This window comes from Hypanus sabinus, chromosome 11 (assembly GCF_030144855.1).
Source record: "Hypanus sabinus isolate sHypSab1 chromosome 11, sHypSab1.hap1, whole genome shotgun sequence".
In the NCBI taxonomy this organism is placed as follows: domain Eukaryota; kingdom Metazoa; phylum Chordata; class Chondrichthyes; order Myliobatiformes; family Dasyatidae; genus Hypanus; species Hypanus sabinus.
The window spans coordinates 35,453,927-35,515,875 of NC_082716.1; the positions used below are offsets into that span (position 1 = coordinate 35,453,927).

The 61,949-nt window shown below is 40.7% G+C and overlaps 1 protein-coding gene across 7 annotated transcripts; it reads right to left on the bottom strand.

The window, feature by feature from the left end:
* Positions 1 to 17,188: 17,188 nt before the first annotated feature.
* Positions 17,189 to 59,987, bottom strand: elovl8b (ELOVL fatty acid elongase 8b). 7 transcript variants are annotated; one of them, XM_059984114.1, is made up of 10 exons: positions 59,830 to 59,976; positions 43,456 to 43,606; positions 38,346 to 38,389; positions 37,446 to 37,532; positions 36,722 to 36,909; positions 35,773 to 35,853; positions 28,847 to 28,903; positions 27,038 to 27,152; positions 25,122 to 25,249; positions 17,189 to 23,314 (listed from the first exon to the last, which is right to left on the bottom strand). In XM_059984114.1, the coding sequence occupies exons 4-10, from the start codon at positions 37,501 to 37,503 to the stop codon at positions 23,147 to 23,149; spliced, it is 795 nt and encodes a 264-aa protein (XP_059840097.1). In that variant the 5' UTR covers positions 37,504 to 37,532; positions 38,346 to 38,389; positions 43,456 to 43,606; positions 59,830 to 59,976; the 3' UTR covers positions 17,189 to 23,146. The 7 variants fall into 7 exon arrangements, with proteins under 7 accessions (XP_059840097.1, XP_059840098.1, XP_059840099.1 ...); XM_059984115.1 differs by lacking the exon at positions 38,346 to 38,389 and adding an exon at positions 41,451 to 41,545; XM_059984116.1 differs by lacking the exon at positions 43,456 to 43,606 and having other exon boundaries at positions 59,830 to 59,981.
* Positions 59,988 to 61,949: the final 1,962 nt, after the last annotated feature.

The window sequence follows — 61,949 nt, forward strand, 5'->3', positions numbered from 1 at the left end:
AGCCATGATTGAATGACGGAGCAGACTCTTTGGGCCAAATGGTCTAATTCTGCTTCTACGTATTCTGGTCTTAAGGTCAAATCACCATCTGTGAAAAAGACTGTCATACTTTCCATGCTGGAAAACATTCTTCTTCCAATGTTTTACTTATATATTTCCGATTAACAATAAAAGTGGACACTGCACTTTTTGCCAGGATTAAATTGAACTTCTTGCCCTGCGGTTTCCTGTTTAGAATGTTCATACACATCAGCTGGTACGCCACATCTCCACATAGAAGTTCAATCTTGTTTCCCAAGCTCTTCCCGACTTTGAGCAAAAATTCAACCACAGTGTCATAAAGATCAAAGAAACTGTTTAAGCAGCAGTCTTTTGACAGTCAATGCACCTCAGTGTGAAGAAGCAAGAGCTCAAACTCTTTGCCGTTATCTTGGCATAACTGGCAGAATATTCTGCTATTTAATGGATGAGCTTTAATTTTGTTGATAACAGAGATTACCTGAGTCATCCTTGAAAATGGTCACTGACTGAGAATTTTGGCTGTGAGATGTTGACGATGAATTGCACAATGGATTGCAAACAGTCTTGGAGTTTCTTTTGTTTGTAAATGCCACTTAACCAGCATGGCGACCTGTCATATATGGTCCTCCATCTCCATCTCACAAGAAATCATCTTCCTAATTAAAATACTTCTATTCTCAATGTACATTTTGAGCTCATCATAGATTGATTCTCTGTTGATATTTGTTTTTAACTTTTAAGAAGAGAATCTCTTCATAAACTTTTCAATTTTTGATAAACTGTACACATGCTATTAGCAGTGCCCATTGTCTCGCACAGTTAACTCATCCGGTTGTATCCCAAATTCTGTTTTTGTAGCTCTGTGTATAGTTGATAGCTTCACTCATTTTGTCAATACGACGAGGTACAGGGTCATTTCTCAGAAGAATTGATTTTAAAATACTGGTATCTATTTTGAGAACAGTGGTGAGCACTTCTGAAACAGCACCTTTCACCAATTGTATGAGATTTTCCAGACTTTGCTATCATTTTGAAAATGTTATAACAAACAAGAGAAAATCTGCAGATGCTGGAAATCCAAGCAACACACACAAAATGCTGAAGGAACTCAGAAGGCCAGACAGCATTTGGGAAACGAGTACAGTCAATACTTTGGGCCAAGATCCCTTGGAAAATGACTTGAGTGTGCAATGCTTTTCAAGTGCTTCTCTCATCTTCTGGAACGAGAAATACCATAAGTAGCCTTTTTAGGGTGTCTTTTACAGAAGTGCTCCTGCAATCTTGATGGTTTCATGGCTTCATTAGACAGTACATTATTACAAATAAGACAGATGGGAATGGAATAAAACCATTCTCCAGGTATGTAACATAGCATTGACACACTTTCTGTAATTATTTTAACATGTTCAACATATCATTTGCTGCTCAGGCAGGAAGCATGCGTTAGAGGGTGAAATGGTGAAATGTTTTCAGGTACATATACATCTATCCTTATTAAAGCCGACCAGAAATAAAACAAGTTCTTGTCTCCTTTGTCACTGGGTTCCCATCTCACCCCCAATCACTTTGGAAGAACCAGTCAAAACACTATGAAAGATTAAAAAAGGGAGTATGATGGAAAGATCGATAACCAGAGGAGCCAAATGAAACTCTGCAATAGTTACACTGTCTATTTCTGCATCACTGCTTCTGCTGATCCACAGTAATCTACTCTCAGCTTCCTCCTTTTTCTCAAAGGTCTCGCAGTAAAGGTCTCCAACCCACTCCATCTCATTAATTGCTCCCAATCTTGGACTGTCAAAATTGTCACATTTCTTGTTCAGCATCCGATGTCGGATGAGGAGGGTTTTTTTTCCGCAGCTTTAATAAGCTTTATTAATAATAAGCTTTAATAAGAATGTTAGCAGTACCCACTGTGAAACAGGGTAAATTGGATTGCAATTTCTGACATTCATACATATGCAATAACCTATCAAGTGGTGAAAGGTCTTGATAGAGTGGATGTGGAGAGGGTATTCCTATGGTGGGAGAGTCTAGGAACAGAGGACACGGCCTCAGAATGGAAGGGGCATCCTTTTAGAATGGAGATGAGGAAGAATTTCTTCAGCCAGAGAATGGTGAACCTTTGGAATTCTTTGCTGCCAGCCGCTGTGAAGGCCAAATCTAGAGGCATATTTAAGGCAGAGGTTGATAGATTCTTGATTGGTCAGGGCTCAAAGGGATATAGGGAGAAGGTAGGAGAATGGAGCTAAGAGGAAAATTGGATCAGCCCTGATGAAATGGTGCAGCAGACTCAATTGAACAAATTATCTAATTCTGCTCCTATATCTTATGGTCTTATAGTCTAATTAATGGAAGAACTCTTCCAGTGTCCTCCTGAAGTGATCTTGGGCTACTGCCCATTTATGCCTATTTCTCATCTTCAAATAATTTATATTGGAGGACTTTTAATTGAACTAATTTTGTTTCACTTAGCTTTACCTGTAATTCCATCTTGATTTTTAAAGCATTGTTTTGCTTTTGTATTTCCTGTTTTCTAATCCTGATTATACGGCCTCTCACTGGTGATTCCTCAGTGCAAAGCAATACTTCACATTATTTGTGGATGCCACAGATTATGTGTGTAGCAGCAGGTCCCAAAGTAGAACAAGTTTCCAGATTCAACTCTGGATCATTGACCTTCATCTCCCTGAACACCAAATGCAAGCTAGTGACTCCACATTTCTTCCTAGCAATTGGCTGGGACAGATCCAAACTATATTCCTTAATGTTGAATTCAATACCCATTTGTCAGCATTTGGTTCATATTCCTCCACTTGTTCCTCATCCAGGTACCTTTCCAAATGCCTTTTAAAGATTGTAATTGTTTCTGCCTCTGCACTTACTCTGATGTTTCCTCAAAGAATGCTCTTGAATTTCTTTCTTTAACCTTAAACTTTCACTCTCTTCTCCAGTTTACCTGATGCCTTGGAAGAACTTTCTGAAATCTGAACAGTGAGACACCAGTTGGCTCAGTAAATCTGCACTGGCTCCTTGTCCTTGGAAAAGCAATTCCATTAGACGCACAGCCTGGCTCTTTGCCCCACACCATGTGAATATTTTCCTTCATGAACTTATTCAATTCTTTTTAAGAGATTCAGTCATGCCCATTTCTCCTTTGGGTCTTACCACCACTTGCTCAGCATTTGTTGAGCAAAACCACTTACCTTCATGGTTCATTTGGCCTTGATTTGAACTCTATGACCTCTGACTTCTGGCCTTTTGGGAACCAGAAATACTTTCTCTTGATTTATTCCCAGTCCATGCTGATTCCAAACAATTCTATCATATCTCTTTATATTTTTCCCTCTTTTAACTTCTCCAGTCTACCAATTAAACAGCAGTCCCCAAAGTTATTTTAACAAAAATTAGAAACAGGAACAGCAAATAATCCCATTGAATCTATTCCATTCAATAAGATGCTAGTTGATCTATTTGTAATTTCAGTTTTGAGTTCCTTCTTTATCTCAGTGACCTTTCACCCTTTCATATCCTCACCAAACTCTTAAATTCCTTCTTAAGCACAATGTTTGGAAGTGGATACAATATTCCAGCTAGGCCCAATTAACATTCGATGAAAGGTTTAGTGTAGTCTTCTACCATCTGTATTCTGTGCCCTAGATCCGGTCCCTGTCATGATAGCTTGACCCATTATCAACAAATTGTGCGCAAGTACCAACAGGTCAACATGCACTTGCATCCTTTTACAAATTATACATCCTTCCCCGACATCTCAGCCTTCAATATTTCCATCAAAATGCAACACCCCACACTTGCATGTTACCCTTCCATGAGCTTCTTCTGGCTCTTATTCAGACAACCACCACCTTCTTCTCACCTTCAGAAATGTTATATCACCTTCTGACTTCCAACAAGGGTCTTCTAGTCAAGGTGACTCCTTTAGTCAACATCGTCTGTCTTTTGATCGCCCTGCTATGGAGAGGGGAGACTGCCTTTTGATCTCTGGTGGGATTGCTCTGCTATGGAGAAGGAAAGGCCTGCCACGGGGCCGGGGAATGCTACATAGGTTTTCTGCGTTTTGGAGATGGACTTGGACTGCTGACTTTTTAAACAGACATAGATTGGAATGCAGTCTGCGTTTTTCGCCCAATCTTTTTCGTTTTTTTTTGCATGCAGGGGAGGGAGATACAGGGATTGGTGTACTTGTTCCATTTTTGTTCGTTTTTTGTGGGGAGGGATTTGGGGGTTGATAATTTTCTTTTCTTTCTTGGTTTTGTGGGTATCTGGAGAAGAAGAATTTTAAGTTGTTAATTTTACTTTGATAATAAATGAACTTGGATTTCAAAATGGTGCTCTGTATCCCCAAATCCAATTCAATAGGAAGAGGAAAATAATAGAGAAAACAATCAAACTGAAGCGCATTAAGAAGAGTATATGGTGCAGAGATCAACAGTATGAAATTTTCAAATCTCATCATTTAATTGGTTTCTCATTGCAGAATCAGAATCAGGTTTATTATCACTGACACAGGCCATGAAACTTGTTTTGCAAAGACAGTGCATAAGAATTACTGTAAGATTTTAAAATGTTACTGCATTGATCCAACAGTGTGACTGCATTAGAGTCATAGAAAATTACAGCACAGAAACAGACCACTTGGCCCATCTAGTCCATGCCAAAACATTTAAACTGATGACTCCCATCAACCTGTAACAGGACCACAGCCTTCCATACCCCTATCAACTATGTACCTATCCAAGCTTCTCTTAAATGTTGAAATTGAGCTCACAAGCACCACTTGCGCTGGCAGCTCATTCCACACTCTCACGACCCTCTGCATGAAAAAGATTCCTGTCATGTTCCCCTTAAACTTCTCACCTTTCACCCTTAACCCATGACAAGTTGTAGTCCCACCCAACCTCCCAGGGCACCACTGCTCAGTACAAGAGGTCATGGCTTTAAGGTAAGGGGAGGGAAGTTCAAGGAGGATATTAGAGGAAGGTTTTTTTATTCAGAGTATGGAATGCTCTGCGAGTCAGTGGTGGAGGCAGATACACTAGTGACGTTTAAGAGACTACTAGACAGGTATGTGGAGGAATTTAAGGTGGGGGGTTATATGGGAGGCAGGGTTTGAGGGTCGGCACAACATTGTGGGCTGAAGGGCCTGTAATGTGCTGTACTATTCTACTATTCTATGTTCTAAATACAATCAGGCTTTTTTCCAATCTATAGTTCTCTTATTTTTTGTATACCTCTATTAAATCTCCCCTTAACCTTCTACATCCCAAGGCATAAAGTCCTAACCTTTTCAGTGTTTTGTTCTACCTCAGATCCTCCAGACCCGGCAACATCCTTGCAAAAAACTTGCATTGTGTAAAATTTGTAATGCTCCAATATATGTATCCTTACCAACTGGTAACTTAATAAAGCATTTTACAAATTATTTAATCATTTGAATGCCCAGACATTTTACTATTTAATGTTAGACAGCTGTGAGCAAAAGTTGTGCAAAGGCACAGTAACTTTTTTCCAAAGTACACCCTTCTCTCACCTTCAGTTTTCAGAAGGACCAAACCAAGGTGGTAGTGTATCACCTCCTCTTTTATTGCTACTTAAAATGGAGTAATCCCATGAGAACTTGACCTTGCATTGTCTCCCCACATGCCCGTTGTGGAGGGCCAGGTGCCCCTGCATGGCCTCTGTCTGCTCTGTGGGAATAATGACATTGAGCCGTCTGGTGAGAGGGTGATCTGGCAATCGATTGAGTTTGGAAATCATGAAGGAATTACATTGATAGATGGAGTACATTCTTGTGTAAACCTGCGACATTAAATGTTGATTCACACCAGTGGCGCTGACTGAGCATTTATGTAATGAGAATCGTGGCTGTAACAAAACTTGCACCTGCTGATATGGGTCATCTGAATTAAGCTCAAACACTGTCTTGCAATACATAAGAGAATCTCTCTCCGACATTAATAATGAGGCGCTGCACACATTTTCTGCTCCATCATTTTCAACCTGTTATTTACTATCATCTGATCTTTACGATATTTTCCATTTCTCTGCATGCGGGCTGTCAACAGCCTGAAATAAGTTGCATCTTAGGGAGTGGGGAACTCAATATCCTCGAACTATTTTTTGACTCTTAAGCAGTGAGGAAATTCGGTAGTTTTATTCCCGTGGTGGCGAGGAAATATGAGACCAAGACTGATGATTATTTAAAACACAGGGACGTTTACGAGCTTCATTGATCCCGTGTCCGCAGGGCCAAACTCCCGAGCAAAATACACTTGGTAACAGATACCTTGTAGAAAGGTAAATAGTGACATCTAGCGTCAAATGAGACAATTGCAAACGTTTATTAACTCATCAGCAGTATCCACATCTGAATTTCCAGTGGCTCAGGGAATAGCAACTTCAATCACCAGAGGACTTTTCAAGAAACAGCTTTGGACACTGTTGTTATAGGTGCTAATTGGACTAGGAAATATATACTATTTTTGGAGCAACGTATTTTGCTTAATTGCAAAAGTTAATAGAGCGTGATTTTGAATGACTCATCCCTAGTTAAAGCCAGCCAGGGTTTCTTTCCTCCACACCCCCGCCCTAGTCTTTATCATAGAAGTTCCAGACTGAATGAAATTCAAGTTAATGTCTAAAATACCATATTAGATATTGCAGGTCAGTGCCTTTTGCCATAGTGAGAAAGTTATGGAGGCTTATATCATCATTGTCAACTGCAAATTTGTTTTCTTTAGGTTCTCCCAGTAATCAAATATTACATGCACAATGTTAGTAGATCTGAAAGGTTTTCTCATCTGTTGGCAGCACAGAGCAACAAGGCAATGAGAGGAAGTAGGACTTTTGCTCCCCTGGGAGACAAGCTGGACAATTGCATCTTTATGGCCATCTATGACTGTGGCTCAATCCCCCCAAAAAGTGGTATTTTTAAATAGAATCCCTTGTTATGCAAACAAGCTACTCAATGGTTCTTCAGTATTCCATGCTTGACTTGCTGTACTCCTCTAGCAGTTTATAAAATCATGTAACAGTGTTTTGAACACATCATAAATACTTGATAAATTTTGTCAAAATTTCCCAATGAACTGCACTTAACTCAGTCTGACTGGAAGGTGCATCTACAACTCCCTCTTCAGTTTGCCTCCAAAAATATTACAAAGAACCATCACATTTACATGGATACAGTACATCCAACACACTGGAAAGCATTTTGTGGTCACTGTTCAAATACTGTTAAACAGAAGTACTCTTTGTTGTCCTACATAGTTAGAGCCCCTTAAATTTTGGCTACTCTGGGATGTACAGGGAGCTAACTCTGGGGAGCAGGGTAGAGAGGTGCTAGGCGACAGTGTTATTGATTGTTAGACATTGAACATCCTTCAGGAAAAAGGTAAATTTGCCTTAAAAACTGTTCAAACATAGGTTATAAGCAGTTAAAGTTTTGCAATTAAAAGGAAACTTTTTTTAACTGAATAATACTGTCTACAGAGTACAGGCTATAGACCCACAGAAGGGAACCACTCAAAAGATATGGTTTGAAAACTTATCTGACTACACATAACACACATGCATCAGGCAAATGCAAGACAACGGGGTTATGTTGATTAGACTACTACACTAATTTCAGATGTCTGGGATCCCTAGCCACAGATGATTTTACTTTAAATTTACATGTAAATTACTTTGTCCCAGGAAAGGTGTTTGAACATGAGGTGTCTTGCTCATTACAAAGTGCTATCATTGTAAAAAATGTATTTCTGTGGAATCATTTGCCAGTCTCAAAATACTGAAGTACACAAATGTGGCTATTGAAATAGTTTTTAATCATCTTTTGTTTATAAAGAATATTAAAACATGATGTATTTTTGAGTTCAGGTAACTCTTACCTTTTCTTTAATCAATCTAAGACCTTTCTGACACGCATGTATACTGCATCAACTGCACGGCCCTCACTGACTCATCTGCTCCTTCAATGCAGATTAAGCCGGTTCTCAAGGCATTTTTTTTTTGCTTTCCATAATACTCCTACTCAACATAAACAAGAGAAAATCTGCAGGTCACGAGGAAATCTGCAGATGCTGGAAATTCAAGCAACAGACCCAAAATGTTGGTGGAACGCAGCAGGCCAGGCAGCATCTATAAGGAGAAGCACTGTCGACGTTTCGGGCCGAGACCCTTTGTCAGGACTAACTGAAAGGAAAGATAGTAAGAGATTTGGAAGTAAGAGGGGGAGGGGAAAATGTGAAATGATTGGAGAAGACCGGAAGGGGTGGGGTGAAGCTGAGAGCTGGAAAAGTGATTGGCAAAAGGGATACAGAGCTAGAGAAGGGAAAGGATCATGGGACGGGAGGCCTAGGGAGAAAGAAAGGAGGAGGGGAGCACCAGAGGGAGATAGAGAACAGGCAGAGTGATGGGCAGAAAGAGAAAAACTAAATATATCAGGGATGGGGTAAGAAGGGGAGGAGGGACATTAACAGAAGTTAGAGAAATCAATGTTCATGTCATCAGGTTGGAGGGTACCCAGCTGATATACAAGGTGTTGTTCCTCCAACCTGAGTTTGGATTCATTTTGACAATAGAGGAGGCCATGGATATAGACATATCAGAATGGGAATGGTACGTGGAATTAAAATGTGTGGCCACTGGGAGATCCTGCTTTCTCTGGCGGACAGAGTGTAGGTGTTCAGCAAAATGGTCTCCCAGTCTGCGTCGAGTCTCACCAATATATAAAAGGCCACACCGGGAGCACCGGACGCAGTATACCACACCAGCCGACTCACAGGTGAAGTGTCGCCTCACCTGAAAGGACTGTCTGGGGCCCTGAATGGTGGTGAGGGAGGAAGTGTAAGGGCAGGTGTAGCACTTGTTCCACTTGCAAGGATAAGTGCCAGGAGGGAGATTAGTGGGAAGGGATGGAGGTGATGAAAGGACAAGGGAGTTGCGTAGTGAGCGATCCCTGCAGAAAGCAGAAAGAGTGGGGAGGGAAAGATGTGCTTGGTAGTGGGATCCTGTTGGAGGTGGCGGAAGTTACGGAGAATTATACGTTGGATCCGGAGGCTGGTGGGGTGGTAGGTAAGGACAAGGGGAACCCTATCCCGAGTGGGATGGTGGGCAGATGGGGTGAGGGCAGATGTGTGGGAAATGGGAGAGATGCGTTTGAGAGCAGAGTTGATGGTGTAAGAAGGGAAGCCCCTTTGTTTAAAAAAGGAAGACATCTCCTTCGTCCTGGAATGAAAAGCGTCATCCTGAGAGCAGAAATCTGCAGATGGTGGAAATCACAGCAACGCACACAAAATACTGGAGGGACTCCGCAGGCCAGGCAGCATCTAGGAAAAGGCTACGGTCAACATTTTGTCCTGCCTAAGGGTTTTGGCCCAAAACCTCGACTGCACTCTTTTCCTAGAAGCTGCCTGGCCTGCTGAGTTCCTCCAGCATTTTGTGTGTGTTGCTCCTACTCCTCAATATTTGTTAGAAGTGACCATTTGACACAAGCCAGCCATCTTTAACACTAACTCAGTTTTCTCTCATTGTAAATGCTGCCTGTTCTCTTGAGTATTCCTAAGTTTCTTTTAGTTCACACTTCAAGCAAGCACAATGATCTGCATTTGACTGTTCAAATGCATTCTAACAACTGGCCTCAAAAGTAACTGCACTTGGACAACCTTTGTCACCAATCTCTTACATCATTTCCCTGTATCCCCTCCACTTGTCCATCCTACTTAACATATTCATTTTCTATTCTTTTTCAATGCTGATGAAAGGTCATTGGCTTGAGAGGCTGGTTGTTTTTCAAGATACTAGATGGTTTAATGTAATTTCCAATACAGAAGTGTAAGGTACAAGATAATTGTTATTCCAGGATCATCAGGGATTCTCTTCCACCCGTCAGAGATCTTTTAATCAAGGGCACTGCGTATGCAAGACCCTTAGTATTGTCAGTGATCCTTGCCATCCAAGCAACAATCTCCTTGACTCCCTACTGTCAAGCCGGTGGTATCGTTGCATTGAGAGAAGAACTTTTAGGCTGGAAGACAGCTTCTTCCCCCAGACTGTAACACAACTAAACTCCCTGCCACCACCACAGTCTTAACACAGAGGACTGTGGTAGAACAAAGGGATCTGGGAATACAGGTCCATAATTCATCAAAAGCTGTGTCACAGGTTTTTAAGGCTATAAATAAATTTTTTGGCAAATTGCCCTTCATAAATCAAAGAAAATAGAGTACAGGAGGTGTGAAGTTATGTTGAAGTCGTATAGATGCTGGCAAGGCCTAATTTGGAATATTGTGTGCAGTTTTGAAAGATGTAAATAAGGTTGAAAGAGTACAGAGAAAACTTACAACAACCCGAGTTATATGGAAAGACTGAATAGGTTAGGACTTTATTCCTTGGAACGTAGAAGACTGAAGGGATTTGAAAGAAGTATATAAAATTATGAGGGGTATAGATAAAGTTGGAAAAGCAGGCTTTTTCCATTGAGGTTGGGTGGGACTGCAAGTAGAGGTGAGAGGTCATGAGTTAGAATGAAAGGTGAAAAGTTTAAGGGGAACTTGAAGGGAAACCTCTTCACTCAGAGGGTCATCAGAGAGTGAATAAACTGCCAGTAGAGTAGTGTATGCAAGTTCAATTTCAATGTTTAGAAAAGTTTGGATAGGTACATGGATGGTGGGGATAAAAGGGCTATGGTCTCCTATATCACAGGTTGGGGGTCGGGGTAGTTCAATGGCTCGGTTCAGACTAGATGGGCTGAAGGGCCTGCTTCTGTACTGTACTTTTCTAAGACTTATGAAGTGCTAGTGGTGTCCTAATATATTCGTGCTGTAAATGTACTTCATCACTCATTAATTTATTTGTGGAAATATTGTATTATTTGTTGTGTGTGTGAGATATATATACTGCATTGTGCACCCTGGTCTGGAGGAACATTGTTTCGTTTGGCAGTGTATTGTGGAAGACACTAGCAGTGTGCCAGATGTTGCAGTGTGTGAAGGAAGAGAAGTGGGTGCAGTTACTATTACAAAGGAGAAGGTACTCAAAAAGCTGTAAGATCTAAAGGTACATAAGTCATCAGGACCAGATGAACTGCACCTTAGGGTTCTGAAAGGGGTAGCATCAGAGATTGTGGCAGCATTAGAAATGATCTTTCAAAAATTATTGGACTCTGGTATGGTGCAATAGGATTGGAAAATTGCAAATGTTACTCTTTAAGAAAGGAGGAAGGCAGCAGAAAGGCAATTATAAACCAGTTAGCCTGCCCTCAGTGGTTGGGAAGATATTAGAGTCAATTGTTATGGACAAGGTGATGGAGTACTTGCTGACACAGGACAAGATAGGTCAAAATCAACATGGTTTCCTTAAGTGAATATCTGCCTGATGAAGTCCCTTTTGGAATTACAAGTGGGATAGGTAAAGGGGATGCAGTGGATGTTGTACATTTGGACTCTCAGAAGGCCTTTGACAAGGTGCCACACACGAGGCCGCTTACCAAGTCAAGAGCACATGGTATTACAGGAAAGTTACTAACATGGTTACAGCATTGGCTTATTAGAAGAAGGCAGTGAGTGGGAATAAATTTATCCTTGTCTGGTTGGCTGCCAGTGACTAGTGGTTTCACACAGGGTCAGTTTTGGGACTTCTATTTATGCTGTATATAAATGCTTTAGATGATGAAATAGATGGCTTTGTTGCCTAGTTTACAGATTATACAAAGATTGGTGGGGGGGGGGCAGGTAGTGTTGAGGAAACAGGTAGGATGCAGAAGGACTTAGATTAGGAGAATGGGCAAAAAAGTGGCAAATGAAATACAATGTTGGAACATGTTTGGTCATGTGCCTTGGTAGCAGAAATAAATGTGCAGACTATTTTCTAAATAGGGAGCAAATCCAAGCATCTGAGATGCAAAGGCATTGGAATTCCTTGTGCAGAAGACCTTAAAGGTTAACTTGCAGGTTGAGTGGTTGGTGAGGAAGGCAAATGCAATGTTAGCATTCATTTCAAAAGGTCTAGAATACAAGAACAGGGATGTGATGCTGAGGCTTTATAAGGCACTGGTAAGGCCTCACCTTGAGTATTGTGAACAGTTTTGGGCTCCTCATCTTGGAAGAGATGTGCTGGCATTGGAGAGGGCCCAGAGGAGGCTCACAATAATGATTCCAGGAATGAAAGGGTTATCATATGAGGAACATTTGAGGCTTTGGGTCTGTACTCGCTGGAATTTAGAAGGATGGGGGGGATCTCATTGAAACCTTTTAAATGTTGAAAGGCCTAGAGTAGATGTGGAAAGATTGTTTCCCATAGTGGGAGAGACTAGGGCAAGAGGGCGCAGCCTCATGATAGAGGGGCATCCATTCAATACAGAGATGCAGAGAAATTTCTTTAGCCAAAGGGTGGTGAATTTGTGGAATTTGTTGCCACGTGCTGTTGTGAAGGCCAGGCTGTTGGGCATATTTAAGGCAGAGATTGATAGGTTCTTGATTGGACATGGCATCAAAGGTTATAGGGAGAAGGTTGAGAAATGGGGTTGAGCAGGAGAAAAAAAAGATCAGTCATGCTTGATGGGTGGAGCAGACTCAATGGGCCAAATGGCCTAATTCAGCTCCCATGTCTTATGGTATACATGTATACGGTTGAATGACAATGAAGATATAGAAACAGAATTAGGCTATTTGTCCCATTGAATCTGCTCCACCATTTTATTATGGCTGATCTATTTTGCTTTCATCCCTTTGTTTTTAAGTTAGCTTTGATTTCTCTTGTTACCCACAGTTGTGTCACCTTGCCTTTAGAGTACTACTCCTCCTTTAGGATATATTTATCCTGCACCTTCCGACTTACTCACAGAAACTCCAGCCACTGTTGTTCTGCCATTATCCCTGCTAGTGTTACCTTCTAATCAATTTTGGCCAATTCCTCTCTCATGTCGCTGTAATTTCCTTTACTCTGCTGTATTACTGACACATCTAACCTTAGCTTCATCCTCTCAAATTGCAGGCTAAGTTCTATCATATTATGGTCACTACTCCCAAGAGTTCTTTTCAATTCATTGCATAATACCCAATCCTGTATAGTGAATTCAACCATAAACTGCTCAAAAAGTTACCTTGTAGGCATCATATAAATTCCACCCCCCCCCCTTGGAATCCAGAAATAACCTGATTTTCCCAATGTCCCTCCACATTGAACTACATTATGACTATCACATCATTGCCCTTTTGATATGCATTGTCTATCTCCTGTTGGAACTTGTAGTCCTCTTTGCAACAGTTCCGAAGTCTGTATATAATTTCTATTAGGGACTTTTTACCCTTGCTGTTTCCTAGCTCTACGTTCAACAAGTCTACACCTTCTGATCCTCTGTCATGTCTGATTAGAATTTTTTTTTAAACCAAAAGAGCCACCCCAACCCCTCGGCCTTCATGCCTGATCTTTCAATACAATGCATGTCAACTTCCCAGCTATAATCTTCTTTCAGCCACAATTCCGTTTCTTCAGGTACATAAAGTGTAAAAGAGAGGCGAGAATGGTTATTGGACCCCTGGAAAACAATGCTGGATCGGTAGTAATGGAGTCAAGGAAATTGTGGGCAAACTGAGTAAGTATTTTGCATCAGTCTTCACTGTGGAAGACTCTAGCAATATGGTGGAAGTTCCAAGTGTCAGAGGTCATGAAGCATGTGAAGTTATCATAACGAGACAGAAGTTTCTTGGGAAACAAATGTATTAAGGTAGATAAGTTAGCTGATGTAAACCCTAGAATTCAGAGAGAGGCGACTGAAGAGATCATGGTGGCATTAGTAAAGATCTTTCAAGAATCATTGGATTCTGGAATGGCTCTGGAACACTGGAAAATTGTAAATGTCACTCCACTCTTCAAGAAGGGGGAGAGGCAGAAGAAAGGAAACTATAGGCCAGTTAGTCTGACCTCAATGGTTGGGAAGATGTTGGAGTCGATTATTAAAGATGAGGTCTCAGGGTACTTGGAGGCACATGATAAAATAGGTTATCGTCAGCATGATTTCCTCAATGGAAAATCTTGCCTAACAAATCTGTGGGATTCTTTTAAGAAATAACAAGCAGGATAGACCAAAGAACATCAGTTGATGTTGTGTACGTGAATTTTCAGAACACCTTTGACAAGGTGCCACACACAATGCTGCTTAACAAGCTACGAGCCCATGGTATTACAGAAACGATTCTCGCATGGATAAAGCAGTGGCTGATTGACATGAGGGAAAGAGGGGGAATAAAGGGAGACTCATCTGATTAGCTGCCAGTGACTAGTGGTGTTCCACAGGTGTCTGTGTTGGGGCCAGATCTTCTTAGCTTATATGTCCATAATTTGAATGATGGAATTGATGGCTTTGTTGTAAAGTTTGCAGATGATATGAAGATAGGTGGAGGGCAGATAGTTTTGAGGAAGTAGAGAGGCTCCAGAAGGACTTAAACAGATTAGGGGAATGGGCAGGAAATGGCAGATGGAATACAGTGTATGGTCATGCACGTTGGTAGAAAAAAATGAAAGGGTTGACCATTTTCTAAATAGAAAATACAAAAAAAGCAGACATAACGGGACTTGGGAGTCTTAGTGCAGGATTCCCTAAAGATTAATTTGCAGGTTGTGTGTGTGGTGAGGAAGGCAAATGCAATGTTAGCATTCATTTCAAGAGGACTAGAATATAAAAGCAAGGATGCAATGTTGAAACTTTATAAAGCTCTGGTGAGGCCTCACTTGGAGTATTGTGAGCAGTCTTGGGCCCCTTATTGTCGAAAGAAACTGAGGAAAATGGAGAGCATTCAAAGGAGGTTTACAAAAATGATTCCAGGATTGAATAGTTTGTTATACTTTGTCTTTCAAAAATCTTTGGACTGGCATGGTGCCAGAGGATTGGAAAATTGCAAATGCTACTCCACTCTTTAAGAAAGGAGGAAGGCAGCAGAAAGGATGAGGTGATGGAGTACTTGGTGACACAGGACAAGATAGTTCAGCGTCAGCGTGGTTTCCTTCAGGAAAAATCCTGACTGATGAACCTGTTGGAATGCTTTGAGATTGCTAGATTACAACAATTTGTACATTTGGACTTTCAGAAAGCCTTTGACAAGGTGCCACACAAGGCTGCTTACCAAGTTAACAGCACATAGTATTACAGGAAAGTTACTAGCATGGTTAGAGCAATAGTTGATTGTTTTAGGAGGCAGTGAGCTGGAATAAAAGAATCCTTGTCTGGATGGCTGCCAGTGACTAGTGCTGTTCAGCAGGGGTCAGTGTTGGAGCCACTTCTCTTTATGCTGTATATCAATGATCTAGATGATGGAATAGATGGCTTTGTTGCTGATGCACCATCAATAACTCACACTGAGACGTAAGGCGAGATATCGGCTTTTATTGACTGGAAGAAGGAACCAGGAGTGAGTGTCTATCATACAATGTCCTGGAGACTGAGGCCGAGCGTCAGGCCTCAGATCTCCTTTATACAGGGGCCTGTGGGAGGAGCCACAGGAGCAGTCAGCAGGGGGCGTGTCCCGACAGGCACATAGTTCACCACAGTTGCCAAGTTTGCAGACATGAAGATTGGTGGAGGGGCAGGTAGTGTTGAGGAAGCAGGTAGGATGCAGAAGGGCTTAGACAGAATAGGAGAATAGGCAAGAAAGTGGCAAATGAAATACAGTGTTGGAAAATGCAAAATCATGCACATTGGTAGTAGAAATAAATGTTCGGACTGTTTTCTAAACGGGAAGAAAATACAGGAATCTGAGGTGCAGAGGATCTTGGGAGTCCTTGGACAGAACACCCAAAAGGTTAACTTGCAGGTTGAGTTGGTGGTGAGGAAAGCAAATGCCACGTTAGCATTCATTTCAAAAGGTCCACAAGAGCAAGGATGTGATGCTGAGGCTTTATAAGGCACCTGTGAGGCCTCACCTTGAGTATTGTGAACAGTTTTGGGCTCCTCATCTTAGAAGAGATTCAGATTCAGATTATTGTCATTTAAAAACCACAAATTCAATGCAGTTAAAAAATGAGACAACATTCCTCCAGAATGATATCACAAAAAGTCAAAACAGACTACACCAGAAAATCCACATAACATTTGGCAATCCCCAATCCAGAGTCCGGAGAGGCTGCTGCGTATTAATATCGCACTACCATCTTAGCGCGTTCCCCAGAAAGGAGCTCCAAATCCACCAGACAAACAAGACCAAAAACTAAAACTCCAAGACCTGCACAAAACCACATAGTTACAACAGTGCAAACATGTGCTGGCATTGGTCCAGAGGAGGTTCACAAAGATGATTCCAGGAATGAAAGGGTTATCATATGAGGAACATTTGAGGCTTTGGGTCTGTACTCACTGGAATTTAGAAGAGCGAGGGGGGATTTCATTGAACTTTTCGAATGTTGAAAGGCCTAGACAGAGTGTATATGGAAAGGAGGTTTCCCATGATGGGAGTGTCTAGGACTAGAGGGCATTGCCTCAGGATAGAGGGGCATCCTTTCAAAACAGATATGTGGAGAAATTTCTTTAACCAAAGAGTGGTGAATGTGTGGAATTTGTTGCCACATGCAGCTGTGAAGGCCAGATCATTGGATGCATTTAAAACAGAGATTGATAGGTTCTTGGCATCAAAGGCTACGGAGAGAAGGCCAGGAACTGAGGCTGAGGAAGAGATTTTTTTAAAAAGGATCAGCCATGATTGAATTGTGGAGCAGACTCGATGGGCCAAATGGCCTAATTCTGCTCCTTTGTCTTATCAATAGAGTCTTATGGCTCTTGGATTGTATCCAGAAAAATGAGGGGTGATCTCATTGAAACCTATCAAATGGTGAAAGGCCTCAATACAGTGGATGTGGAAAGGATGTTCTCTATGGTGGCAGTGTCCAAGACCAGAGCATACAGTCTCAGAATAGAGGGACATCCTTTCAGAATGGAGATGAGGAGCAATTTCTTTAACCTGCCATGGACCTGACCTGAGACATCCTAACCCTGGGACCAGGGAGGCAACATTCCAACTGGGTGTCTATAACGCGCACACAGAACTTGAATTTGGGGATGGGGAGAACCAAAATGATAAATTCTCCACAGATACAACCTGACCTGCATGATTTTAAGCATATAGAACAATAATAAATAGAACATATTGTATAGAACTGATTTCCAGCATGATTTTATTTCACATTTCCAGTTTCTAGTTTTTTCCCTCGATTATAATTCATGCAGTAATTTGTGTTAGCAAGATAACCGCAGTGTTCCATTGTTACATCACACAAAGGATAAACACTGAGTGTGCTATCATCTTTAGTTGAATTTGTTTATGTAGTAGAGCTGGAACACAAGATAGATGTAAAGAATTAGAAAACAAAACCACATTTAGATACTGCATTTCATCTACACAATGTCTTCAATACTTTATACCTTAAGCACTTTCTGAAGTGTATGTATTCAGCTTTGATGTGGGCAGATGATTTGCAGCAACATCCCACAAACAGCAATGGAGAAATTAATATATATTTTAAAAAGTGTTATATTAAAACAAATGATTGACTAATAGGGTCAGCGGATCTTTTCAGTCCAGCCAAGAGAGCTTACAGGGCCTCAGATTAAAAAATAGTAATGCTAATAAGACAGCACTTCCTTAGCTTGACTGCCAGTTGACATTTTTGTGTACAAGGTTGTGGAGTGGAATTTGAACCCACATCTTTGTGAATTAGAACTTTATTAACTGAGTGCAGCAGATAAAAAGGCAACATACCAAATCACACACTCAAGCATTACAGAAATAAAAATGATTGGATTATTAGCTTTTACTGAAAATTTTGGAAACAAGTCACTGAACAAAATGGCTGCGAAATATTAATGAACAGTATGCCATACATAAAAGAGTTTTAATTTAACCCATTTTCTGCTTCCACTGAATGAATAACTTTAGTCTCTGTGGATTTTAAAAGTCATATAGACTAAGAATGCATTCAAGATATCCAAATACCAGAAGAACAAGAGGGTCAAGTAATAATTCTTAGTTAAATTCTTTTTTCATTCCTACCACCGAGCCTTGGGGGGGGGGGGAGGGGGTGCAGAGTAACAATAGGACAAGCCATGGACTTTTAGCAAAGATATGTCTATGTTGTTTGAAACCACATGAAGGCAAACTTGGAAAAAGAATAACTATTTTCTTCGATTAATCGTAAGTCGCTGACACCTTTAAGTGTTTGCTATTAGTCATGCAACATTAACATGATCAACATTTTGAAAACCATAAACTTTGTTCATCTAAGGCTGGTGAATCGGTGGATTTCATTGCCGCAGACGACTGAGTATATTTAAAGTGGAGGTTGAGAGGTCACGGGGAGATGGCAGGAGAATGGGGTTGAGGGGTGAAATAAATCAGCCATGCTGGAATGGCGGAGCAGACTCAGCGGGCCGGCTAGCCTAACTCTGCTCCTGATGGTCTAATTTCTTTAAGTGCAATAATCAACACAAGTTTTTGGAAAACAAGCTCTTGTAACACTGACAAATCTTAAAATACTTTTCTGTATTTTTACCCTTTCCATCAACTTACTCCAGAGGTTTTGTAACAATGATACAACATGTTATTCCTGGGTACAAAAAGCTCAATGCTGCTCCAACATTCCAAATTCCAGGCATTACTTATCTATTGTTGCATGTCAAATTCTTGACCCGTTACAGATCTATGCACAATCTATCACATGGTGCACAACACAGCAAGACTAACATAATGGATATTGTACCCCCCCCCCCCCCAACACCAGAACGGCAACTTAGTTATTTCAGCTGGAAATTCCGGCCATGCTCCATATTCTGGCAGAGCTCAAAAGTACTTCTGCCTCTCAGTTAGACTTTCAGAAACCCTTACAGTCAACAGAAATAGCTTCAATGCATACCATTTCTAAGTAGTTCAAGTGGTGAATGGTATGTTTGGTTAAGGTGATAATTCACGCTTGTTAAGCTTGCACAAGGCCAAATATCTAAAACGTCCTTCATCAGGGATGACCTTAAAAATGGAGTAAGGTGGTGCACAAACATAATTATCTATTAAGCAGCATATGCCTCCGGAGCATCAGCATTAGCAAGTCAGCCCTCAAGACTGCAGTGCAAGAGGACGGATTATTCTGCTTGTGTTTTTTGGGGGGAGAGAGATGGGGGGGGGGAAGGCAAATTGCAGTAAAAAGGAAAAACAAATGACAATATAACCATAAATCTGGTTAATTATAAATACATTACAGTGCTGATAAAAGTGACCAGGCTCCTTTTTTGGGATGAACAGGCCCTAATTCAATCAGAAGGCATCCCACTGTGCATCAGTGCTTTAAGTGCATTACTAAATGTTCAACAACAAATAGGACACTTATTTTCCACTACGTATCTGCTAGATAAAAGCACTTTCTACCACTTTAGAAAGTTAATTTACAGAATACTTTCTACCCAGCATATTGGTATAAAATTGAATCGCTAGACTTTTTAAAAGACCAAAAAATATTGCAAATGGTGACAATGTTGGTCAACTTTACAAGATAGGTATAAAATTTTTGGCAGGAATACTGCTCTCTCCATATTTTTAACAAAAATCTGTTTAAAAACTATGAACTTATTAGCTCCTTCATTGTAATAGTAGTCTTCATCTTTGAACTTGGTACCCACAGTATGTTGTAGGACTTTGTGCTTTTTCAGCTTATTCCTATTAACAGAGACTTCTGAAAGTAAGGTCCAGTAAATGAGCACAAAATCAAAAAAAAAATTACATCACAGAATGAGATCTCCTCCTGTTGGAAAAATGAGCTCCTCAATTTAATCTCATCTTTTACCACTTGAAGAGCCATGTCATGTATTGCAGTGGACCAAATAGGTGCTCAGTGACCTTTGTATGCAATTAGGGTTTATACCCCTACCACCCTTTCAGGAAATTAGTTCAAGATCACTACCACTCTCTGAATGAAAAATATTTTCCTAATCTCCTTTTTACCAACTACTTTAAATTCCATGATATAAACTTGCAAATGTTTGCTTATATTACCAAGACAGTACAATAATTAAAAGTATTATGCTTAAAACTGCTGCAGAACAATTTCAAGGCTTGTGGAAAATCCTTCAATTGGCACATTATATGGCAAAAAACAAAATAAACAATGAGGTCACAAAATTTAGCTTTGAGTCTAGTAGCCTATATTAATTAAATATCTCCTTGAAACACACTCATACTTTATCAGTCCTCAAGTTAAGATGCGGCCTCATGACACATGCAAGCTCCTCAGTTTTTGCTGTACATTAACACACATTCTGACAAAGGTGTGGAGAGGCCCATTTGAGGAAAGCTTAGACCATCTCAATGAATTTTTGATAATTCCTTTCTTTTGGGAGAAAGAACCATCAACAACCTTCTCACATTTTACCCCACTTGCATCTGATTGTCAACTGAATGTCTTTAGGAGGCATTTAACAATTGGGAAGAGACAAGTGCTCGAGTCTATCTCAACTTCATTCTTTCTTTGTAATTACACTTATTTCCTCCAGAGGACAAGTAAACACAATGCAGGAAGTAGACGATAATGAAAGCATGAAGACATAGTCTTCAACTTTAATTGGTGGAAGTAGCAAAATAAATTAACAAGGCCAGATGAGAAAGCAGGAAGTGGGATTCTATCCTTTTGTCAAATCTTACAGTACTTACTTCATTATGTTCATGTCAATTGAAAAAAAAAACACCCTACTTATTTCCCCCTTCCAGCCCTGTAGTTCATGGCTCTTCAAGGGCAAAGTACTTCCTAAATGAAGTGACGGTTTCTCCCACTTTCACCAGTTCAAGCAGGATGGAAAAAAAAACCCTCCAGTCTAATTCTTCTATCAATTGCAAAGGCCCATGACTTGAAGAGACTTGCTAAAAGCAGCAACGGAACTCTGGATGTGCAGAACAGAGATCGGTAAAGACACAACAGATAAGATATCAAGCCACTTAAGCACTCGGAAAAGCAGAAGCCAGGTGCTGATAAAGCCATGGACAGTAATGAGAAAAGAATCCAGCCTAATTACAAAAAATAAATACTGGGATCTTAGTGAGATCAGAATTTGATACTTGACTTGAAGCCAAGAAGAACAACAATGCTGAAAGTATTGAACCTCGCAGGTTTTGACCAAGTAACAAATAAAATAACCTTGTCAAAGGTAACAAAAAATGGTAAATTCAGGGATAATACTTAACCAGTTAGAAAGCATGCCAATAATCACAAAGCTAAAAATGCATTCAGATAAGCAAAGCAAGAGGTTGTTTGCACAAAACTTCCACTCTTGCTTTGATCTTGTGTGTACCCAAGAGCCCCAAGGCAAACTACTCCACTATTGATACTTTCAAAGTTAAAACACAATGTTCAGTGGAGATGAATCAGAAAGAGATAGAACACATTTTTACTTTAGGAGCAGGAATTCAACTGGAAATAAGTTTCACTAAGTTTCATGGGATAGCTCATCAGCTGTAGAATGAATTTTCACAGCATCATCTTTACCACGGAGTATGAAAGGTTCCACGGTCAGCTGCACATGTGGGCAGCAAATCACCTCCTTTTTGCTTAATAATACTATTAAGAATGGAATATTACTGGACCACAAATGCCAATCTCAGTCAAGAAAACCAGAAGTAATTTTCTACAGGATCTTCAACCAAGTAGCAACACTGTACTTAGAAGTCTGTAGGTACTTTAATATTCATCCACTACTGAAATTCAAAAGCAAAAAATCATTTCAGGGTTATTTCTTCTCAAAAACATATGCAATAAGATAATTTTTAAAAGCATTGTTACAAAAGCAACTCAGTGCAATAGGCATGTGTGCTTTAGCCCAATACAGGCTGAAGCATATCCCCACATAAATTAGAATTCATCATATTCAATATTCATGTATTATGTACTGACCATCTATGTTAGCTTACTTGAAAACTATAATAAATGATCATTAAAAGACAAAGTTATATTTTCCTAAAACATCACTTTCCTTCTTATACAAAAAATTCCTTTCAAGCAAGGTACCGAGAACTAGGAAAATAGATCCACTTTTGATTGTGGCAGTTTTTTTTTTGGTGAAATTATAAAAATTCTTATGCATTGGAAAGGCACATTTGCTCTGTATTAAAAGACCATTCAATGGCAAAATCTTCAGTTGCAGTGGTCAGCCACACAGCTTCTGATGGCCTTTTAACTTGGCCACAAATAATTGTGGAAGGTTTAGTCATAATATAAATAATAAAATAATTTGTTGCAGCATTAACCTGCTTTTGTGCTGTTATTTGCTTCCCCAAACTCTATCAGAGGAGAATTCTACATTACAAGACAATGAATAAAAAGAAAGGAGTTGCACAGGCAGTTCATCCATATCTAAACTTCATTATAATTGCATTTATAACACATGCATTTGGAGAAGGAACAGTAAAGATACTTCCCGTTGATGGGTGCTCACAACTAGTTGAATAGACTAATGAAATTTAGCACGAGTAACATGATTACCAGCAGAAATTATAGATTTGCATTAAAGTGTTGAAGTGCAATTCACTGAATACATCACCTGGCAGCTGCAGCAAAATTCTAATTATTCAGTGTTGGCCAAATGAAATGCCTCATTTACCTTTAAGGAGGATTACCGTGACTGCCATTTTCAGTGCAACTACCTGCATAGAGGCAGCAAGTTAAATGTTTATACAGAGACATCTGCAGAACGGTCCCTGGCACAAGAAAGTCACCATGGACCATGCAGAGAGCATATTCCATGGAATTGGGAGCCTCAGTACAGCAACACCAATTCCATTCAGCTCTCTTAAAAAAGACTTGGCTGAGTCATATGTTTTAAATATGGTTAGCAACGATAAGGTGGCTGTTGTGAGTTTGCAAAATGGAAATCCAAATAATAGACGAATACCTTTGATTGCAGGGATGGGAACAGCAAATAAACAACAAGACCATTTTCAGCAAAGATAAAGAATGTATAAGAAAATACAAAACGTGCTCTACCACACCACCCACACTGATAAAAATTAAGCATCTGCAATTAACACAAGGATTTTTTTTTTTAAACAGATCGTTCAGGGAATTAAAAGGTAGTCTGCAGGATTTATCCTATTTTTGTCTTTCTCTGGATGTAGGTTTTATAGTAAAAGTTGGTGAATAGAATAATAATAGTGACGATGTAGATGAAGACGAAAAGGTTAAACCCATCTGGGAAATCGCAGTCTGTGAAGAGATTATAGGCAGTGTGCACGGCGATACCATAAAACTGGAGCTAAAAAACAAAATGGAACATGTCATTTATACGGAATTAAATTTAAACCGTTAACTTACTTTTCCTTGGTAATAATGTAAAACAGGCATTTTGGGTAACTGTTAATAGTAAAGAGAAACTTAATCTGATTAGAAGCATTCCAGCAGCTCCCTTTTTCTCATAAACAGAACTCAGCAGAAGCTATACAACACTAACAGTTTGGTTCTTCTTCCCATGTTTCATCCATTACCAAATGTTGTTATGTTCCATTTCATGCTGAACAGCAGGGACATCTACCCCTGAATACTTCTCTTACAGCCCATCCAATACAGGCAGTCCCTGGGTTACGAACCAGTTCCATTCCTGAGTCCATCTTTAAGTCAGATTTGTACGCAAGTCGGAACAAGTACATCCAGTATTATTTAGCATCAGTCAAATGTTTGTCTTAGTATATAGTATATATATTACCTTTCTATGCATATAAAACACTTAAGAAACATACGTATTCCAATAATTAAACCACTGTGTTGCTTAGTAATAATTGTAGCTTTCATCGAGGCAGGGCCTTTCACATGCTCTACTATTCTCACTTTATCCTTTAAAATTTTTCTGATCATTGACCGACTGTAGCCTAATGCTCTTCCAATGACCGATGACGTTTCACCTCTTTCCAAACGCTTTATTATTCCCACTTTATTTTCAATCGCGATCACTTCCTGTCAATGGAACAGAAATACTGCCGGTGGCAGGTCCTGACCTCCGCCGGCTCTCGAAGTCCGCTGGGTCCTAAGGACCACCGCACTGAGACAGGTTAAATGGGACAAGTGGGGGCTGTGCTGGGTCTGGGTATTTGATCCTCCACAATATTCCACGTGGGAATCTAAACTGGAGGTGGCAGTGGTTTTTTTTTAAGGAGGTCGAGTTGCAAGCTTGATATCAACCCGGCACAGATGGTACAGGAGTCACTGGATTGACATCAACCCAGCATGGGAGTGGTCTGTCACTGGATCAAACTCGGGAACCTCCGTTCTCCAGCCCGATGCTGATCTCACTGTGCCATCAGCCGACCAGAACGGAGGGGGGGAGTCAGGGTGAAACTTGCTAAGAAAAATTTAAGCCAAACACAAAGTTACACACTCAACGCAGTGTCAACAGCAACAACTTAAAATGGCAGATGGTGTTCTCCTTCCTCGGTTTGTAAGTACGTGTTGTCCGTAAGTCAGACATTCGTAACTCGGGGACTACCTGTATATTAGTCCAACTTTGAGATTCCAGAGCATGCAGAGCTCCACAAAATGTTATTTTCACCTTTCATCTCAACTTCATTACAGATATACAACTCCACCCTTAACACATTACAAATCACCCTGAATAAGGGTCTTGGCCCAAAATATTGACTGTTTATTCCCCTCTATAGATGCTGCCTGACCTGCTGAATTCTTAGAGCACTGTGTATGTTATTCAAGACTTCCAGCATTTGTCGAATTTCATGTGTTTATAAAGATTCCTTTTCCTTTAGCATGGGTGTGCGCTGCAGATCTGGCCGTAATTGTCAGCACTGTCTTGAAAGGGAAGGCAGCAACATCAGTACTGAAGTGAAGACCCAAACCCAAGCCCAGCAGAGATCAGAAATGCACACCTGCAGCTAATTATGCAAGGTGCAATGAATTTCTGAGATACCCAAATAGAAGAACAAGTATATCCCAAAGAGAAGATCATGAGTTGATCCAGGTATATTAAATCTCACTTTTATGTCCAACTCAAGATTTTTTGGTGTTCCTCCACCATTTTGAAACCTACATAATGAATGACTAAATTACCAACATACCAGCTGAAGCATTGTGAGATAACGCTTCCACCACAGGTACTTGCGCATGTGTGGCCCCATAGCAGCAATTCCATAGTACAGGTACATCACAATGTGTACAAAGGAATTCAACAAACCAATGAAGAAGGCTGAAGAAGACAAAGAACATAGATTAAAAACTATTAGTTACATATTCTACATAATAGGAACTAAGTCTAGTTATGTGTAAAGAATTACTGATTTCACTCACTATTCTAATTGTTTCAAAAGATGAAACAAAGATGACAAGCCAAACAGCTGCATTGGTTTCCCACATTTCAAAGGTATGCACGTTACATTGCCACTGTAAGTTGCCCTAGTATGAATGCTGAGTGATAGAGTTGGAGGAATTGATGAGTCAGTCCGGATCGGAAGCAGCATTTCTAACACCATCACACTGAGCACAGGGGCCCCCCAGGTCTGTGTGCTCAGTCCAGTGCTGTTCACTCTGCTGACCCACGACTGTGCTGCAACACACAGCTCGAACGATATCATCAAGTTCGCCGATGACACGACTGTGGTGGGTCTCATCAGCAAGAACAATGAGTCAGCTTACAGAGAGGAGGTGCAGCAGCTAACAACCTGTCTCTGAGTGTGAACAAAACGAAAGAGATGGGTGTTGTCTTCAGGAGGGCACAGAGTGACCACTCCCTGCTGAACATTGATAGCTCCTCAGTAGAGAACGTTAAGAGCACTAAATTTCTTGGTGTTCACCTGGCGGAGAACCTCACCTGGTCCCTCAACACCAGCTCCATAGCCAAGAAAGCCCAGTAGCATCTCTACTTTTTGCGAAGGCTGAGGGAAGTCCATCTCCCACCCCCTATCCTCAACCACATTCTACAGGGATTGTATTGAGAGCATCCTGAGCAGCTGTATCACTGCCTGGTTCAGAAATTGCACCATCTCGAATCGCAAGACCCTGCAGCGGATAGTGAGGTCAGCTGAGAAGATCATTGGGGTCTCTCTTCCCCACACTACGGCCATTTACAATACACGCTGCATCCGCAGAGCGAACAGCATTATGAAGGACCCCACGCGCCTCTCATACAAACTCTTCTCCCTCCTGCCATCTGGGAAAAGGCACCGAAGCATTTGGGCTTTCACGACAATATGTAACAGTTTCTTCCCCCAAGCCATCAGACTCCTCAATACCCAGAGCCTGGAATGACACTTTACTACCCTATTGTCTTGTTTATTATTTATTGTAATGCCTGCACTGTTTTGTGCACTTTATGCAGTCCTATGTAGGTCTGTAGTCTAGTGTAGCTTTTTATCTGTGTTTTTTTTTTAAGTAGTTCAGTCTAGTTTTTGTACTGTGTTATGTAACACCATGGTCCTGAAAAAACATTCTCATTTTTACTATGTACAGTACCAGCAGTTATGGTTGAAATGACAATAAAAGTAACCTGACTTGACTTGAGAATATGGGGAAAATAAACATGAAATCAATCAGGGATTAATGTAAAAGGGTAGTAGATGGTTGGAACAGACTCACTGGGCCAAAATGCCATTTTTCTGAGCTACATGTCATTGTTACTCCATGATCTCACACAGAACCTTGCATATTGCATATCTATCTTAAAAAGCCAGCACAGGACAATGGGCAAATGGCCCTTTCTGGACTGCAACTTTCCACTTTTCCAAAGAGTTGATCAAAATAATGAGACACCAGTTCCACATAGTGGGTGATGTAATATACAGGCATTTTTAAAGCACCAACAATTTGATCACAATTTTACAGACTAGAATATTACCTCCCTTAAAGCAAACCAAAATAGTTTACTTACCAATCGTCTAATTGATGAACTGCAAGCTGCCAGCTAAGATTTGACATTACATATCAATGATTGATTATTTCACACAAAGTTTGCATTTTTTTCCACTATCTGAACACTTACACTGTCCCCCTGGTACATATTTCACTCCTGCCCACCAATTGAAAATCATTGTGCCGTGGTGATAAACATGAAGAAATGTGACTTGATTGTGCTTTTTCCTCAGAATAAAAAATACCTGCCAAAGCAAAACAAGATGAAGTTACCAGACAGGAACAAAAAACAAAAATCACGATTTACATGTACTACATGGAAATCTTATCAAATTAAATAAAAAACAGAAATATGTCTCCGTGACCAAGACTATGTGAATCTTGTCTCTTGTAATCTGGCAGTAATCAAAAAGGCTGAGAATGCTGAGCAGGAGACTACTTTATAAAATTTGTACTGTTCACTTTCATCTTAATTGAAATAAAGCTCTGTTCTGGTGCATATATCAGTTTGGTTAATCTCTAGTTATGATGTTCATTATATCTGACATACACAAAATACAATACTCTAATTATCTCGATATCAGCAGACTTGTCTATGACTGAGTGCCACGAAGAATACTGGCCCAGATGAAAGTGCAAAATCTCTGATATTAGTACCAATTTTCATTTGAATCCCATTTTGAAGCCATGAAAATTATGTTTCTCACTAGGAGATTAAATTTCTAATAGGATTACATCTAGACTCATCTTGTGTGCGATTCCATGGAAATGAACATCAAAATAACTTAGCAGCAAAGCCACTGAAAACCATGCTTGCAACACTCTTAATTCTATGGATAAGCCGACGCAGAAAGATGAATTTGAGTAACATGATGTTAGACTCTAGAAAGTGAGCATGCCAACACGTATTGAGATGCTTCAATTTTTATAAGGATCCCCATAAAAAGCCACTAAGTAGAAAGCTACTCATTTGTTTTCCTGCTCAATAGCCAAGGGTCATAGTTCAAATACTAATTCACCACTATCTATTCTAACTAATTGATACTAACTTGACTTATTAATGTAATCCCAAATTGGCAATTATCCAAGCCATATTCAATGTACATGATACTCATCTGGAGTTTCAATGTTTCATTTTTTTGATTTCAACAAAAGTTAGAAATAAAATAATTTATTTTTTGGAGCATAATCAACAACTATACTGAAATGATCACCCTCTATTCCACATCAAAGGGATACTAAAACCTGTATTAATACAGTAGCTCATCATTTCCTTCAGCAATATCTCAGTAGAATCATGTAATTGAAAGATTATCATTGCACACAATCTCCACAAACATTAATCAGTTCATTGACTGGCTCATCAAACTCTTATGGTATTCTTTTAAGGAAGAATATTGACCAGGATACAGAGAATTTCTGTTGTTTCTATTTATTTCCAATCCATCAAAGAAATGGGGATGGACTTTACCTCTCAGTGGCACATTAGCTTATAAAATGAAAATAAAACTTCCGGAATTTTCTGACTTGCAAACTAGAATTTACCAAACAGATCTAAGTCAAAAGTTAGTCGGTGCTGGTCAGAGATGAAAGCTAAAAATAGTCCCTTCTCTGATGCATTGAAAAGGAGATTTATTCCAGGATTGCAATGTTACTATTCTAATGAACAATATTCAAATCTTCATCATACATTTAAGAACACAAATTTGCACATGACTTCAATTTCACTTCCTACTACATCAGACTTGCAAGCACTATCACTTAAAGTTTAGGAAGTTATTTCCCAAAAAAAAGTTAACACTAAAGAAGCTCATTGAAAACAATTGATTTATTTTTTGCTGAAAAACTCATACCCAGATAGAGTCAATGTTGCCCTTACAATCCTCCAACACTACTAACATAATTGAAATTACCTTCTAAAATAAAGGTATTTACTTACTGTATCCATCAGCTCAATAACTTTGGAGAAGAAAAACCACCAGCACACTTTTGCCATCTATTAGGAGAGAGAATAAAAAAAGCTACAGACTTTAAAACAAAAACAAATTGCAAGCATCTTCACTGGCATTGCTGGAAAACAAAATGTTGATGCGGAGTCCAATAATTCTGATGGAACTCCCTAAAACATTGATTTATCACCAGATTGATTGCATTTGCAAAATACATTGTAATTTCTACTTCAGAGCTTAGTGCAATTTTATTAGTAACATTAAGCTTCATTCACAACTGTTCTGCTTAGTTGCATACATTGTCCAACATAATTTAATTTCAATCTTCCTTCTTAATTTGATTTTAAAACCAAAAAAATTACAAAATCCCTACAGTAGGTTATTTAGCTTCCAAACCAAACAACCTTCTAAATCATCAGTATGCCAACAATACACTCTTCTTCATCTGGTGGGATTTCCAACGATAAGCCTCCAACAAATTTGGGATATCTGGGATACATGCTGACATTTCTGCAAAATCTAATCTAACATAATCAATTTTGAAATTCCAGTAAAACTGGAAGGTTCAGTGGATTCTTCATAAGAAACATAACTGAAAAAAACATAAGAGATTGGAGCAGGAGTAGGCCATCTGGCCTTGTCGAACCTACTCCACCATTTAATAAGATCGTGCCTGATCTGGTCGTGGACTCAGTTCCACCTACCTGCTTTTTCTGCAAAACACTTCATTGCCATGTTTTGCAAATATCTGTGCTTTAAATGTATTCATTGCCGTAGCATCTACTGCTTCCTAGGCAGAGATCTCCACAGATTCACTACTCTCTGGGAAAAGTAGTTTCTCCTCATTTCCATCCTAAATCTCTTCGTCTTCTTCGGCTGTCCATCAAGTTCAATGTTGACTGTGCTGGGAGTTTAGTCTCTGCAGGCACGTTTATGGGCCACAAGACCAGCATTGGATCGGCACTGTCTCCCACATCAGTTGCATTTGTGATTTCACTGGTATAGCACTGAATGTCTGCGTTCATGACCTGCTTCATATTTCTTCTGCCTTTTCTCCTCGATAGCTGGGATTGACTTCTTGACAATGCAGCATCAACTTCTTCTGTCCAAAGCATCTTTCTCCCAGGTGTTGACATTCATGTCAGTGTTCTTCATATGGCGCTTGAGCACATCTTTGTAGCGCAGCTTCTGACCACCGTGCTTCCTCTTTCCTTCATGTAGCTCGCCAAAGAAAGCAGCTTTGAGTAAACGATCATCGCTCACTCTTGTGACATGACCAGTTGAATGCAGCTGAGAAGCTGTGATGAGCGATTCTGTGCTGACTGTCCCAACACGTTTGAGCACCTCCACATCTCCACATATTACTTGTGTAATATTTGGCATAAATGCCTTGAGTCGTGTCTTGGTCAATTTCTTGATGTGCTTCCGATACAATGTCATCGTTCCAGTTGAATAAAGCAGAGATGGTAAAACAGCTGTGTTATACACTTTGACCATGGTTGCCATTTTAATGTCGTGGCGAGACCAAAGTCACTTCTGCAAAGCACCAAAGACTTTTGTAGCTGATTGAATTCTCCTCTCAGCTTCCAGATCTGATGAGTTGGTGTTGGTCACAGCGCTTCCTAAGTACGTGAAAGAGTCAGAACATTTCAGCGCTACCCCATTGACCGATATGACTGGTGGTTGGGTCTCACTGGGACTGCACAGAGGAGGAGGCAGGTACATTAGTTCGGTTTTGGAGATATTGATTCTTAGGCCAAAAAGAGTGGCAGCAAACAAAAAGCGGTCTACAATTTCTTGAATCACATTAACATCAGTAGCAACCAGGGCTGAGTTGTCTGCATACAGAAGCTCTCCGACACATATCTCTCTTGATTTGGTTGAGGCTTTAAGTCTTGACAGGTTGAACAATTTTCCATCTGAGCGAGTCCTGATGTATACACCTTTGTCCAAGTTATGGTCCATTATTTCCAAAACTGCCGCAAGATACAGTGTGAACAAAGTTGGAGCAGGAACGCATCCGTGCTTTACCCCGCGGTTGATGGTGAAGGCTTTGCTGATGTCTCCTCCGATAGATACTTTGCCAGACACGTTCTTGTGAAACAACTTGATCATCATAACCAGCCTATCTGGACAGCTATAAGTTTTGAGCACTCCCCAGAGTGTTTCTCCCTCCACCATATCAAATGCCTGTGAGAAATCAACAAAGACAACGTACAAAGGTTGCATCTGTTCTACTGCTCTCTTGGAGTTGCCTCAAAGTAAAAATCATGTCAGTGCTTGCTCTTCCAGCCCTAAAGCCACACTGGGTTTCAGGAAGCACATCTTCTGAGATGATCTTGAGCCAGTTGAGCAGTACCTTTGCCATCTTTCCAGCTGTGGACAGAAGGGAGATTCCTCGGTAGTTTCCACAAACACTATGGTAGCCTTTCTTCTTGTAGATGGTGACTATTAGCGCATCTTTGAAGTCCTGAGGGAGACATTGATTCTGCCAACAAGCGTTATACAAGTTCAACAGTTCAGAGCAGGACCACCTTGCTTCAGTAGATCTGATGGAAAGCCATCTTGCCCAGGTGCTTTACCACTTCTGGCATCTTTTAAAGCCTTATTAAGCTCTGTCATAATGATGAGTCCACAGAGCTCTTCTCTTACCAGCCTAGTTGTGAGCCTTTCACAAGCATTGCGGTCAGCCTCATCTTGTTGGTTTAGAAGGTTACAGAAGTGTTCTCTCCATCGTCAATGATGTCTTTCCTGTCAGTGCATAGCTTGCTCCCATCTGCAATTTTTACTGGGGCCACCGTATTGCTTCTTGGACCATAGATAGCTCTCAGTCCTGAGAACAGCCCGTGGTAGTCACTCCTGCCTGACATTGCTTGCAGTTCTTCCGCTTTCTTACTCCACAAGTTGTTCTTCATAGCCCCAATCTCCCTTTGAACTCTGGCTTTCACGGCCTTAAATGCTGCTTTGCTTCTTTCAGAGTTCTCTTTCAAGTGACACATATAAAGCCTTTGTTTCATCTCCAATAGATCTTGAATTAAATCATTTTGTTCTTGAAACCAGTCAGGAGATTTTCTGTTAGGGTTGCCACGCACTGCACTTGCAGTTGAATGGATGATTTTCTTCAATATTGGTTAGGTCATTGAGAGGGTCTTTGTCTTCTTGGAGTGATAATGCCAATGCTGTGACAAGTCTCCTCTGATGTTCCTCACTGGCCAACTTGTTAACATCCAATTTCTTGGGTGCTTCACTGGGTGTTTTTCGCCTTGACAGCAACAGTTTAAGTCTAAGTTGTGATCGTACCATGTAATGATCAGATGAGAACTTTGCTCCACGCATTGCTTTTGTCAAAAGAAACTCCAGCATATCTGCTCTGCGAGTCACAATGTAGTCAAGCAAGTGGAGATCCTTTGATCTTGGGTGCATCCAGGTGAAGTAGTTCTTCTCGGGTTGACAAAAGAAAGTGTTGGTAACACACAATTCCCTCTGAGCACAAAAATTTATCGTAAGGTCACCATTGGTGTTCTTTTTGGCCTTTATCATATTTGCCAATGACACATTCATAGGTACTGTGATCCTTGCCTACGCTGGCATTGAAATCTCCCAAGATGAGCAACTTGTCTGCCCTAGGGATGTTATCAGTTACTTCAGCCAGTTCCTGATAGGACTCCTTGTCTTATCTATTCCCCCAGTGAAGGCCAACATTCCATTTGTTTGCTTGATTACCTGTTGCACCTACAAACCAACCTTTTGTAATTCATCCACACGTGCTACAAAGTCTCTCTACACAAATGCAGGCTGTAATCTTTCACTATTTAAATAATAATCTGATCTTCCATTTACTCCTAATTAGATGACCTTGTATTTACCAACATTATATCCCATCTGCCGGACCCCTGTCCACTCATTAAATCAATCTACACATCTTTCTGCAGACTCTCCGTATCATCCACACAATTTGCTTTTCCATTCAATTTTGGGTCATCAGCAAACATAAGATGAGCCACACTCACTCCCCTCTTCCAAATCATTAATGTATATTCCATGAACAGTTGCAAGCCCAGCACTGTGGTAGAAGGTACAAATGCCTCAGGACTCGCACCAAACAAGTTCAAGAACAGATACTACCCCTGAACCATCAGGCTCTTGAACAAAAAGGGATAGTTACACTCATTTAAGGACTCTTTATCTTGTTATTTCATACTCGTTATTTATATCTGCATTTGCACAGTTTATTGTCCATTGTTTAGAGTTACTGTTTGAAAGATTTGCTGAGTACGCCTCCAGGAAAAAGAATCTCAGGGTTATACGTGGTGACATGTATATACTTTGATAATGAATTTTACTTTGAGTTCTGAACTAGTTTTGTCTTAAGACAGCTCTTAAACTGCAGTTACGATGTTGGACAAAATGCTGCCTATAATGTTATGACCCTTTTTATTGATTAGTTCACACATAAAATATACTACACAACACAGGCAAATTGATTCATTAGTAATAAAGTATAAATTACAACAGAAGCCAGTATAGATCAAATTTATCTTATACTTCAAATTTCAAAGGCAAAAATAAAACCAAATATCAATCTAATTTGATATTAAACTTCCTAACACTGCAATGTATACTGTACATACAATTTGCAAACAAGAATGCATTGATCAGACTGTCAGTGTTACAATTCCATATACAGTATTGTTTAGACTTTCAAATCAAGGGCATCTTGGACACCAGGTAATAATGCATTAAAATTAACAAAATTTGTCTTGGAAGGTTCCAGGAATGCTATTAAAATTGATTGCGAAAGAAAAATTCCTCAAATGTAAAGCTCCCCAACATGAACACATAAGCAACATTGACATCTAGTTAAAGGCCGAGTTTCAGTTAGAAGAAAAGGGGAAGCCACTCAATCAGCACCGGAGGACACAGAAAATGGCATGTTTACAATGGATGCTAATGCAAAACTTCAAACACTGGTCTGGAGAATTTTCTGCTGGCAAAGCACCCAACTTCTTCAATTCCATGGTTAGATTAATATACCCTGTATCCATGGACAACCTTATACCAGTACAATACAAATAATTATGTTTTAGAATTACGTAGCAAATGTTTAGATTGTTTCAGCTGGGTCCAGCTACAATATCATGTCCACAGCAACATGGTAGTGTAGCAGCTAACTCAACGCTATTACGGTGCCAGAAAGCCGGGTTCAATTCCACTGCTGTCTGTAACAAGTTGTACATTCTGCCATGACTGTGTGCTTTTCCTCCCAATGCTTTGGTTTCCTCCCACATTCCAAAAGTACTTAATTGGGCACATGAGTGCAAATGGGTGGCATGGGGCTGTGGGGCCGGAAGGGTCATTACTATGCTGAATTTCTAAATAAAGAACAGCACCCAGGAATTTTAAACAACACTGAATATTAATGTTGAAGTGAAAAATAATGTTAAGGCATTATGCAACCAGTAGGTATGTGTACACCGATACATTACCTTATGGTGGGATGTCCAATCTATCAACCCATGAAAGGAAAAGTAAGGTAGGCCAGATTTTCAAATAGAGTTAGAGGGAATTTTCAAATGAAGGTCAATGAATCAAAGCCAAAAGTGATTACAAAGTGGTGCAAGAGGGCCAAAACAACTACGGGCTTGTCCTAGGGAAAAAGGACATGAACTTACAGGTTATTTCACCTAAGAAGCACAACCTGCCAAAGTGTAATTAGCATCATCTGCACTTTATATGCAAAAATTACACAAAGTATTTTTGAACTGAGCAATGAGAATCATCCTTATTTCTCCACGTATTTTACAACATGAAATAAAACTATTAGATCCAACCCAGGTTTTATTGATTTACTGTTAACAAAACAAGCATTCAGAAGGTTCAAATACATCTGGTCCTAAATGCAAATGTTATAGAAACCAATGACACTACTATATAGCAAAATAAATCTCCTGCAAGAGATCCAAATCCGTAGCAGAGTTTACAAATGGAAATATTGTCATCACAATTTTAAGTCTTACTCACTTTTCTTCCCATTTTAAACTTCAAATCAAAAAGATTCATTTTAAGTAAGACCATAAGGTATAGGAGCAGAATAAGGCCACTTGGCTCAGTGAGTCTGCTCCAGTTCATTATGGCTGATCCATTTCCCTCTCAGCCCCAATCTCCTGCCTTCTCCCCATATCCCTTCATGCCCAGACAAATCAAGAATCTATCAACGTCTGCCTTAAACGTACCCAATGATTTGGCTTCCACAGCTGCTTGTAGCAATGATTTCCACAGATTCACTATTCTCCGAGTGAAGAAATTCCTCATCTCCATTCTAAATAGATGCTCCTCTACTCTGAGACCGTGTCCTCTGGTCCTCGACTCTCCCATCATAGGAAACACCTACTCAATTGAGGCCTTTCAACACTTGACAGGTTCCAATGAGATTCCAGCCCCTCCCCCATTCTTCTGAATTCCAGTGAGTACAGGTCTCGAGAGCATTCAAATGCTCCTCATATGATAAACCTTTCAATCCCAGAATCATTTTTGCGAACCTCCTTTCAACTGTCTCCAATGTTAGCACATCCTTTCTCAGGTAAGGAGCACAAAACTGCTCACAATATTCCAAGTGAGGCCTCACCGGCACCTTATAAAGCCTCAACTCTACATCCTTGCTTTTATATCCTAATCCTCTCAAAATGAATAACAACATTGCATTTGCCTTCCTCACCACCGCCTCAACCTGCAAACCTTTAATCAGCAATGAAATTAACTAGAGAGAACAAATCAGAATTGCACGTCAAAGTGTTCTCATTTCTTCTTAGAAACAGACTCATAAATAGGTTATGGAATAAATGAGAAGTACTTCCCTAACCCACAAGTCAAAATTTAATGCTACATTATAATACAGCATTTGGGCTTTGCCTCTTACCCGTAATCCAAGTTCACTGTTGCTGTAATCCACAGGTTCACAAAGATAGCTGTAGTTTGCACGAATGGAAGTCACCAGAAACTAGAATGCAGATTTTTTTTTTCCAGATTACCAAGGTGCATAATAGGTACAATTGTACACAGAAAGTAGTGAAATAGAATCAAATGACAAAGTAGTTGACATCAAGAGGTGCAGTCCACATTAGTCAAAAATCTAGAGGAGAATGTCATTCCAGTGATAAACAGGAGAAGGAAAAGTAACTTCCTTGTATTTTACATGCAAATACTGACGGTTCAGAATGGGATTTCTGGCTACTCAGGGTTCCGAAAATTGTCTTGATCATTTGTTGTAGTAGATACACTACATATTCATATTTGGAACATTGGCATCAATGGCAAGATTAAAAGCAGCAAGCATGGAAATACCAGTGCCTGCATATCAATCAAATATGTCAGTATATTTCATCATTCTTTTTTATCACTGGATCAAAGTTCTGGGACTCACCACCAAACTATATCATAGATATCTTTAGCACAAGGACCACAGAGGCTTATCTTCATGAAAGCAACATGTACTGGTCCAGTCAGTAAGTACTCACATCTCATGCGAGAGTGTAAAGGATATTTAGTATATCATGAGATTAAGACAATTATTTTACTTTAAAAAAAATTTTCAGCTTTGTTTACAACATTCCTGCAACAAAATAGGGAAGTGATACTCTCATTAAACAGGTAGTTTTTTTTTGTTGTGGAAGCCCATTTTATGCAATCAGAGAGAGAACTTTGACTTTATTCCTTCAGTCAGAATGAAGCCCACATTCCAGAGATAATGGATAGTGGACCAGCCTGATTTGCCCACAAAACTATTTAAATGAATAGAACTGAGTAAGCATATAGCCCAAATAAAAAGCAAAACATGGCTTATTATAGTTCAAAAGAAACATGTATACCTCCCAGAAAATGTAAGCTGAAATCACAACAAGAGCAAAATTGTAAACGATGAGAAGATATTTCAGATTGAATGGTTCTCGGTTCAGCATGTACTTTGGTCCATACTTGCAGATTAGAAGGTAGATAATGAAGGTCACAAAAACAGGAATGGGTGAATAAACCAGAAACCAAGGGTCAGTCCTCTTATCTGAAACAGATTTTAAAGATAGATAATTAGAGATAAAAATAATTCAATTCATAAACAGATTTTAAAACTTCAAAATACTAAAACTCATTTTTCCTCAACTAGCATACATAAACAATATGGATTGCCCTCCACTTTAATAAAGCTCTGTACCCTACTCCAAGACATCCTTGAGCCTGGCATGAGCCCAATAAGAATTTCAAGTCAGTAAGGAGAAAATGAACCTTTCTGCAAATAGGATAAATATTTGCAAGAATTGAAATTAAAACTCCTTCAGCCTCTCTTTCCAAGGTCCCATTTGAAATACTTCAGCAATTTTCCCTTAAGAGTATCAGTGACCTTTCTTCTGAAATACTCCTTAGAACAAAAATAACCCAGGTCCATCCACTAACAGACTGGAACAATTGCTGATGCTGAAAAAGTACACAAACTGTAAAATCAACAACCTGTTTTTATCCCTGAATTACTGTTCTGGAAACCACTCCACTACTTTTACAAATTAGATTCTCAAGATCACATTGGTGTGCTGTTATACTTACCTCCATTTTCTACAGCCCAGTCATAAAAATCTCTCATCTTCTCCCAGGTGGAAGCCATTGATACCACAAAAGCCTTATTCAAAAGCTCTGAAAAAAAAACATTAAAATATGACACTGAAAGTGACTTTAACAGTCAAGTGTCGGACTATTTTAATTTTTTATTGTGCAATTAATTCCTTTTAGAAGACAATACAAATGAAATAACTTAAATGTTCCAAAATTGGCCATTAGGAGCTCCACAAGCCTTTTTTTTTAATAATCCCTCATTATTAGGGTATTGCACAGACAAGATGACTAGTTTGAAAAATGACAAAACCTATGCCTTTTTATTCTGAAGCAGCCCAACATTCTGAGTTAGATAATCTATCACCTGCAGCACCTGAGTAAAATAGTTTAGATAATGTGAACATCTAAGATTGCTTGGAGATATTATGACCAGTTGAACATTTTCAGAGTCTGAAGAAAGTTATGTTGCTCAGGAGACAAAATGTAAACATGTTACCCTCTGGCCCACACAAGTCTACTTTCAAATTGGGATGGGAAAAAAAGCATTTGTTATCTACGAGTGGCACAGAAACAATCCATTCAGTTCAGCATGTCTGCACATTGGCACTTGGACCTCACTCACACATCCTCCCTAACCTTTTCAGTATAATCCTCCATTCCCTTCAGTCCAAACTGCTTGCTCATTTATTCCTAAATTCATCCATTCTATTTAACTCATGTTAGCAAATTCTACATCCAAACCATTCTTAATGAATACTCTGATTCCATGTGGTCATCCTATGTTGATCATTATAAAGATCTCCATTAGGTCAGAATGAAAAAAACAGTCTGTTCATCCTTTCCTGATATCTCTGGAATTATCCTTGTAAATCTTCTCTGTATCCTCTTCAGTACCTCATTACATTTTATATGAAGGCACACGCAAGAGGTGCAGGAATCTGGAGAAAAAAGATAAAAGTCTGCTAGGAGGAACTCAGCTAGTCAGGCAAATTTTGTGAAAACAATAACCAAGGTGCAATAAAGATTCTGAATAATTGTCCTAATTTTCAAAGCAGTCTCCCTAGAAATATGCCCTAAAGCTTGACTTGTTTTCTCACCTTCCACACTACAAATGCCCTCACTTAGCAGCGGTGCAATTTCTAGTCAATTATACAGTATACTCGCAGTCAGAGATCTTTTAGTTGCTCCACTGCACGGAGACTCACTCTCAATTACTAATTCTTTGTACCAAAATACACAATTTACATTTACCCAAATTGAATTTCAATTCCCAGTTACATGCTCACTGTGTAGACTTTAATGATGTCCTCTTAAATCTTGGAGTTTTCTATAATTTGAATTGTGCCACCATACTCTCATTTTTCACTTCTACCCTGTAGTAATTACCCATTCCTATACTAGATGAACAAATTTTGGTACCAAAAAAGCAAGCAAAATCAAGCATCCTCTACCTCTATTCAAGTCCTGACTTGCTTTTCATTGATTTGCACTCTTTAACTGAACATCCTTTGAGTAACTACAATTGGAATTACATTAATTAAATATATTTGACCATGGAATAAGCTTGCTACATCAAATGCACACATTTACATGGAAACTACACAAAACAGCTCACAATTGCTTACATCAAACTTCAACATTCAAAGCGACAGTCCTTTCCAAATTTTCATGACTGCAACACAGTAGCACAAAACAGTTTTGTTACACATAATGGCTAATTCAACTATCAGAATCAAAATCAATTGGTATCTAACAAAAAGGGTTCACAATGGTTAATTCCACAAATTTAGCTCCTTCGAGTACCAGGCTCATAAATGCAGCCTTAACAATAGTACTTTCATTGGACATTATGTAATCCCTTAAGACTGGGCATGCCCAGGGATCATAAATAACTATAGCTTACATTGCATTGTATTGGAGAAATATTGTAATGACATTTTGAGGCATATTTTACAAAATACAAATAAACAAATAAATATTTTTAATCTGATAGCTTAATACAGGCAAGTAACAAAAATGGGGGCTAAATATTCTGGGTGCTTTACATTCTTCAGAAGAATAGGAGAAAGGAAAAGGTGAGTGAGCAACACACACAGAATGCTGGAGGAACTCAGCAGGTCAGGAAGTATCTATGGAAGTGAATAAACAGTCAATATTTTGGACTGAGACTGGAAAGGAAGGGGAAAAGATGCCAAAATAAAAAGGTGGTGGGAGGGGAAGCAGGATAGCTGGAAGGTGATAGGTGAAGCCAGATGGGTGCAGGTGGGTGGGATAGTTCAAGGGCTGAAGAGAAAGGAATCTGATAGGAGAGGGGAGTGGACCATGTGAGAAACAGAAGAAAGGGGCAGCAGAGGGAAGTGATAGGCAAATGAGAGGCTAGAGTGGGGAACAGGAGGAGAGGGATGGAGGACGGAAACAAGAAGCTTTACTGGACGGAGAAATCTGTGTTCATACAATCCAATTGAAAGCCACCTAGGTGTAATATGAGGTATTGCTCTTGCGCCTCAAGAGTGGCCTCATCATGGCACAGGAGGAGGCCATTGACCGACATGTTGGAACAGGAATGGATACAAGAATTGAAATGTTAGGCCACCAGGAAATTCTGCTTTTGATGGATGGACAATGGTGCTCAACAAGGCCATCCCCATCAACAGCAGGCCTCACCAATATTGAGGCTGCATCGGGAACAGCGAATATAATAATGTTGCCTCACCTGGAAGGACTGCTTTGGGCCCTGAATGGAGGCGAGGGAGGAGGTTAATGGGCAGGTGTAGCACTTTGGCCGCTTGACAGGACATTAGCGAGGAGGGATGAATGGACAAAGGAATCACAGAGGGAGCGATCTCTGAGGGAGGTGCAGAGTAGGGGAGGGGGTCAAAAATGTGTTTGGTGGTAACATCCAGTTGAAGATGGCATAAGTCACAGAGAATGATACGTTGGATGCAGAGGCTCACGGAATGGTAAGACAAGTGGAACTCTTTCCTGGTTAATGCCACAGCAAGTTAGGGTGTGTGCGAACCTCCAAGAAATGGAGGAGATGCAGGTGAGGGCAGCATCAATGATGGAGGAAGGGAAAACCTCCTCTTTGAAGGAAACATCTCTTGTCCTGGAAAGGAAATTCTCATTTTGGGAACCTATGTGGTGGAGACAAAGGAACTGAGAAAAAGGAATAATATTTTTTTTTACAGGAGACAGAGCGGGAAGAGTTAAAGTCAAGATTGTCATGGGAATTGGTACGTTTATAAAAGCTGCCGGTCAACAGTTTTTATCCAGAGATGGAGAAAGAGAGATCAAGAAAGGAGAGGGAGGTATCAGAAATGGACCAAGTGAATTTAAGGGCAGGATGGAGGCTGGAGGCAAAGTTGATGAACTTGACGAACCCAGCAGGGGTCCATGAAGCAGCATGCTGAAGTCATCAGCATAGCAAAGGAAGAGTTGTGGGGTGTTACCAGGGAAGGCTTGGAACATAGACTGTTCAACGTAGCCTGAAAGGCAAGCATCGCTGGGCCCATGGCTACCGCGAGTCTGGAGAAAGTAGGTGCCGAAGGAGAAATTGTTGAGGGCGAGGACCAGTTCTGCCAGATGGAGGGGGTGGGTTATCTATGTTAAGAAAGGATGAGAACAATGCAGTAGTAAGGAATAACCTTCAAGTCAAGCTCATGGTCATTTAACTATATACAGTGCCTATAAAAAGTATTCACCCCCCCTTCAAAGTTTTCATGTTTTATCGTTTTACAATATTGGATTTAACTTGGCTTTTTCTGACACAAAGACTGTGTCAAAGTGAAAACAGACTGTTACAAAGTGAACAAAATTAATTACAAATATGAAACAAAAAATAATTGATTGCACAAGTATTTACCCCCCTTTTAAGATGACACACCAAATCATTGGTGCAGCCAATTGGTTTTAGAAGTTACATAATTAGTTAAGGTGTCCAAGCTATACATAAACCTGTGTGCAGTCAAGCTGTTTCAATTAATTTTAGTAAAAATGCACCTGTATCTGGAAGGTCCAACTACCTAGTCAGTATCCTGGCAAAAACTAAACCATGAAGACAAAAGAACACTCCAAGCAACTCTGTGAAAAGGTTTCTGAAAAACACAAATCAGAAGATGGATACAATAAAATTTCCAAGTCACTGAATATCCCATGGAGTACAGTTAAGTCAATCATCAAGAAATTGAAAGAATATGGCACAGCTGTAAATCTGCCTTGAGCAGGCTGTCCTCAAAAACTGAGTGACTGTGCAAGTAGAGAGGTCACCAAGAGACTTATGACAACTCTGGCAGAGTTACAAGCTTTAGTGGATGAGATGGGGGAGACTATGCAAACAACTGTTGCCCAAGTGCTTCACCAATCGCAGCTTCATGGGAGAGTGGCTAAAAAAAAGCCACTGTGAAGAGAACTCACATGAAATCTCAACTAGAGTTTGCCAGAAGGCACATGGGAGACTCTGAGGTCAACTGGAAGTTTCTATGGCCTGATGAATCAAAACTGAGCTTTTTCGCCATCACACTAAACAATGTTTGGGGCAAACCAAACACTGCACATCAAAAACACACCATCCCTACCATGAAGCAAGATGGTGGCCGCAACATGAAGTGGGGAGGCTTCACTGCAGCAGGCCCTGGAAGGTTTGTGAAAGTAGGGACTAAAATGAATGCAGTAAAATACAGGGAAATCCTGGAGGAAAACCTGATGCAGTCTGCAAGAGAACTGCAACTTGGGAGAAGATTTGATTTCCAGGAAGACAACGGCCCCAAGCATAAAGCCAAAGCTACAGAGGAATGGCTGAAAAAACAAGGTTAATGTCCTGGAATGGCCAAGTCAGAGTCCAGACCTTAATCCATTTAAGAATTTGTGGCTGAAATTGAAAAGGGCTGTTCACTCACGATTCCCATGCAATCTGACAGAGCTTGAGTAGTTTTATTAAGAATGGGGAAAAATTGCAGTGTTCAGATGTGCAAAGCTTTTAGAGACACCTATCCGCACATCAAGGTTGTAATTGCTGCCAAAGGTACATCTACTAAATACTGACTCGAACAGGGTGAGTAACTATGCAATCAATTATTTTATGTTTAATAATTGTAATAAATTGAGACCAATTTATAAAGATCTGGTTTCACTTTGGCACGAGTCTTTTCTGTTGATCAGTGTCAAAAAAGCCAAATTAAATCCACTAGGTGATTCAATGTTGTAAAACAATAAAACATAAAAACTTCCAAGGGGAGTGAATACTTTTTATAGGCACTAAGTATATAATATATATAACTATGTAATGTATATCGAAACAAGACAACATTTCTCCAAACCAGGGTATAAAGCACAGCAGTACACATGACAGACACAAAAATGGTAACTTATGAAGGCAAGAATAAAATCTACAGATGAATCACAGATAAGTAACAAACCAAAGTGCTTTAATATTGAATATTATAAAGTACGGAACAGATTAACCAGTGACACTTCAAATACGAAGCAGCAGGGAGCACTGGAGGCTAACAGCCTGAGGTATGAAACTATCATCTTGACCATTCTTATTTTTATGCATTGTAGACTGCTGCCTGATGGTAGAAAGTCAAAGCGGATGCTGGATGAATAGGTGGGATCCTTAATACTAATGGCCCTGCGTATGAAGCACTCCTGAAAAATGTCCCCGACAGATGGTAGGGAGACCCCTATTATCCTCTCAGCTGTTCTTATAGTCAGTTGCAGGGACTTCAGGTCCGATGCTCAACTGCTCCCATACCAGATGGAGATACAATTTGTCAGGACACACTCAATGGTGCTCCCGTAAAATGCAGTTAAGGGAGGATGGGGGGGGGGGCTTTGCTTGCCTTAATCTAAGGAAGTGGAGGTGCTGCTGTGCCTTCTTGTTCAGGGAGGTGATACTAAGGGACCAGGTGAGGTCATCCATGATGTGAACTCCCAGGAACTTGGTGCATTTAACTCTCTCTATAGTGGAGCCATGCATCCGGAGAGGGGAATGGTTTGTCTGTACCTTCCTAAAGTCCAAAATGATTTCCTTTGTCTTCTTCACGTTCAGGGTTGGGTTGTTCTTCTCACACCAATCCACCAATCACATTTCCTCTCTATACACCATTTTGTCACCGTTCTTGATAAGGCCAACCACCGTTGTGTCGTCCACAAACCTGATGACAGAGCCTTGGTCAGATGCAGAATCGGTTTGGGTAGAGGTGCAAAATAGTATAAGGAGGGCAGGGTTGGGCCACATATCTCTCAAGAATACTTAATGTAGGATAGGGGTACAAATCAACGAACAATGCATGCTTACAGAAAAATTACTGTTTAAACATAATCAACTTTACTGATCAGACAAGTTACCAAAGGAGAACACGAGGACAGGCTTAGATTACATTGGCAATGTATTTTTAATTACATGCACTATGCAAACAACCAGTACCTAGCCTATTTCAAATCTGGCCACAAAAATTGAGACAGGATTAGTTAATGGTCTGACAGCCAAGAATCCACTGGGGAAGAGTGATCTTAATTAACATGATAACAGTTTCAAATTCAGTTGAAAATGTGAGAAATACAATTCTGCAGCAACTAACTTAAAAATCTAAATAAAGAAAGTGAAAACTAAGACTGGGAAGATAGATTGTCAATCAAGTCATTGAGTAGTGGCAGATATTTAAAAAGTTATTTCATAAATTTACATTACAATGTTTTTCAAACAGAAATAAAGACCAAGTTTGATCCACCAACGGCTAAGGTGGGTGGAGCTAAGGAACTAATGGCACCTAACAGCGACTCCTTTGCTTGCATCTTTGGAAACAGCTCTATTTCTATCTTTAATGTCTCTATTTTTCCCTTTTGGGTTCCTTTGAAGACCCTGACCTGGAGTTATACGCTGACTACGGTTCTTTGCAGGAATGGGACCCGCTTTCGGGGTTTCACTACTGGCTGTAAGTCAATATACCAAGGATGCGGCCTAGAAGATTAGCTCATCTTTACAGTTCGGGGATTTCGTGGCTCTGGAGGCGGGTGGACTTGTGGTTGGTGCCGCCTCAGAAAACTGGTGTGTCATGGGAGTACATGGAAGACCAAAAGCAGCGAGCTGGCTGGTGGCTGTGTGCCCAGAGACCCGAGTTCTTGGGGCACAGAGCTCGGAAGAAGCACGCAATGGACTTTTAACATCGTAAATCAGAGAGTTGTTTGCTATTTCTCCCCTCTCGCTGTGAAATGGAGACATCTCTTATTGGGGGGGAGAGAGGGGGGTGAGGAGAGGGGGGGGCACTGTGTTATGTCGAATTACCAGGTGAACAAGTAGTCTTTGGGGTACTACAAGTCCATGTCTTCATTGATGCTTTGCTACACACTTGAGTGCTCAGTGGGGAGGGGTGCAGATGCTTTTTTGCTGGTGGGGGAGGGAGGTCATTGCTTTGCTGCTGCTTACACATGGGAGGGGGGAGCTGGGGGGGCTTTGGGGTTCTAACATTTAACTGCCGTTCATTCTTTAGGGCACTCTGTTTTTGTGGATGTTTTCGAAGAAAAAGCATTTCAGGATGTATTTTGTATACATTTCTTTGACATTAAATATACCTTTGAAATTCAGAAGTAGCATTAAATGCAACACATAACATTGTGAAGATTAGACGCAGGCCAGTAGATTGGGAAAGAAAAAAAATTAGATCAAAACAAAAAAAGAAATGTTATTAAGAAAGCAGCAACAGAAGTAACAACTGGCAGTAATGGCATCAAAATGTTCGTTGCTTCCGGGGATGAGATTAGCAAATAAATATTGTAGAAATAAAAAAGATAAAACTTTTAACATGTATTTTGCATATGTCTTCACAGAAGATGACAAAAAACACAAATACTAGAAAATCTGCAGAAAAATTAAGTTAGAACAGTCACATGAAAAGATACTGTGTTAATGAGACTGAAGACTGACTGTACTTTGCACAGTCACATACCAATGACATGTTTTTATTAAAGGGACAATTTAATTAGAGCACCTTGAGGATGTAACGAGTAGAGAGCATAAAATGGAACCAGGCAGATTTAGATTTACAGAAGGCATGAGATGAGGAGTTACACAATGTTATTATGATATATAACAATTACTGAAATTAGATACAATATATGGACAGTAGATTAGCTAATTAATAGAAGCAGAATCAGAACAAACTGATTATTTTCAGGATGGCAAGTTTTACTAGTGAAATGCCATAGGGTTTAATACTGGAACCTCAATTATCAATATTAAATGCCTTAAATAAAAGTGCAAAAAGTATTATAGCCAAATTTGCTGACAATACAAAATTAAATGAGAGGGCAAGTGGTACAGTGGAGTCCCATTCTGCAAAGGATATGAAAATATTTTGAATAGGTTAAAAAAGTTGGCAGATGAGAATAATGAAGGGGTGATGGGTAAAAACAGAATCAGAATCTTGTTGAAATGGAGAGAGAGACCGCAGAATGCTACAGTGAAGTGTGATCTGGGTATTCCAATGTGAAATTAAGTAAGTTAGACAGATTAAACAATTAGGCAGACAATGAACAGAGCAGAGAAGTAGCCAAGTCCCGATGCAACTGTACAGGGCTCACAGCGAGACCTGCAGCACAGCACCAAGGTCTTATTTACGGATAAATTGGGTTGATAAAGGTAAAGGAATAGTCTTAGCAAAGGTGGTGCAGGTTGAACTTGGAGGCTTTGATGTTTAACAGAATGGGGGATCATCCTAGCAAAACACACAGTAACAAGAGTTTGGAAGATTTGACAAGGTAGATGGACAACTGAGCAAGCGCACAGACGTCAGCGAGTTAGACCAGCTCGAAGAGTTTAAAAGGAGACAGATTCATAGACTAGGCGCCAGAGAGTAGAGAGGGCTTCAACAGGGCTTCAGCGATAACAGGTCAAGGCGAGGTAAGCTTCTTGTGAGGTATAATAAGTATGTCTGTGAGGCCAGTGTTCTGTACTGGGTGCCGGGAGAGTCCCAGCCTCCCAGAAGGCCACATCTGCACCAGGTGTGTCAAGCTGCAGCTCCTTAGGGACTGTGTCAGGGAACTGAAGCTGCAGCTCGATGACCTTCATCTTGTCAGGGAAAATGAGGAGGTGATAGAGAGGAGCTATAGACAAGAGACAGATAAGTGGGTAACCGGGGCCTCAACAGACAGATAAGTGGGTAACAGTCAGGAGATGGAGGGGCAAGAATCAGATACTAGAGAGTGTCCCTATGCCTGTCCCACTTAACAATAAATACTCCTGTTTAAGTACTGTTCAAGGGGAAAGACCTACCTGGGGGAAGCAACAGTGGCTATGCCACTGGTACAGAGTCTGGCCTTTCAGAAGGGTAGGGAAAGGAAGGCAGCAGTAATAGGGGACTCTATAGTTAGGGGATCAGACAGACGATTCTATGGACGCAGGAAAGAAATGCGGATGGTAATCTACCTCCCAGATTTCAGGGTCGGGGATGTTTCTGATCACGTCCAAGATATCCTGCGGTGGGAGGGAGAACAGCCAGAGGTCGTGGTACATATTGGTACTAACAACATAGGCAGGAAAAGGGAGGAGGTCCTGAAAACAGACTACAGGGAGTTAGGAAGGAAGTTGAGAAGCAGGATCTCAAAGTTAGTAATCTCGGGATTACTGCCTATGCCACATGACAGTGAGTATAGGAATAGAGTGAGGTGGAGGATAAATGTGTTGCTGAGCGATTGGAGCGAGGGCAGGGATTCAGATTTCTGGATGATTCGGACCTCTTCTGGGGCAGGTGTTGCACTTGAATCCGAAGGGGACGAATATCCTGGTAGGGAAGTTTGTGAAGGCTATTGGGGAGAGTTTAAACTAGAATTGCTGGGGGGTGGGAACTGAACTGAAGAGATGGAGGAAGGGGTGGTTTGTTCACAAGTAGAGAAAGCTTGGAGACAGTGCGAGAGGGAGAATAGGCAGGTGATAGAGAAGGGATGCGCTCAGACCAGTGGTTTGAGATGTGTCTATTTTAATGCAAGAAGCATCTTGAACAAAGCAGATGAGCTTAGAGCGTGGATCAGTACTTGTAGCAATGATGTTGTGGCCATTACAGCGACTTGGATGCCTCAGAGGCAGGAATGGCTACTTTGAGTGGCAGGCTTTAGATGTTTCAGAAAGGACAGGGAGGAAGGCAAAAGAGGTGGGGGTGTGGCACTGCTTATCAGCTATAGTGTCACAGCTGCAGAAAAAGAGGTGGTCATGGAAGGATTGTGTACTGAGTTTCTGTGGGTGGAAGTTAGGAACAGGAAGGGGTCAATAACTCTACTGGGTGCTTTTTATAGACAACGGAATAGTAACAGAGATATTAAGGAGCAGATAGGGAGACAGATTCTGGAAAGGAGTAATAATAACAGGGTTTTGTGGTGGGAGATTTTAATTTCCCAAATATTGATTTGCATCTCCCTAGACCAAGGGGTTTAGATGGGGTGGAGTCTGTCAGGTGTGTTCAGGAAGGTTTCCTGACACTATGTAGATAAGCCTACAAGAGAAGAGACTCTACTAGATCTGGTATTGGGAAATGAACCTGGTCAGGTGTCAGGTCTCTCAGTGGGAGAACATTTTGGAGATAGTGATTACAGTTCTATCTCCTTTACTATAGCATTGGGGGGGGGGGGGGGATAGGAACAGACAAGTTAGGAAAGAGCTTAATTGGAGTAAGGGGAAATATAAAGCTGTCAGGCAGGAACTTGGAAGCATTAATTGGGAACAGATGTTCTCGGGGAAATGTACAACAGAAATGTGGCAAATGTTCAGGGGATACTTGTGGTGTTTTGCTTAGGTATGTTCCAATGAGACAGTGAAAGGATGGTGGGGTACGGGAACTGTGGTACAAATGTGGTTGAAAATCTAGTCAAGAAGAAAAGCTTATGAAAGGTTCAAAAAACTAGGCAATGATAGAGATCTAGAAGATTATAAGGCTAACAGGAAGGAGCTTATGAATGAAATTAGGAAAGCCAGAAGGAGCCATGAGAAGACCTTGGCAGACAGGATTAAAGAAAACCCCAAGGCATTCTACAGGTATGGGAAGAGCAAGAGGATAAGACTTGACAGAATAGGACCAATCAAGTGTGACAGTGGAAAAGTGTGTATGGAACCAGAGGGAATAGCAGAGATACTTCATGAATACTTTGTTTCAGTATTCACTACGGAAAAGGATCTTTGCGATTGTAGGGATGACCTACAGTGGATTGAAAAGCTCGAGCATGTAAACATTAAGAAGGAGGATGTGTTGAAGCTTTAGGAAAGCATTGAGTTGGATAAGTCTCCAGGATCGGATGAGATGTACCCCAGGCCACTGCAGGAGGCAAGGGAGGAGATTGCTGAACCTCTGGCAATGACCTTCACATCATCAATCGGAGAGGTTCTGGAGGATTGGAAGGTTGCAGATGTTGTTCCCTTATTCAAGAAAGGGGAGTAGAGATAGCCTAGGAAATTACAGACCAGTGAGTCTTACTTCAGTGGTTGGTAAGTTGATGGAAAAGATCCTGAGAGGCAGGATTTATGAACAGTTGGTAAGACATAATATGATTAGGAATAGTCAGCATGGCTATATTGGGCCCTGGTCAAACCCCACTTGGAGTACTGTGCTCAGTTCTGGTCACCTCACTACAAGAAGGATGTAGAAGCTGTAGAAAGGGTGCAGAGGAGATTTACAAGGATGTTGCCTGGATTAGGGAGCGAGTGAACTCGGCCTTTTCTCCTTGGAGCGGCAGAGGATGAGAAGTGACCTGATAGAGATGATGACAGCATTGATTATATGGATAGTCAGAGGCTTTTTCCCCAGGGCTGAAATGGCTGACACAAGAGGGCGCAGTTTAAAGGTGCTTGGAAGTAGGTACAGAGGAGATGTCAGGGGTAAGATTTTTTTTTATACACAGAGAGTGGTGAGTGCCTGGAATGGGCTGTGGGCAACGGTGGCAGAGGCAGAAATGATAGCGTCTTTTAAGAGACTCCTGAATAGGTACATAGAGCTTAGAAAAATAGAGGCCTATGGGTAATCCTAGGTAATTTCTAAAGTAAGTACATGTTCGGCACAGCATTGTGGGCCAAAGGGCCTGTATTGCGCTGTAGGCTTTCTATGTAGATGTGGCGACAATGCTTCACCTCTTGAAAAAACCAAAAAGCAGAGCAAAATTTACAATTGGGAGGGTCTTCCTTTCAAGTGCCATAAATTTTTGGAATACTCTACAACCTAAAACTATGTAGGATGAATCACTGAATTTATCCAAGGCTTGAGATGAATGACTTGTTGATTTATGGTTTGAGGAACAAGTAGAAAAAGGGAGGTGAGATCAAGTTTGGATCAGCTGAGACCTTACTGAATGGTAAAGCGGATTTGGTGGGCAAAGTGAAACTCTGCTTTCCATTTATTATGTTCTTGCGCTCTTAAAGTGTCTCAGCTCTTGTCTCGAGTGTGATTGCTGGAACACAAGAGGATTTATTAAAACATGTCTTTCAAACTCTCATCACTCTAAAGGAATCTCCAAGCTTGTGTTGGTGGATGGCTTTTGTTGCTGGCAATCTTGGTAGTGAATCCAGTCGATACACCTGGGCTACTTCATGGATGAAGTGAGGCCTGGATCATACCTTACAAATTTATTTTGCTTCCCACTACCTCATTTAGTTGTTCCATACTATTATTTAGATAAATATCTTTCCTTTGTATTCTGTATTATTGTTGGCTATCTCACAGCATTCGCAGCCACCTAGCAGGGCACAGGGTCGCACCATGTTTATTCAAGAGTAGAACAGGCTACAAAGCAGATAGACACAAGCCCCTACTGACCACACTGGGGCTGGCCTCATCTCAGCATGTCTCTTGGCACAGAATTGTCACCATTGGTGTTGGACCAGCAGCTTATTAGTCAAAAGATCTGACCAGCTTGTACTCTCATGAAGAAAACACCAGATCAATGCAAGTCAGTTTTATAATCTAGCTACTTGAATTATTAAAGATTACATTTCCAAATTTGGTTGTGAATTCACAGATGAACTGGAATAATGTCATGAACCATAAACATTATCAAAATAAATTGCATAGAGAGACAAGAAATAGGTGTAGAGTGGATTGTGGAGCCTCTTGGTTATGACCAAGTGTATCAAAGACAAACTTAAGATTCATCTCTGAAAAATCGATCTACATGACATATCATGTTACCATCAAGTTAATTCTTGCATAAGACCCAAACTGGTTGTAATAATTTCCCTTTTCCTGAGCCTCCATTCAGAATAACAGGACAAGCATGCAGTCCTGTATACCACACAGGAATAGATTTATGCAGCCTTAAAGTATATTATTACATTAACAAAATATTTTAAATGTGTGCAATTATATTTATTTGTATGGAGGACGAAAGATGAAGCAAGTGGGAGGTGGTGGAGAATGCTTACATTATGGAATCTCAGTGTGGGAGGTGGTTTTCAAGAAATGGAGATTTGTAGAAGGGTCACCCAATCTGCCAGAAGAAAAAAAGAGAAAAGAAGAAAACTAAAGTAACTTTCATACCACTAGTAATATAGATGTGTCTCCGATACAAGATGATCAATAGCTTTGATCATCGACAAGAAAAATAATGCAAAGTCATTAGACAAGGTGGAAAGCCATAAAATCTTTTTATGTCCAGGCTGAAAAGTCGTGAGAAGATTTGAACAAAAAGTCAAACACAGTGTACCTACAATAAAACCCATAAAAATATAATTTATCAGTGTCTAAGCTCCTCTGGAAGGCAGAATGATCACATCATAAAGAAAAATTTATTCAACAAGAGAGTCATACAGCACAGATAAGAGCCTCCCAATCCATCACATTCATGCCATCTTTTAATTATCCTGACTAACTCCCATCTGCCTACATTAGGTGTCTGCTTTCTTCAATGACTCACATTTTCAAGTGCCTGTTGAAATGTCTCTTAAGCATGTTTAAACCTGATTTCACCACTACGTATGGTGATATCAAATACTCTGCGCCAAACTTTCCCCTCAAATTTTACAGAATACTTTCCTCTCACCTAAAACCCATGCCTTTTTTATATATCATGGGAAAAATCTACCCTATACATATTTCTTCTAATTTTATATACCTTTGTCACCCCTTAGATTCTGTCCCTCCAGGGAAAACAAGTCCAGCCTATCCAATCTCTCCAAACAACTGAAGTCATCTGGTTAATGGCAACATGCTGCTGAACCTCTTCTACACTTTCTCCAATATAACTACATCCTTCCAGCACTGCATGCAATACTCCAAGTGTAGTCTAACTGTGCTCTTTGAAGTTGGAACATAACCTCCCAACTTTTAAACACAAGAGATTCTGCAGATGTTGGAAATCCAGAGTCACACAAACAAAATGCTGGAGGAACTCAGGTCAGACAGCATCTATGAAAAGGAGTAGGCAGATAACATTTTGGTCCAAGACACTTCATCAGGACTAGAAGGGGGAAGAGGCTGCAATAAGAAGGTGGGAGGGGAATATGTAGAAGCTACAAGGTGATAGGTAAACACGAATGAATCTGCAGATGCTGGAAATAAATAAAAACACAAAATGCTGGCAGAACTCAGCAGGCCAGACAGCATCTATGGGAGGAGGTAGTGACAACGTTTCAGGTCGAAACCCTTCATCAGGAGTGAAGTAACATGGGATGGTCAAGGGGGGGGATAAGAAGTGGGGGGAGGGATGAAGTAGAGAGCTGGGAAGTGATAGGCTGAAGGGAAATGGGCTAAGAGGAAGGTGAAGAATTATGGGAAATAAAAGAGAAAGAAAGGTAAGGCTGGGGGAGATTATAGTGAAGGGGGGAAGAGAGAGAAAGAGAAGCAGAGGCAGGTTTGGGGTGGGGGAGGGGAGAAGAGAAGGAATGAAGTGAGAAGCTGGGAAGTGATAGGTGGAAAAGATAAAGGATTGAAGGAGGAATCTGACAGGAGAGGAAAGAAGATGGGAGAAAAGGAAGGGGGGGGGGGCAACAGGGGGACTTGACAAGTAGGTGAGGAGAAGATGCAAGAGAAGAGCCAGAGTAGAAAATGGAAGAGAGAAGGGGGAGGGAGAAAAATTTAGAAAAGTTAGAGAAATCAACGTTCATGCTACCAGGTTTGAGGCTACCCAGACTGAATATGAGGTGTTGCTCCTCCAACCTGACAGTGGCCTTATCGTGGCACATACTAGTGATGATGGGAACAGGACTGATGAAATATATAAATATACTGATGAAGTTAACTGCTGCAAGAAGAAAGGAAATTTCCATGAAGCAGAAACACTTGCTGCTGGAAGTGTCATAGAACTTATAATTTGGGACTCAGATCAGAGAAAAACGTTCACTTCAGCTATTTTTTTTTAAGGTATGGCCAAACTGCAGATGAATCTTACTTATAATGTTAATGTGAAAAGGGCTACATGCTAAAGGCATTTGGCCATCACACAGTAAAGTAAGTTTAGGAACTGACAATTCACCATTCCTTCTACAGATATTATGAATTCTGGCACAACAGAAAATGTTGAATAATAATGTTCTCTTTCAGATATGACAAGCAGGTCACAGTCACTTGCTCAAATAGCTTTTAAAACATTATAAACCACCTCACCATTACACCAGCATCAACTGATGCATCTGTGAAAGTTCTTAGCTCCCATATCGATTGTCAATAATTGATCATTAATTCAGACACCACAAAACCACTATGAACACACTCAGACTTGATCACAAGCTACCTGTGAAGAAAGCCAAAAATGCACAGTACATTAAGAATAATTATAAAGTTAAATGTTACCCTCATTTAAGTTGGACTTTACTACAATGAATCAGCATAACTAAGAATAGAAATACAGTGGATTCCAGTCAATTTGCCCTTCGGTTATTAGATACTTATTTGGGACAATTCTTAAAGAACAAAATACAATTGACAAATATACCCTCGTTAGTACAGTAGACTTTGATCCCACATCACCAGTTTCAGGAACAGTTAATGCTCTTCTGCCATTAAGTTCCTGCACCGGTGTTCATAACTTCACTCTCCTCAACAATGAACTGATTCTACAACCCATAGACTCATCTTCAAGGACTATAAGTCAGCTTCTTAGTTTTATTTATTTACCTATTTATTAGTACTATTTTATTGTTTTGGCACAGTTTGTCTTTTGCACACTAGTTGCTTGTCAGTCTTTGTGTTTAGTTTTTAGACCATAAGACATAGGAGCAGAATTAGGCCATCTGGACCATCGAGTCTGCTCCACCATTCTATCATGGCAGATCCCTTTATCTCCTCCTGATCAACCCCAGTTCCCAGCCTTCTCCCTGTAACCTTTGATGCCATGTTCAATCAAGAACCTATCAACCTCTGCCTTAAATACACCCAACAGCCTGGCCTCCACAGCTGCACATCGCAGCATATTGACCACCTTTGGCTAAAGGAATTTCTCCACATCTCCGTTTTGAAAAGGTACCCCTTTGTCCTGAGGCTGTTCCCTTTTGTCCTAGACTCTCCCACCATGGGAAACATCCTTTGCATATCTACTCTGTCTAGGCTTTTCAACATTCGAAAGGTTTCAATGAGATCCCCCCTCATCCTTCTGAATTCCAGCAAGCACAGGCCCAGAGCCATCAAACATTCCTCGTATGATAACCCTTTCAATCCAGGAATCATTCTTGCGAATCTTCTCTTGACCCTCTCCAATGCCAGTACATCTCTTCTCAGATGAGGGGCCCAAAACTGTTCACGATACTCAAGGTGAGGCCTCATCAGTGCCTTATAAAGCCTCAGCATCACATCCTTGCTCTTGTATTCCAGACCTCTTGAAATGAATGCTAACATGGCATTTGCCTTCCTCACCACCGACTCAACTTGCAAGTTAACCTTGAGGGTGTTCTACACAAGGACTGCCAAGTCCCTTTGCATCTCAGATCTTTGGATTTTCTCCCCATTTAGAAAATAGTCTGCACATTTACTTCTACCACCAAAGCGCATGACCATGCATTTTCCAACATTGTATTTCATTTGCCACTTTCTTGCCCCTCCACCAATCTTTGTATCATCTGCAATCTTGGTAACAAAGCCGTCTATTCCATCATCTAAATCATTTATATATATTAATAAATCACTTTTCATTCATTTTATTGCATTTCTTTGTTCTACTATGAATGCCTACAAGGAAATGAACATCAGAGTAGTATATGGTGACATATACATACTTCTGGTTCCTTTAGGGGACAAGCTCCCGCTACCAATTAAATGCCCCCAATGGCGTGCACCTCAAATAGCCTCTGACATCGAAGTCCAGCTCCTGGCCTTCATGTGCAGTGGAACCATTTCTACTGATGGAAGAAGGGGCAAAGCCAGGTTACTGGTGCCTTAAAACCAATCGCTTTGAGCAAATGGGGCTTGCCATCCGTGGTTGGCAGCTCATCCAGGAAAAAGAAAACTCTAATTTCAAATCTCCACTGCCTTGGGACTATACCCATTCATGGAGAAGATTTGAAGTGTAACCGCAAGGAAAAATCCAGAGTAGGAGTCCCTAAGGCTCTCCTACGTTGAGTTTAATGCTGACTGCCAACTCCTGCAATACCACTGGTGCCAAACTGTATTAACTTCTGCCGTCCCTTTGGATTCATCAGCTTCATGGGGAAGGGGAGCCGCATCACGGGCAACAGCCTGCTCACCATATTGTGCTGCCCTGGTTTGCGAATCATGTAGACAGCTAGAATACAACATCCATGCTTGACCCAGCCAACGGAGGGCCTAAAGAAAACTACTTCTGATAAAATTTGCTTTCAAGTTGGTTGATGCACAGGATAGATACTTAGTATCATTTTTTCTTTCATTTATTAGCATTGACTGGTGCATCTCACACATATATGTGATCTTGTGTTGTTCTAAATTCCAAAATAATTTTTGGAACATTATTCGTGTCCCAGAACGTTACAATACAGAAAGCAATTTGGTCCATCTAGTCCATGCTAAAAAATCATTCTCCCTAGCAATCTAGTATTCTAAAAAGCACTTATGAATCTCAAAGATGAGAAAACATTGAAAATAGTTCTCACAAGATTATTAAGACCAATTGCTGTGATTGATAGTGGATTCCAGTTAATTTGGCCAGTGGTTAATCAGGACAGTCGCTTATTAACTCTTAAAGAACCAGGAGGCAGGTTGAAGATACACCTCTACCAAAGGAAGGGTAAGGCGCTCCTTCGAGTCTGCAGGTCACCCTTGGGTAGGGTGTGGCACCTGCTTAAGCAACCCCTCCCCCCCACCCGCATCAGGATCATGTGAAGCCATGGGAGTAGGTGGTGGATGGGCATATGAGCACCTGGTACATATCAGAAGACCTGGTTATGCGACCACTGATGGCAGGCAGACCATCTCTAAAGGCTGGGGTTACCCGTTTTGTAAAGACACAGAACAGAAGGCGGCAATGTCAAACCACTTCTGTTGAAAAATTTGCCAAGAACAATCTTAGTCATGATCCCCTTTGTCATATGATACAGCATATAATGAACAAACTTAAAGAACAAAAACTGAGAAAATAGCCAGGATTCCTTTTATTTGGCACACTGTGCCAAATTGGGACAGGAGAATATTGCCAATTTCTAACTAGCGTCAGTTACATGCACTTAAGCGGCCAGTAGATACTACACTGTGCTTCGAGTGAACAGTTCTAAATAGCACCAATTGCATATACTTGTCATTGATAGCTGTTAAGAAATAAGCAGTAAGGCAATTCAGAGCTATTCACAGCAGTTTCAAGTATTCAGACTTGGAGATGCAGGAGACGACTGGGAGTGAAAATGAAGCCATGAACATTAAAATCTCCATTTGTCAAGTGCTTCTCCCTGTCCCTTTTATCCCCTCTTTGCTCACTGCTCCCGATTCACATGGGCCCCATCACTAAATCTCTTTCTCTTCATCCATTCTATTTGCCCATCACCCATACTCTCCGCCAAATGGTGTCCATCCCCACTGCAGTCCCTTCATTCCATGCTTCGCTTTCCTCTCCTAACAGATTCTATTTTCTTCGGCCATTTGTCCCTTCCATCTATGACCACCAAGCTTCTGATACCATTCCCATTAATCCCACTTCCCCATGTGCCCCCACTCCATTCCCCCCTCACGTGATCCATCTATCATCTGATCCATCCCTTTCCTCCATCTTTCTGTACTGGCGATCTTCCCTCAACCCTTCAGTGCAGATAACGGATCTCAACCTGAAATGCTGCATGTCCGTTCCTCTACCTTGATACTACTCGACCTTTTGCATTCTTCCATCTTTTTGTGTGTTGCTCGAGACTTCAGCACCTGCAATCTTGTGTCTCCAATAAAGACTGAAGAGTTTAGTCCAAGCTGTTTAATTCCAAAATAGTCAGAATTCAAATAACTACTTAATGGCATGGACAGTGAAAAAGATTTTTGCAAGTTGCACAAAGTCAGCCTACAGGATTCTGGTTTATTGGAAATGCACAAAGAAGCAGTATAAATAGGAAAGCTAAATAAGTAAAGGCTTTCTTCTGAAATATTTTTATCATTTTCTTGTAAAGTTGATCGCAGTTAATATTCCCTGTCAAGCACCTGATGGACATTAAGAGAGTCAACAAAAAGATGGGAAAGGGTAGGGAAATGGTATGAGATAAAAATATTTATCACAATCTTGCTGAGTGGCAGAACAGGCTCAATAGGCCTCTTCAAATTTTCTTAAGTCATTTATCTGCGTAGATAATTTTTATTTCCATTCAAAGTATAATTATACCATTATTATATACAAGGCAGAGCAATATTAACATCTGAAAAATAAACTTACAGTCATCCTACTAATATTTTGGTCTTCCTCCACATTGTTTTATTGCCAAATACTATTACCCAAGCATATACCAAATGTTTTTGTCCCCATACAGCATTCATGGCCAGCTTCCTTTATGCTGTTTCAAGTTTGCCATTCAAGATTTATCAATTTAACTTCCAAATTCCAAGTTAGATAAGAAAATACACATATTAAGCTATCATTAAAATTGCTTTGGGAATCTTTATTGACAGGGCTCATGACAATAGTACACAAACTACTTTTTCACAAGGCAAGCCCAGAACTGGACAAGCAATTCCAGCAAGCTATCAATTTTATAAATACTTGTCTATCAAACCAGTAAAATTTCCATATATTACACTGATCACCAATACAAACTGAGAGAAAGAATGGTGTGATAAGAGAAGCAAACGAATAGCTTCACTATAAAAAGACATCCCCCACAGTATTGCTCATGATTCCAATGCTTCCCTGAGTTAACTTTCTCTTTTCAAAGTTACTCCTTCTCACTTAATCACTTCATCTGCTTGAGGTCCTGCATCTCTCTGCAAACTGGTTCACCTCACACCAAACAGAAAAAAAGCAAGTGGCAGGGAAAGCGCTTGCAGCTGATCCAGGATCTGTTATGCATCCTGGAACTCTTAATCAATACTTCCCCCCTTCTTTCTGACAAATCTGCCCATGCTGCTTACTCATCAGAATTTCACACTACATATGCCCAAATCTTCATTATCTTCGCCCTTCACTTTCTCCTCTGCCTGATTCCAAATGTACGCTGTGTTCCACCATGGAGCTTGAAAGAGAAAAGGATATTTCCAACTTGGCTATAAGGGTCAGAAAAGTGGCCCATGGACAAATGCCTGAAAAAGCAGTGTCTGTGATTTCATTCTGACTGCTATCAGCAACAAATACAATGATCAGAACTAGAAGGAGGGAAGTTGGCAAGACAGTTATGACTTAAGATCTTTGTTAAAGATCTTAAACTTGAATAGCTTGAAGGGCAGTCACTAAAAATTAAATAATTGAAGAGGAACTTCCTTACAAAGAGCAGTTAAAATGTAGAACTCACCACTTATAATCAGAGTGCTCTGGTTACATCACTGTCTGGTATGGAGGTGCCAGTGCACAGAATTGATAAAAGCGGCAGAGGACTGTAAACTCCATCATGTAAACTCCCTCCCACCATTAATGACATCTTCAAAAGATGCTACCTCAAGAGGCAGCATCTGTTATGAAGAAACCACATCAACTCTGCCATCAGGGACAAGGTACATGACACACACTAAACATTTTAGGAACAGCTTCTTCCCCTCTGAAACTACACTTCTGAATGGCCCATGATCACTCCTTCACTACTTTGCTCCAATATATTCTTACTGTAGTTTATTGTAGTTTTGCACTATTGTGCTGTATAACAGATTACAGGACACATGTCAGTGAAAATAAACCTGATTCTGATTCCATGTGCTGTGCCTGAAACAGGTAACACTTAAGGGTTGCTGTGGTGCGGGTGGGGAGGGGGGGGGCAAGAGAGGGTAGGTATGGTCAAGGGCAGAAATCCAGTTATTCTAGGCAGTCATCATCAAACAATTAGAGTTGGCAAAGGCATGTGTGGAATATAAACACCCACAATAAACAGGCCTTCCAGCCTCTTTGTCAAGCTTTAAGTTTCACATGACATTAGTTAATCTCAGCTACCAAAGTCCATATTCTATTCGTTGGCCACTTCATCGATACGAGTTTATGTATTTCAATTGAGTACACTGAGCAAAAGTTAAATATCTCTTTTAGATGTTGCCAACTGCTGTGGCAGTGTTCTTTCGAGTCAAAGTGCTCAAACTAGAGACTTGAACTTAATGCGAGACTTCGACACAGCGATGCCCATTCCTCGACCACCGTAACCGAAGACATATTACACTAGCAACACTGGAGCACGTTGTCTTTGTCGCACTTCTCGTTTCCCCATAGTGCAAAATAACTGCACTTATATAAACGTGTGCAGCTGGGACAGGCTTTTAAAACACCCCCAGGATCCTGAAAAACGACATACTGTATAACGGTTCTCTCTTTGGTGAGTACTAATCTGCTCTGGTGGAGGAATAATCGCAGTGAGACCAGGGCAAGGCGGTGCCGGTGGTGTGCTCTCGGTGCCAAAATCCCACCGACAGGAAACTGGCCATCGATAGGCCTGCAACCATCTCAACACAGCCAGTACCTGTTCCAAAAATATAATTAACTTGTACCAAAGACTGAATTCACAGTCAAACCGATATCCTTGAACTTCAAGAAAATCTTAAAGAATTGGCACTTCTCCACCCCACCCCTGGAAAGCGGCCTCAATCTAAATTTCCCCAAACAAAACTTGCTTCCACAGACTTTTCCCAAAGAAATATTCTCCACATGTTTGCGGCCGCCATAAAAGGTGCGTTAAAACTGACTTAAAGAGCTTTTTCAGCACAGTATTCAACATGTGGTGCAATCAATGACGGCTGGGCGATGCCACGCCTCGGGGAAGAACAAAAGGCAACTACGACTTTACCAGCGATAAAGTTGCCTGCGTTGAGGTCCGGTGAATCCGTAGCCCGGCCACACTCACCTTTACCGGACGCCGGACGCTCCTGGTGCCCCACCAGAGTGAGCTGCCCTTAAGGAAGAGAGTGGGTGAGCCGGGCGGAACGCAGCGACACTCGGACCGGACCGCTTCCCCTGCGCTGCGCATGTGTCAGAAAGCAACAGATGCTACCGCCAATCCGCAATAGACCTCACAGAGGAACTTTTCTCTTGGAGCGAGGGTTAACCGTTTCACTCCGACCAAAGAGCACCCAAGTTAAATTGTGATGTTCAAACATAAAAGTCACAAAATAATTTCCAGTAATTATTTTTGGCGCCGCCTACCTTGAACAACCCCAACGATCCTTGAAATGAATGCCGTTTTATTTGATCAACTGCCTTCAAAAATTACTGCATCTTCCTATTGCTGATCATATTTTTTTGTGGGGGAGTTGGGCTTATTGTCCATCTCTATTTGCTCCAGAAGGTAGCTCGATGTTAGGAGGCAGAGGGTGATGGACAATAGTTATTTTTGCGTTTTGCTCAGTGGTGAAACGCAGGGCTTGGTGCTGTGACCTTGGCAGTTCTGTTTTACGTTAGTCTCTCCGGCAACTGTAGATGGTGGCAAGAGATGGCGACGTCAGATGTCCTCTTGTGGCGACAGTATTTTAATTGCTAGTTCGCTGGAGTTCCTGGTCAAAGGATGTTGACGTTGAGAGTCTCAGCGATATCCACCATTCGTATATAAATATAGCAGGGCTGCACAACTTTGACTTAATCTTGTGGAGGTGGGATTGCTCAGTTTTTATTTCGTGTACTTTTGCAACTTCACACACTTGTAATACTATTTTGTATCTTCGCCAGTTTAGGGTTTTTGGATATGTTAGTGTTAGCCCTGCCGTAACCTTCTGTACTCTATTGATCCTAAGTTGTACCTCGACCTATTTCAACAGTAGATTAAAAGATTTGCTGGGCCACGGGTTTCCTGCTTCACAGTACCAACAGAATATGCAAAGGTGAGCAACATGGTACAGGAGGTGTCTTTAGTGGCTCTGCAAGGGTGATACAGTTGTCACTACATACAATGCCATGTGGGAGATGCAACAGGGACAACTTGATTACTGAGGATGAAGTCAAGTACATTACGTACATAACGCTGGAAGAATTCAGCAGGTCAGGCAGCATCCGTGAGAAAAGAGTAGCCAACTTTTCGGGCCGAGACCCTTCATCAGGAATGGGAGTAGGTTGAAGCCTCTAGTTTGCTGATTACATGCTGTAGAAGTATTCTGGTAGTTATATCTTCCAAGACTTGGGTATCTCGGTCACTGGTGGTGCTGGCAAGCCACCTTGTTAATGGGCATTGAAGTTCACCCCCTACCAACTACCCCAGCCCACCACACACACATACACACACACACACACACACACACACACACACACACACACACACACACACACACACACACACCCCAATGATGTTCAAATTGAGGATCACTGATTCACACTGAGGTGGTAATCAGGGGGAGGCTTTTTTTACCCATGTTGAAAATGGTTTCATGTGTTCTCATCGTTTTGAAAATCAATGTTGCAGACTTTTGCAGATAATCTTCCCTCCTGTATAGTGGGATAGGGCAGAACAGTGCTTGGCATGTTACTCATAAGGTAGGTTTCCATGTCTTTGACTATTTTAGACCATCTCTTGACTATGGTAGAGAATAACTCTCCACTCATCCTCAGGTATTTTTGAGAAGCCTATTGGGCCAGTAGTGACTTTACAATGTACGGGTCCCTTTCTTTATTATAACATAGAGAATATGCTGCAACTCTGTTGCTTGCTAGGCCATTTCAAAGAGGAATCAAGAGTCAACCACATAGCGGGGGCTGCCTGGAATTGGTTTTTGACCTCTTAATTATTATGACATAGAAGAAAACTGTTTTTCTTGGACCATGTGAGCTCCCAGAAGAGAAATTCTGGCAGTCCAGTACCCCTTCTCCTTATTTCCTAGTACTCCTAAAACTTATTCTCCAATGGCTTAAGCTCTGCGACAATTCCTCTAATTTTTTCCTCCCATTATGTCTGTTTGAAAATGCATTCAGAACCCATTTACTTTGACTTAACTTTTTGGCCATCTGCTCAAAATAGACTAATGTAGCTTTATGTCTTTT

Bases quoted from the DNA above. Each gene is read 5' to 3' on its own strand.
- elovl8b (XM_059984111.1), bottom strand. From the start codon at position 37,503: ATGGCTTCCACCTGGGAGAAGATGAGAGATTTTTATGACTGGGCTGTA. The intron at 36,910-37,445 runs GTAAGTATAACA...AATCTGTTTCAG, and splicing joins CTGGGCTGTAGAAAATGGAG to ATAAGAGGACTGACCCTTGG. The intron at 25,250-27,037 runs GTAAGTGTTCAG...TGTCTTCTTCAG, and splicing joins ATATGTACCAGGGGGACAGT to CCTTCTTCATTGGTTTGTTG.